Source organism: Nicotiana tabacum, chromosome 14 (genome assembly GCF_000715075.1).
Source record: "Nicotiana tabacum cultivar K326 chromosome 14, ASM71507v2, whole genome shotgun sequence".
In the NCBI taxonomy this organism is placed as follows: domain Eukaryota; kingdom Viridiplantae; phylum Streptophyta; class Magnoliopsida; order Solanales; family Solanaceae; genus Nicotiana; species Nicotiana tabacum.
Window position 1 is genome coordinate 65,810,398 of NC_134093.1, and position 72,089 is coordinate 65,882,486.

General features: G+C 38.4%; 1 protein-coding gene, 3 long non-coding RNA genes and 1 pseudogene across 5 annotated transcripts; 3 read left to right on the forward strand and 2 right to left on the reverse strand.

Annotated features, from left to right (window-relative positions):
- Positions 1–10,761: 10,761 nt before the first annotated feature.
- On the forward strand, positions 10,762–12,433 carry LOC107822609 (uncharacterized). Its single transcript, XR_001656438.2, has 2 exons — positions 10,762–11,114; positions 12,100–12,433. It is a non-coding gene; the product is annotated as an uncharacterized LOC107822609 (long non-coding RNA).
- Positions 12,434–15,592: 3,159 nt separating this feature from the next.
- LOC107822608 (uncharacterized) lies at positions 15,593–19,607 on the forward strand. Its single transcript, XR_001656437.2, has 2 exons — positions 15,593–16,099; positions 19,355–19,607. It is a non-coding gene; the product is annotated as an uncharacterized LOC107822608 (long non-coding RNA).
- A 9,167-nt stretch (positions 19,608–28,774) lies between these two features.
- LOC142169143 (uncharacterized) lies at positions 28,775–30,627 on the reverse strand. Its single transcript, XR_012698883.1, has 2 exons — positions 29,576–30,627; positions 28,775–29,271 (listed from the first exon to the last, which is right to left on the reverse strand). It is a non-coding gene; the product is annotated as an uncharacterized LOC142169143 (long non-coding RNA).
- Positions 30,628–34,424: 3,797 nt separating this feature from the next.
- Positions 34,425–36,002, forward strand: LOC107822607 (peroxidase 40-like; annotated as a pseudogene).
- Positions 36,003–36,918: 916 nt separating this feature from the next.
- Positions 36,919–53,950, reverse strand: LOC107794627 (flowering time control protein FCA). 2 transcript variants are annotated; one of them, XM_075229643.1, is made up of 18 exons: positions 53,407–53,950; positions 51,871–51,941; positions 51,214–51,292; positions 47,490–47,572; positions 47,363–47,414; positions 47,158–47,219; positions 43,541–43,607; positions 42,421–42,500; positions 42,268–42,332; positions 42,070–42,132; positions 41,822–41,984; positions 40,541–40,624; positions 39,889–40,446; positions 39,390–39,584; positions 39,106–39,309; positions 38,995–39,030; positions 37,702–37,747; positions 36,919–37,358 (listed from the first exon to the last, which is right to left on the reverse strand). In XM_075229643.1, the coding sequence occupies exons 1-18, from the start codon at positions 53,774–53,776 to the stop codon at positions 37,351–37,353; spliced, it is 2,286 nt and encodes a 761-aa protein (XP_075085744.1). In that variant the 5' UTR covers positions 53,777–53,950; the 3' UTR covers positions 36,919–37,350. The 2 variants fall into 2 exon arrangements, with proteins under 2 accessions (XP_075085744.1, XP_075085743.1); XM_075229642.1 differs by having other exon boundaries at positions 47,158–47,225.
- Positions 53,951–72,089: the final 18,139 nt, after the last annotated feature.

The following is a 72,089-nucleotide window of genomic DNA, read 5'->3' on the forward strand; positions in this document are numbered from 1 at the left end:
GGGTTTTTAAGTGTGTACACTTACCCTTTCACGTTGGGCCCTCTCGACCCCGTTGTCGTTGACTTCTGCCGCTAGTATCAAATAAACCTAGGACAAATCCACCCTTCCTTTTGGCGAATCATTATTCTGCTCCGATTTTTCGTGAGCAAAGTCGAGGGGATGCCTTTTACACTCGACCACCTCATCAGGTTATACAGCCCCCGCCTCTATCGAGGTGGGTTAATAAAACTTCAACATCGAGCTACCAAAGTACTGTTCTCGATCATATACGAGGATCAGGACCGAGGTTGGATGAGCCGGTTTGTTCGAGTAAAGACTTCCAATCTTATCCCGGCAGAGAAGATGCCATTTCCCGAGAAATGGAATATGAAGCGTAAGTATAATTCTACTGTTAGCTCCTATTGTTTTGATCCTTTGTTTCTTTCTCACCGATATCCTTTTCCATGATGTAGCAGTTGCTTGGATGCCGGGTGCAATTCCTAACCTTAAGAGCTGGGTACGGGACCTGACCTCGACCTCTACATATGTCGAGCACTCGTGGCGCGATTTATCAAAGGGTCGATTGGAGGCCAAAACACATAGTAAGCTTCTTTCCCATGTCTTTATTGACTTTGTAAAGCGTTTCTTACTTATTTTCTTTTTGTACAGGCCTTGGTAAAGATGTTGTTATGAGGCCCTTATCTTGTGAGGAGGAGACTTCGATCCCGGCACCAAAATCGGCGAAGGACAAAAAGAGAAAAAAGATCTCAACCTCCAAGAATCCGGAACCTAAGAAGAAGAAGGCTCGTAATCTGAGGAAGAATATCATACTCCTGACCGAAGACTCTGTTCGGCGTCTTAGGGATGAAGATGAAGAAGAGGAAGAAGATGACTCCGGGCTGGTAGCCCGAGTAAAAATGAGCACCGAGGCCCCAAAGGCTACTGAATCGGTGAAGGCTACAGAGATTCCATCTCGTGATGAGGGATTCTCGGGAAGAGAATTGGTCGAAGTCCTCGAGTTGTCGAGGATCGAGGCTACCCCCCACCATAATGATCCAATAGTGGGTACGGCTGAAGGGGCTAACCTCGAGGCCCCGAGATGGAGAGAATGTCCCAAGTGATTCACTTGGGCAATAGAAATTGGAGACTCCCCGCTGCTCCCCTCATTTTCCGAGGAGATGATTCGAGAGGCTCGGGCCTTGAAGACCCTTTCCATCGAAGGAGGCCACGGAAGGGAGGATCCCTTCCATGATTATTTTACTGGGGTCAAAGATGCTACCAGCCTGAGCGACTTGGAGGTCCCAAGGAAGGACTCGGGTGAGGCATCGAGCCTTTTCAACGAAGTGCAGCAAGCTCTGAATTGATTAAGCCTTAACTCCACTTGTTGGTATTACCCTTATGTTTGTTTTTCTTTTCTAACTTCTTTTCTTGTTTCTGTGTAGGTCTGAGCGCTTCATCAAGAAGCATTTTCTCGGTCTCGAGCTGAGCTGAGTTGGTACGAGGCCGACCTCCGAAGGCTCACGGAGGAGAGAAATGCCCTTAGACTTCTCTGTGGGCGAAGAGAAGAGGAGACCAAGGACCTCCGAGCCGAGTTAGCCAAGGCTTACCAAGATCAGACCGACCTGACCGAGCAGGTAATGACAATCCTAAAAACTCATGGGCTCGATTCGGGAACGGTGGCTAATATTTCGATCTCACAGCTGCAGCAGAAGATCAAGATGATCGGTCAACTCCGTGAGAAGGTCAACATGATAAAGGCGGAGACCTTGGGGTGGAAAAAAGGTATGGACCGCTTCGCTACAGAAAAAGAGACTGCCTTATCCCAATTGTCATCGGCTGAAAGTCTGCTTCGAGGCATAAAAGAGAAGAGCTCGGCTCAAGAAAAAAAATAGCGGAGCTCGAAGCTCGGTTGGCTTCCAAACTTGAAAAGGCCAAATCTGAAGCTGAAAAGGTTAAAGCCGAGGAAGATGCGATCGTGACCGTCTACCGAGCCGATGCTGAAGCTGCTCAAGTACAAACGAGAGAAGCAGCTGAGATCGATCAAACTCGAGCATATTGGATTACGGAACTCGCCAAATGCCAATCTCGAAGGAAAACCCTTGAGGAGATCTATGCTCGAGGTTTCGATCTTACCGAAGAGATAATAAAGGCTAAAGAGCTTGAAGCCGAGGTTGGAGCCCTGGCTTCCAATGATGATGATGATGTCGACGAGAGCAAGAGTGGGTCTGAGAGCGGGGAGGAGCTCGATGGAGAAAAAACTGCCCCCGGAGAAAATCAGGAACCTTAGGGTTTTTAATTTTTGATCTTTTTGTGTAGGGTCCTGATCGGACCTTGTAAATATTCTTATATATATAAAGATCTTTTCCTTTTCAGACTTGTCTTTGTTTCATTTTCTACCTTGTGAAACTTTTGTTCATAAGTTCGAGGCTTTAGGCAATTTAATCGATGTCGGACCTATAGTCTTTATAACCGAGTGAGCATTTTCCTGAACTTGCATTGAGAGTAGCCCTTGGGCTTAATAGTCGAGTGAGCGTTTGCTCGAACTCGAAGTAATGTAGCCCTTAGGCTTTATGATCGAGTGAGTGTTTGCTCGAACTCGAATTAAGAATAGTCCTTAGGCTTAATAGTTGAGCGTTTGTTCGAACTCAAAGTAATGTATGCCTTAGGCTTAATAGTCGAGTGAGTGTTTGCTAGAACTCGAAGTAATGTAGCCCTTAGGCTTTATGGTCGAGTGAATGTCTGCTCGAACTCGAAGTAATGTATCTCGTAGGGTTAATAGTCGAGTGGGTGTTTGCTCGAACTCGAATTAAGAGTAGCCCTTAGGCTTAATAGTCGAGTGTTTGCTCGAACTCGAAGTAATGTAGCCCGTAGGCTTTATGGTCGAGTGAGGATTTGCTCGAAACTCAAAATGAAAACAGCCCTTAGGCTTTATGGTCGAGTGAGTGTTTGCTCGAACTCGAAGTAATCTAGTCCTTAGGCTTTATGGTCGAGTGTGTTTGCTCGAACTCGAATTAAGAGTAGCCCTTAGGCTTTATGGTCGAGTGAGTGTTTGCTCGAACTCGAATTAAGGTAGCCCTTAGGCTTTTCAGTCGAGTGAGAATGATTTCTCGAACTCAAATTAATGGCAGCCCTTGGGCTCGATATATAGTCCCCTAGTAAGAATGGTTGCTCGAACTCGAGTTAGAATAGCCCTTTAGGCTTTATGGTCGAGTTAGTGTTTGCCGAACTCGAACTAATGTAGCCCTTAGGCTTATGTGGGGCTTGATCTCGTTGATTTTTTGGTTAGCAGTCGTCGATTTGTGGGGTAATGGTCGGCCCTTAAGCTTGTTTGCATAATAGATCACGAAATAGAGGAATTTTTCTGAGATATGAGATATCGGTAAAGAAGAAATTTCTCTTTATAAGTCATTATACATGTGTTCATGTTTTGTGCCAGGGCTCGAGCAAACTACACGAGCATGGTTCGTTTTGACCATTTGGCCCTTATAATTTTTCCTATCGAAACCCTGTTGTCATGAAGTAACTTTCTTGTATCGAACTTGATAATCGAATTTGATATATTCGAGGGTAATGCCCCCCAGTATTCGAGGTTGATTGTAAAGAGGCCTCGGATACTGTTGAATTGTTCTAAGTTAGCACAATCAATGGTTGCCTCATTAAAAACCTTGCCGAAAAACCCATTTGAGATAAAATCGGTCTAAGGGAAAAAGAGTGCAATGCGTGGTTTCAAGCCTAAAGACTTCGAGTTGAATAATCCATCCATGTTTCTGGTCGAACACCTGCAAGGGTTAATTTCGAAATATAAATGATCATAGGAGGGTCGTACCTTAACAGTAGTATCATTTTAGGTGCGACACGTTCCAATTGCTTGGTAGTTATTTGCCATTTACCACACCGAGCTTGTATGATCCTTTTCCGATAATATTGAGAATCCGATACGGTCCTTCCTAATTCGGACCCAGTTTCCCTTCATTAGGATTTCGGGTGTTGAGGGTGATTTTTCTTATAACTAAGTCCCCGATTTTAAAATGTCAAAGGTTGGTTCTTCGATTATAGTACCTTTCGATCCGCTGTTTTTGGGTGGCCAGTCGGACGAGAGCGGCTTCTCATTTTTCGTCCAATAATTCTATGCTTGTATTCATGGTTTCGTTATTCGACTCATCTGTTGCATATCGAAACCTAACGCTAGGTTCTCCGACCTCAACCGGGATAAGAGCTTCGGCGCCATAAACCAACGAGAATGGTGTTTCCCCGTTACTGGATTTTGATGTTGTGCGGTATGCCCATAGGACTTCGGGTCATATTTTTATCCATTTTCCTTTAGCGTCGGTTAATCTTTTCTTAAGATTTTGGATGATGGTTTTGTTAGTCGATTTGGCCTGTCCGTTCCCGCTGGGATGATAAGGTGTTGATAGGATCCTTTTGATTTTGTGATCCTCGAGAAATTTAGTTACTTTGCTGCCGATTAATTGCTTTCCATTATTACATACAATCTCGGATGGCATCCCCAAACGACATATGATGTGGTCCCAAATGAAGTTTATCACTTCTTTTTCTCTGACTTTCTTGAAAGCTTGTGCTTTAATCCATTTAGAGAAATAATCAGTCATAAACAAAATAAACTGAGCCTTACCTGGGGCCAAAGGGAGGGGGCCAACGATGTCCATCCCCCATTTCATGAAAAGCCATAGAGATAGGACCGAGTGGAGGAGCTCCCCGGGTTGATGAATCATGGGCGCATGTCACATTTTCAAACGAACTCCCTTGCATCCTTATTCATATCGGTCCAATAATATCCTGCTCTGATTATTTTGTGGACCAACGAATCGGCACCGGAATGATTTCCACAAGTGCCTTCGTGAATTTCACGTAAGATGTAATCGGTGTCTCCTGGTCCCAAACATATTGCCAGTGGACCATCGAACGTCCTCCTAAATAGCATTCCGTCTTCGGACAAGGTGAACTGTGCTGCCTTTGTGCGCAGAGCCCTCGAATCTTTTGGATCTGACGGAAGCTTCCCGTTCTTGAAGTACTCTATGTATTTGTTTCTCTAATCCCAGGTTAAACTCGTGGAGTTTATCTCGGCGTGGCCTTCTTCGATTACTGATCTCATGAGTTGTACGACAGTCCCCGAGTTGAGTTCGTCGTCTTTGACCGATGAACCTAAGTTTGCAAGAGAGTCGGCCTCGCTGTTCTGTTCTCGAGGTACATGTTGCAAAGTCCACTCCTTAAACTGATATAGAGTCACTTGTAATTTATCCAAGTACCTATGCATTCGATCTTCTCGGACTTCAAAAGTCCCGATGGCTTGATTTACCACGAGGAGGGAATCACATTTAGCCTCTATGACCTCGGCTCCCAAGCTTCTAGCTAGTTCGAGACCTGTGGGTGATTTTAGTACGATGCCCAGTCCAGACCCTTTTACGTTCGAGGCACCGTCCGTGAAGAGGGTCCAGACTCCCGAAGATGTACCCGATTTTATCAATAATTCCTTTTCAATCTCGGGTACGAAGGCCGGCGTAAAGTCAGCCATGAAGTCTGCTAAGATTTGGGATTTGATAGCGGTTCAAGGTCGATACTCGATGTAGTACCCACCGATCTCCATGGCCCATTTGGCCAATCGACCTGAAAGCTCAGGTTTGTGCAACATATTTCGAAGAGGATAAGTTGTTACAACATGTATCGGATGGCACTGGAAATATGGTTTTAGTTTCCTAGAGGCACTTATCAAAGAAAGCGCTAATTTTTCTAAGGGGGGATATCTAGTTTCGGTCTCGCCTAAAGTTCAACTAACATAATAAATAGGGAATTGCATACCTCGTTCTTCTCGAATCAGGACTCCACTTACCGCTATCTCCGAGACAGCTAAATACAGATAAAGTTGTTCGTCTGCCTTTGGGGTATGAAGCAACGGCGGGCTCGATAAATACCGTTTTAGTTCTTCCAAAGCCTGCTGACATTCCGGAGTCCATGCAAAATTGTTTTTCTTCTTAAGCTGAGAGAAAAATCGGTGGCTCCTATCTGAGAATCTCGAAATGAATTGTCCCAGGGCGGCTATCCATCCCGTTAGCCTCAGTACGGCCTTCACATTATCTACCATTGTGATGTCCTCGATAGCTTTGATTTTATCGGGGTTAATCTCGATTCCTCGATTGGACACTATGAAACCGAGAAACTTGCCTGAGCCAACCCCGAATGCACATTTTTCGGGGTTGAGCTTCATATTGTACTCCCTCAGTATGTCGAAAGTTTCCTGCAAGTGCTTTAAATGGTCCTCTGCTCGCAGGGATTTAACTAACATGTCATCAATATAACCTTCCATTGATTTTCCTATTTGCTTTTCAAACATTCGGTTTACTAGGCGTTGATAAGTTGCACCAGCATTTTTTAGACTGAATGGCATTATATTATAATAGTAGGTACCGTACTTAGTGATAAACGGGGTCTTTTCTTGATCCTTCGGGTTCATCTATATTTGGTTGTACCTAGAATAGGCATCGAGAAAACTTAGAATCTCATGGTCAGTCGTGGCATCGATCATACGATCGATATTAGGCAAAGGAAAAGAATCCTTAGGGCATGCTTTATTTAGGTCTTTATAATCTATGCACATTCTAAGTTTGTTCCCCTTTTTAGGGACTACCATCACATTTGCTAGCCATTCGGGGTCTTTTACTTTCCGAATAGATCCTATTTTAAGAAGTTTGGTTACCTCGTCTTTGATGAAAGCATGTTTGACCTCGGATTGGGGCCTTCTTTTTTGTTTTACCGGGTGGAATTTTGGGTCCAAGCTTAGCCTATGAGTGGTGATTCCCGGTGGGATCCCTGTCATGTCAAGATGGGACCAAGCGAAACAGTTCATGTTAGCTATAAGAAATTGAATAAGCTTTTTTCTGAGCTCGGGATCTAACCTCGTGCCCAAGTATACCTTTTGTTCGGGCAGATGTTCGATTAGTGTGATTTGCTCCAGTTCTTTGACCGTTGATTGGGTATCATCGGAATCATCGGGGACCACGAAGGATCGAGGGACCCCATATTCATCATCTTCGTCAGTCTTCTAATTTTCTAGTTGGGTCGAAGCTGATGTTTGTGATTGCTATTTGGTATTCTGTTTCCCCTTCAAATCCGATCCTTTTGTCGATGATAGTGAAGATATCGAAATTACTTAATCAATGGCAAACATCTCTTTCGCGGCCGGTTGCTCTCCATAGACCGTTTTGACTCCCTCTGATGTTGGGAATTTCAGAACCTGGTGGAGGTTCGAGGGTATGGCTCTCATATTGTGGATCCACGGTCTTCCAAAAATGGCGTTATACCTCATGTTGCCTTCGATTATGTGAAACTTCATTTCTTGGATGGTTCCGGCCATATTTATTGGCAGAATTATCTCGCCCTTAGTAGTTTCACATGCCATATTAAATCCATTTAGAACCAGGGTTGCGGGCACGACCTGGTCCTATAGACCGAGCTGCTCTACGACCTTCGATCTAATAATATTGGACGAACTACCTGGATCAATTAACACACGCTTAACTTGAGTTTTATTCATAAGTACAGATATTACCAGTGCATCGTTGTGGGGTTGCATAGCTCCTTCTGCATCTTCATCATTAAAGGACAAGGTTCCTATGGGTGCCTAATCCTGAGTCCGGGATCGATTCTCTCTTACGATCGACATCTTAGTGCGTTTAAGCACCGACCCCTGGGGATATTGATCCCACCAATGATCATGTGGATGATATGTTGTGGCTCTTCTTGTTCGTTTCGTCTACTGAAATCCCTGTTTTTGAAATGGCTTTTGGCCCGGTCACTTAAAAATTCTCGAAGGTACACTTTATTGAATAACCGGGCTACCTCCTCTCTCAGCTGCCTGCAATCTTCCGTTCTGTGGCCATGAGTGCCATGATATTCACACATTTGATTGGGATTCCTCTGGGCAGGATCAGTCTGCAGAGGTCGAGGCCATTTAGTATCTTTGATGCGTCCGATAGCCGACATGATGGCGGATGCATCGATGTTGAAGTTATATTCCGATAACTGTGGTGCTTCCTTAGGTCCGATATGCCTGTCGTTCCTGTTCATCAGCCCCCGAGACCCTTGGCCTTGATCACTTCTTTTATCTCCTTGTACGAGGTTACGTCTTGGTCCGTTACCCCTATGGTCACCACTATACGGTCGGTATTGATCCCTAAACGGCCTTGGTTCTCGGTTGATGTCCCTTTTAATAACGGACCTAGAACCTAACCGGTCGTCTTCAACTCTAATTTTTGATTCATATCGATTGTGCACATCGGGCCATATATAAGTTGGGTACTTGATCAGGTTGTGTTTTAATCGTCGTGAAGCCATCGAGCTTCGTTCGTTTAGACCTTGAGTGAAAGCTTGAACAGCCCAATCATCTATGACTGGTGGTAGATCCATCCGTTCCATTTGGAAACGAGATACAAATTCTCTTAGCATCTCGTTATCTTTTTGTCTTACCTTGAAAAGGTCTGACTTCCTGGTTTCGACCTTCATGGCTCCAGTATGTGCTTTTACGAAATAATCTGCAAGCATAGCAAAAGAATCGATAGAGTTAGGCGGTAAATTATGATACCATATCATTGCTCCCTTTGAAAGGGTTTCACCGAATTTTTTCAATAATACAGATTCGATCTCGTCGTCTTCTAGATCGTTCCCTTTAATGGCACATGTGTAAGAGGTGACGTATTCGTTGGGGTCGATCGTTCCATTATATTTGGAAATTTCAGGCATGAGAAACTTCTTGGGGATCGGTTTTGGAGCTGCGCTCGGGGGAAAAGGCTTTTGTGCAAATTTTTTGGAATCCAAGCCTTTCAATACTGGAGGTGCCCCCGGGATCTGATCAACCCTGGAGTTATACGTTTCCACTTTTTTATCGTTTGCTTCGATCCTCCTTTCTCCTGACTCTATTCGTTTTGTCAGTTCTTCGAACATCTTAACAATTTCGGGATTAGTCCCCGATTCTTGCTCATTTGACCTTACTATAGTTGGCCCCATTTTGTGGGTGACTTCTTAGGGTGGACTGGGCTCGAGTCTGGACGGTGCGTGGGTTTGGCTCTACAACTGGGCTATTGCTACTTGTTGAGCTTGCAACATTTCAAAAATCATACGCAAGCTGATTCCGTTTTCCTCAGCATTTTGGGTATTTCGAGCTGCAGATCGAGTTCCACCATGAATGCTATTTTCAGGGTCGGAATATTGGTTCGCCTTGATGGCCACATGTGAATTAACGTCTATTGGCTCTTCGACCCGAGCTCCAACGGGATCGACGTGTGGCCTTCCACCCCCGGGGGTTAAGTTGTTGTTCTCATCTTGAAAGCCAGCTTCATGGTCGATAGGTAGGGCCATTAATTGAGAATTCGTCATTTTCAACCTAAAATCAAAGATACTTCCAAGAGCAAGTGTAAAATAGTGTGTTTTGCAGAGATTCGTACCAAATAACCACTATTATCCTTAGCCTCATAGTGGGCGCCAAACTATTTACCAGAAAAATGGATAGAGTTGAATTTATACGTAGTTCTAAGGATACGTGGTATAACTTGGTACAAATCGAAAAAGTATGTAGAAAAATATCGACTGTAAAAAAGGAATGAAATACAAACCAAACTGAGTAGAAAACGATTTATGAACAAGCAAGATGAATCAATGTACAAGACTCACAAAAGGATAATCTCTCATGTATCTATATGTGAATATCAATAATCTTTTCAATAAGGGAGTGTGTAGATGCCTTAATGTTGAATTGCCCCATTACTGAAATGATAGCCACTCTTTTATAGTGGAGGAATCCTACTTTGGATATAATAAAAAATACATAGTGGGGATCCTATGATAGATTAGTTAATTTAGCTTTTCCTTAATTCCCGCCGAGATTCTCTCCTCAAGTGCGGCTACAGCGGCTCTTGTCTCTTAGCTCAATCTTGGTCAGACTTGCTATTGGTCGATCTCCAGATTTCGAGCTCGATACTGACTCGAGCTCGATATTGACTCGGGCTCGGTATTGAGTTCGATAATGCCACTTCACATCATAGTTCGATTTGGACTCGAGTTCGATAATGACTTCGAGTTCGGTATTGATCGGTCCCTGAATCTTGAGTTTGGTAACCTGGCTTCAGATCTCATCTCGGTATTATGAAAAGGACCCTCGATCCATCATGTTCCAATCTTGACTAATTACATGAAGGGCAAAACCGGTTTTGACCGTATACAATAAGCAAGGTAAGAACCCCCAAAATCAACAATGCCACATTTGTATATCAGATTTTCCCTCTTTTCTTCTTGGATGAAATTCGTCTCTATATCTACAATTTCCTCTTTCCCAACTTTTACCTCTCTATGGGAAAAAATAAGAGACTTTCAAACCAGGAAAAATTTCTCCATTTCTTGTATATCACGCCAATCAAATTTTACGACGTTGATTATATATATATATATATATATATATATATATATATATATATATATATATATATATATATATATATATATATATAGTTAGAAATTATTCAAACTTGTCCTATAGGGTCCTGCCCAGTGTGTGTGTGTGTGTGTGTGTGTGTGTGTGTGTGTGTATATATATATATATATATATATATATATATATATATATATATATATATATATATATATATATATATATATATGGGATTAATTAATGTTCCTACGTATAATCTTAATTAGCTAGGTTGCAACTAATAACATTTGAGCTAGCTAGCTAGTACTCCAAATGACAGTATATTGACATCATGCTTCATCACTTGTTTAGCATTCTATAGAGAGGTGACGGTGGCAGCTTGATGGCTCATATATATATATAGGAGCATGGCGTCAGATTTTGTTGAAGATCTTATTAAAGCATATAGTTGTATAGAGTAAATAGGGTTATGTACTTACTACTGGAGTTGGACAGCCATGTCCATATGACAGTCTTTTTGCTTGAAATGTCCACTTCAATTCAATACTATATGCTACTTCAGGCCAGGCATCATTTCTTCCCTACACTATTGAGATACCAACTTTGATACTCACTCAATCTCCTCCACCTTCTACCTTCCTCTTCCCCATCCTTCCTTATCATCCAATCCCTTTCTCTTCATTATTATATATATACAGAGGTATGTAATTTCAAAATTAAATTCATTTCTATCATTTAAAGTTGCATGTTTCTTTTTGATTAATCAAACCTTTTTGTCTGAATCCAAATGAAAAGCAAAAGCACGCCAATCTTATTCCTCTATTTTTGGTTTTAGATATAAACATTCCAATTAACCAAAAGTTTGAAATAGCTTAACTGTTGTTATAATTGTGCTGGATTAGTCTTGTTGAGGCAATTTCTCAAGTAATTCCACCGTTTCAATTTGTATGAACCTATTTTCTTTTTAGTAAGTTTCAAAAAAATAAACTTTTTTCTAATAAAGAAACTCTTTATTTTAAATTTTCAATATTAAAGCTTTTACCGTCACACAAATCGTATGCTACGTTTTACACCACAAGTTTCAAAAGATTTTATAGTCACACAAATATTATGGGGTATTTACAACCATAAATTTTAAAAATCTTTTTTTTTCTTAAACTTTGTATCCACTCAAATATATATGTTCATATAATTTAAAATGGAGGAAGTTGCAATTAGCTAAAAAGAAGCCATCTATATATTGTCTCGCTTCTGTACGTTTAAAGTTATTTTACCTTTTTTCCCCTCATTTTATCTCATGTATTCCAAGCCTCTCTCTTGAATTCTAAGATACTAAAGCATGTGCTTATCACTCGATGTACTCTCAAGTCTCACCCTTATGTTTACCTTAAACTTTTCAAAGTACTCAAGGATATAAATCTAAAATATGTTGTACGCTTGGTAAATTATTTGTGAGAACATTTTCAGTGTTGATCAGGTATAAGGTAGGTAACTAATATAATAGTAGAATTTGGGTGAGTGAGTATGGAAGAGGTCTTTCGGTGATAATTTGAATGTTAAGTTTGACAAAATGTTAACATATGTTTGGTTTAAACAAGTGGAATGAATTAAGATATGTAGGGACTAATGTGTTTGATTTAACTACATAAACTTTTATTTCTAATTTAATCTTAGCTTTTTTAAAGGCTTTTACAGGAAAATTTCTTAATGAACAACATTCTATGTGATGGATGCTAAAAACACCCGATTTGTATTTAAGAAGAAACACATTTTGAGAGAGTTGCTTCAGTCAAAGTGAACCAGTGTTCTTGCAGCCAAACAAAAGACACTGCGATGGAAGAAGTTAAAGCTGAAGAATTCTACATAAGGAATCAGAATTCAACAAAAATAATTGGGTTTTACTGTAAAGGGACATGAATTTTCAAATATTCTCTGCCAGACGCTACATTGAAATATTCATCGTAGCTGGATATTAATGTATTTTTGGTCATTTTTTATTCTTATATCACGTTAGTGGCATTTTCCTGTATTCTATATCTCATTATTTAGCCAGTAATTTTCCTGCTTGGTGATAAGAATGCGTGGAAAAAAAGGGTCACAAATGAAAGTGTACTGAAGCTTCATATATATCCACATAAAAAAAAAATTACAACAAATTAGTCAAAAGTAGATCCCTTTAAATTGACTTACGGGAAAGAAGATCCCAAAGTGATGATGTCATGAATTATTTTACAACTAAAAGAAATACTACTATTACGTATTCATGGTGAATACAACTACAACTTGTCCTGATTAAGAAATTATTTTAACATACAACTCTGCGACATCCGTGTAAGTTTACATCACTTGAATAAGTGATTATACAAAATTAACAAAATGACTTATTAAACTTTTTAAGCATAACCTATGAATTACTTTTGGAGGTTCAGACATCAGATTAGGGGTGTTCGTCGGTCGATACGGTATGGTATTTAGTCATTTCGGTTCGGTATTCGATTTCCTAAACTGCTATACCAATATCATACCTAATTACATTCGGTATGGTTTGGCTTTTCTCCTTTCGATTTCGGTTTCGTTTTATTCGGTTCGATAATTTCGGTTTATTCGGCTTGAATATTAACTAGCTAGTGCATAGAGCCATGCATAGACTGTAATATTCTTCATTAAAGTACTCAATGAAAATATTCTAAGCTCACCTGATTGTTGACAAAATCTATGTCCAAAATCATCAAGTATCAACTAAGAGAAAAAGGGTACATAAAGGAATACATTTGATCATTGGAAATATCATGTTACTTGCTTAGAGTTAATTGTTGAAATTAGAGAATACAACAAGGATTAAGCCAATATATGCAACAATACAAGTGTAATGGAGTAATTAGAAACACCCTAAAACCGTTGAAACATTACGTTAAATTGTTTGACAACCTAGAGAGTAAGAATTAGAATCTGCATCTTACCTTGTTTCTCCATTTTCCTAAAGAAGTACATGGGCTTTACTGCCAACCTCAATATTAATGCCAAAGAAATGTATTGTGTAACTTAGTATGTTAATCAATAATATCTGTAATATGTAATTTAGTATATATTTCGGTACGGTATCGGTATTTCGATATTATTCTTTTAAATACCAAATATCATACCTAATACCAAATTATTTTAAAAACTTAAACCAAATATCATACCAAATACCAAAATACCGAATACCATATACTAAAATTTTCAATTTCGGTACTGTAATTCGGCCCAAGTTGAGATAACCTATGAAGTTAGTTTTCATAAATGTTGTAATCTAGTAAAAAATATATGTTTTGGACTATAAAATCCCAAATACCTTCTTACAGCCCAACAATGTTAGTTTGGCTAAACTCATGTTATAGCTCAGCTCAATGACCTAATTGGGCTTTAGTAGACGAATAGTGGGCTAATCTACTGCTTTAGGCTAAGTGTAATAACCCATTGGGCTTTTGTTGTCCAAAGTAAGTAGAAATGGCACTACGTAGCCACTTTTAGGACCGTTGTTTAAGTCTTAGCTAGCACTTGCAAATTATTTAATATTTAGCCACAGCTTTAAAAGCAGGCAAATATTGTTTCTTTTTTTCTTCGCTTCCTCAAACTTTAGGACAATGAAATCCTTTTTTTTTTCAATTCACAATTTTAGGTGTCCTTAAATTCAGTTTTTCTCGTTCAAACTTCAACATTGCATCCTTAGTTCAGTTTTTTAATTCTAACTTCAGGATCTCAACTTTAGTATCCTACAATTCAATTTATTTAGTTGAAACTTCAAGGATAATGTGTTTTAGAGTTCAATTGATTCAGTTCAAACTTCAAGACAATGTGTCCTAAAGTTCAATTATTATGGTTCCAACTTCAGGCTATTTGAGAAGAAGAAAGATAAGGAGAATTAGAAAGAAGCATGGATCGTAGTGACCAATTTGATGTAGTTTTTCTATAATTTGGTGACTAAAATGATGCATATGTTCATGAAATTATGTCCTTAAGTTTAAACTAACAACAATAACAGACCCAGTGTAATCCCACAAGTGGGGTCTAGGGGGGTAGTATGTACTCAGACCTTATCCTTACCTTTAACAAGGTAGAAAGGTTATTTTTGAAAGACCCTCGACTCAGAAAGATAAAAAGAAGGAGCAATAACAAGCCAAACACTCAGAAAATCAAAGTGAACATACAAGACTAACGTTAAGTACTGCAATAAGAAAATTGAAGCGAAAGAGACGACAAGTAATAACATAAATCTAAGAGTAAGAAATTACAAGACTAATACTAGGTAATGCACTACACTACTGGCATGAGCAAGAATAACGTTCGAATACCTAACCTCGTACCTTAATCTTTAACTTCTACACCTCCTATCCAAGGTCATGTCCATGGTGAGCTGGAGCCTCACCATGTCTCGCCTAATCACATCTCCCCAATACTTCTTCGGCCTACCTCTACCTCTCCTAAGGCCCTCTAAGCCTAATCTCTCTCATCTCCTCACTGGAGCATATGTGCCTCTCCTCTTCACATGCTCGAACCATCTAAGTCTCGCTTTTCGCATCTTGTCCTCCACAAGGGCCACGCCCGCCTTGTTCCGAATAGCTTCATTCCCAATTCTATCTAATCTGGTATGCTCGCACATCCATCTCAATATCCTTATTTTTGTCACTTTCATCTTCTCGACATGAGAGTTCTTGACTGGTCAACACTCAGTCCCATATAATATAGTTGGTCTGACACTGCTCATAGAGCTTACCTTTAAGTTTTGGTAGCACATTCTTATCATATAAAACATCGGAAGTGAGCCTCCATTTCATTCACCCTGCCCCAATATGATGTGTGACATCCTTGTCTCTTCGCATTCTCTTGAATAACTGACCCAAAGTACTTGAAACTTTCTCTCTTAGGGATGACTTGTGAATCAAGTCCCACATCTTCATCCACCTCATGAGTCATACCACTGAACTTGCACTCTAAGTATTTTATCTTGGTCCCACTCAACTTAAAATCTTTAGACTCTAGGGTCTGCCTCCAAACATCTAACCTCGCGTTAACATCGCATCACGTCTCGTCGATCAGTACAATGTCCTTAAGTTTAAACTATATAGTTCAAACTTCAATTTGTACTCCCGTAAGAATAAGGTGACTAAGCTTATACTATTTGAGAGCCATGCTCGATTGCGATACTAAAATCCTCATTGATGTGGATATTAAGAAAACGAAAATAGGCAAGTGTGCCGAAGATGCGAGAAGGAGAAGAAGAGTGGAGAATGCCATTTCTAAGTGATAGCTATATTCTTAAATAGTTTGCAAACTCTTATTGAAACTTAAAAAGCAGCCCAAAAATTTGTCTACTGGTGTACTTGGCCCCCAAAGTAATGTATTAGGGTTTAGCCCAAAGTTTGAACAATGAGAAATATAACCTTCGCGGCGACTAGCTAACTTTTTTCTCCTTCTCTTCCATAGCCGCCGCCGAGGTCAGTGTTTCAAGTTGGAGTGGGCTTATTTTGTGAAATCGAATGGTTTGTGCAAATAAAGAATTGTCTAAGGTAATGTGATTCTGCATTATCGTAGGCAGGACGAGGCTTATTCGGGATGTCTTATGGACTTCCAATGCTTGCGTATCTCATTCCTCTCATCAGCATCCTCAAGTTTTCAAGATCTTTTCTGCACTCCCAAATCTTGGTTGGTATACTATTTTTTCAATTCTCTATCAAATTTAACAGAAAATGTGAAAGTTTTGGCTTTTTGAGTTTAATTTGAATCTTGTTATCGTTGTTTAGCAATTTTTATTCACCCAATTTGTTTTTTGTGCTTGCAGAAGCTTAAAGTGTCTGCCTTCAATTACACACTAAATTTTGTTGCAATCTTTTGGTGTTTTATGTTCCGTCTTGTTTAATATTTTTAAGAAAAAAGACTAAAACCATTGATTTATGTACAAAATGAAGTGTATGCTTGCTAGCCTACAAAGCTATAGAACACTGGATGTTTTATGATTGAATATCACTTAAAGAGTGAAAGCTTCTACGGCGTGACCTTTTTGCCAATTTTTCGGATAATTTGAGGAGTGGAGATAACTAGCTTTTAGATAAACTATTCATGTTTTTCAATTCACAAAGAATTATATAAGTTTCCATAGCTTGAGGAGGATCCAACAAGCATAGGGAATATCATGAATCTTTTTGTAAAATAAGGGGTAAATCACAATTTAATGTAGAATAAGAGGTGAATCACACAATTCAATGTAGAATATTAGACTATCTACACAAAGGTAGAGCCTAGCGGTCACTGAAGTGAGTAAAAACCTTGAAGAATAGAGTTCAAATCCAAGCAGAGACAAACAATGCGAAGGTGATTTCTTCTAACTAGGAAATAATAGCTCGGGGTTTTCGTTGCTTGTGAATCTGTGAATTTTCTAATATGTTATGTATAATATATGACCCGAATAACTGGAAGATTTCAACTAAGAAGTTCCAATCTCAGAGAGAAATACCTTGATAATGCATATACATAGACATTCCTCAAAATTGTTTTTTGATAAAAATAAATTTTTAAAAAAAACTAATAAGTAACTTGAAGGTTTGGCCCTTGAAGTGTTTTAGACCCATACTATGTTGGTTAACAAACTGTATTAATGTGATATTAAAACTTCTCCATTCTTTCTCTTCTTTCAGCCTCATTTTGGATCTATCCTTAAAACTTTTTGAAGGCTATAGTGTTGGAATTGAACTTGCTCCCTTGTGACAACCCGATAGGTCATTTTGAGTACTAGCCCTTATTTTCGTATTCCGAGACCTCTATTAGCTTTATTAGATATTTCTTGATTTACGTGTGTGGTCTGTATCGCTTTTAGAAACGCTTTTATGTGAAATTTTGAAGAAAATAAAAAATTTGACTAAAAATAAGGCTAGAGTTGACCACGGTCAATATTTTAGGTAAAAGACCCAGAATCAGTATTTTAACGATTCTGGTAGATCCATATTATGATTTTGGACTTAAGCATATGCCCGAAATTTAATTCGGAGGTCCCTAAGTTGATTTGACTTGTTTTGCCGAGAGTTGGCAATTTGAATGTGTAGAAATTCTTTAGGTTTGACCGTAGGTTAAATTAACTGTTATCGGGTTTGGATTTTGGTTTTAGAACTTGAAATAGGTCCGTTTTGCTATGTGAAACTTGTCTGCAAAATTCGGTGTAATTCAGAGTTGGTTTGATAGGATTCGTACGCTTGGTTGTGATTCTAAAGGTTTTTGAGTTTTGTTTTGAATTTCTTGTGTTTTGATGTCCGATTCGTGGTTCTAAATGTTATTTTATTGTTTTGATCGTGCAATCCAGTTTATATGATGTTATTACACTTGTGTGCATAATTGGTTTAGAGCCCGAGGGGCTCGGGTGAGTTTCGAAGGTGCTACGGATGAGTTTGGTTAGTTGAAGATTGCTGGTGTGCTTTAGTTCTGGTGTTGGGCTGCAGGTCTCGCATTTGCGATGATCTATTCGCAAATGCGAACTTTGCTCTTGCGAAGTTGAGCTCGCAATTGCGTTGGGGGGAAAAGGCATGGTAGTCTTCGCATTTGCAAAGAAATTAAATGTTCGCAATTGCGGACATCCCAGACTTCATTTTTGCGATGGCTTGGTCGCATTTGCGACTGAGCACTTGGCTTAGGCAGGTTCGCAAATGCGAACCTTTGATCAGATTCGCGGTTGGATGAGACATTGCAAATGCGATGATTTTGTCGCAATTTCCTCTTATATAGACTGGGGACACAGTTTACATTTGCGACCTGAGTTTCGCAATTGCGACATCTGCAGCTGGATAAAAGAGGGGAAAAATTAGGACTTAGCTCATTTTACACCATTTCTCAACCCTAAACAATTTAGAGGTAATTTTTCAAGAATTGCTTCTTCCCAAAATCATTGGTAAGTAACTCAAACCTACTTTCTTTCAATTCCCCATTACTTTTCATGTGTTTTTAATATCAAATTTAGGATTTTATGGTAGAAATTAGGGATTTTGATAGAATTTAAGAATTTTATAAAATTGAGATTTAGACCTCAAATTGAGGTCGAATTTCGAAACAAATTACATAACCGGACTCAAGGGTGAATGGGTAATCGTATTTTGGTCTGAATCTCGAATTTTGACCAAGCGGGTCCGGGGTTGATTTTTGTTGACTTCTTAAAATTCATCAAAAATTGAACATTTTTCCTTCGTGAGTAGTTTCTAAAGCTTATTTTGAATTGTTTGATAGATAATTGATTATCTCATTAATTGTACGCTTTCGTAATCATCGTTTATGTTAAAGTTGTTGGGATATTGAAGGTTGAGTTTGTTTATCATAACACTATGATTGAAGTGAAATTTACTTCCCACCTTGTATTGATACCTTGGTATATTATTGTTGCTTGGTGAGGAAGAAGGGTGTTGCATATGCTATCATTTATTTGAGAGATTGTGAGGATTAAAGCACGAAAGTTGATGCCGTGCACTTGATTTCTTATTATCATTTATCTTACCATGTGAGGAAGAGAGTAAAAGTACGAAGGGTGATGTCATGCCATTTCATTTATCATATCATTATTATATGGTGAGGCTGAGAGTAAAAGTATGAAAGGGTGATGCCGTACTAATGTTGATTCCATTGCTTTATTTGATTTTCGGATTTTGTGATTTATCGGTTGCATTGTCATTTATCTTGGAAGAAGTTTACTTGGTGACTTTGTACTTGCCATTCTTATCGTACTTTCTTTTTCTACATGTTCCCTCCCTGTTATTATGTTAAATGCCTATTTGTTATTTTTCTTTCTTCATGTATATATCTGCTTAGGATCTTAGTAGGTGTCTTGTCATAGCCTCGTCACTACCTCATCGGGGTTAGGCTCGACACTTACTGAGTACATTGGGTCGGTTGTACTTATGCTACACTTTTGCACTTATTGTACAGATACTGGTGTTGGTCCTAGCGGTGTCTAATGATACTTCTGTTCAGATCATTTCTATAGTGGATACTTGAGGTAGAGCTATTGGCGTTCGCAGTCCCTGAAGTCCCCTTCTATTCATGTCTTTACCGTTTATGTCTTTTCAAACAATTATATTTTGTTCAAACCATACTTGTAGTATTCTAGTTGCTCATATACTAATGACTCTAGATTTTTGGGATTAGACTAGAACGTGGTATATTATGGGTTTATTTTATATATTACAGCTTTATTAGTCGTTAATAATTGTTATCACTCTGTTTTAACTTATTAAAAAGGTTAATTGTTTACCTAATATTGGTTTGCGTAGCAAGTAGAAGTTAGGCGCCATCACGGCCCCGAGATTGGGAATTTGGGTCGTGATAAGTTGGTATCAGAGCACTAGGTTGCTTAGGTCTCACGAGTTATGAGCAAGTTTAGTAGAGTCTGGAGGATCGGTACATAGACGTCTATACTTATCTTCTAGAGGCTATAGGGATTTAGTAAAATTTCACTTCTTTCTTTCTCTATCGTGCGATTTTATTCTATCACTGAAGTTTGAATAATTCCATTCTTGTTCTCTCGTAGATGGTGAGGACAAGCACAGCATCCACGGCGCGTCAGGAGCCGAAGCCCTAGGTTGCTGCAACTACCAGAGGTAGAAGCCAGGGCCGAGGTCGAGCCAGAGACAGAGGCAGAGGTAGAGCTCAGCCTAGAGCACATGCAGCAGCACCTATTACGGAGCCTCAGATCGAACAAAAGGAGGAGGTTCCTATTCAGACCATGCCAGTTGGACCAGCTCAGGTCTCGGAGCGGTTTATTGCTATCCTGGTACTTCGGGGTGCTCTAGTCCGTTTGGTGGGCCTTATGGAGAGCGTGGCCCAGACCAGTGCATTTTCCGTGGCACCAGCCGTCTCTGAAGTTGGGGGAGGAGCCCATACTCCCGCTACCCACACACCAGAGCAGATGGCTCACGGATATCAGACTCCGGCAGTTTCGCTAGTTGGAGTGGCTTAGACTAATGTTGCTACATAGACCGGGGGGAGGACCGCGGTATCTTCTAAGGGGTTGATAAGATTGGACAAGTTCACAAAGTTATTTCCTATTCCCTTTGGTGGCACACCTTCTGAGGACCCACAGGATTTTATTGACCATTGCCACGAGATATTGTGCAACATGGGTATAGTGGAGTCCAATGGAGTTGACTTCGCGGTATTTCAGATGCATGGCTCCGTTAAGAGGTGGTGGCAGGACTATGATCGAACCAGACCAGCAGGATCGCCTCCACTCACTTGGGATCAGTTCTCACAGCTATTCTTGGAGAAGTTCACTCCTTTTTACTCTGAGAGAGGAGTACCGTAGGCAGTTTGAGCGCTTTCAGAAGGGTAGCATGACTGTTACCTAGTTATCTTGCTTTTTACTGAGAGGGAGAGAGTGAGGATATTCATTGATGGTCTTACGATTGGTATCACACTATAAATAGCCAAGGAGACTAGGGATGATATTTCTTTCTAGCGGGTAGTAGAGATTGCTAGACAGATCGAGATGATTCGTGGTTAGGGTAGGGAGGCGGTATCTGAGAAGAGGCCTCATTATTTTGGTAGTTTCAGTGGTGCCTCATCGGAGGCAGGGGTTAATTTGGTAGATGCCATCTTCCCAGGCTGATTCAGTCAGCTCTTCAGGCATCCCACGGTGCTTTGGGTAGTTGTGGTTCTTATGGGTATCATCCTGAGCAGCTAGCCTACAGCAGACCTTCAGCTCCGGTCAGTGCATCTCCGATTCAGAGTTATCAAGGTGGTTATTCAGGTCGACAAGGTCAGTTTCTGGGTCAGCAGTCATAGCAGATGAGGACTTTTTATACTTGTGGTGATCCGAGGCACGTCATGAGGTTTTTCCCTAGGTCACAGGGCAGCATGCCATAGTAGAGTTCTCGTGTCATGGTTCCGGCACCGGTTGCCCCATCACCCGCTCAGCCAGCTAGAGGCGGAGGTCAGGCAGCCCAAGGTGGTGGTCAGGCCATTAGAGGTGGAGGTTAGCCAGGGAGAGGCCGTTCAATTTGCCATAGAGATGCATCAGTTTTATTTAATCCGGGATCCGCCTATTCATATGTGTCATCCTATTTTGCTTCATATCTTGTCATGCCTCGTGATTCTTTGAGTGCTCTTGTTTATGTGTCTACACCTGTGGGAGATTTTATTATGGTAGATCGTGTTTATCGCTCGTGTGTGGTTTCTATCGGGAGATATGAGACTAGGGTAGACCTTCTACTTCTTGATATGTTAGATTTTGACGTGATCTTGGGCATGGATTGGTTGTCACCTTATCATGCTATTATACAGTGTCAGCCACGCCACCTTAGGTTAGGGCATGATAGCCTCAATTGGAGTGGAAAAGGATTCCTAGTCATTCCACTAGCAGGGTCATTTCTTATGTGAAGGCTCGACGTACGGTTGAGAAGGGGTGTCTGGCATATTTAGCATATATCTGTAATCCTAGTGCGGAGGTTCCTTTCATGAATTCAGTACCAGTTGTGCGCAAGTTCCCAAAGGTGTTTCCTACAGATTTGTCGGGGATGCCACCCGAAAGAGATATTGATTTTTGCATTGATTTGGTTCCGGGCACTCAGCTCATTTCTACCGCACCATACCTTATGGCCCCGGTTGAGTTGAAGGAATCAAAGGAGTAGTTGCAAGATTTGCTTGATAAGGGATTCATTAGATCGAGTGTCTCGCCTAGGGGTGCACCGGTATTATTTGTGAAGAAGAAGGATAGAACGATGAGGATGTGTATAGATTATCAGCAGTTGAACAAGGTCACTATCAAGAACAAGTATTTATTGCCGAGGATTGATAACTTATTTGATCAGCCTCAGGGTGCCAAGGTGTTTTTGAAGATTGACTTGAGATCTAGCTACCATCAGTCGAAGATTAGGGCATCGAATGTCCCTAAGACAACTTTTCAGACTCGCTATGGTCACTATGAGTTCTTAGTGATATTATTTGGCTTGACCAATGCTCTAGCAGCCTTTATGGATTTGATGAACCGGGTGTTCAAGCCCTATCTGGATTCTTTTGTGATCGTCTTCATTGATGATATTTTGGTCCACTCTCACAGTCGAGAGGAGCATGAGAACATCTTTAGATCGTACTACAGACTCTGAGGGATCGTCAGCTATATGCCAAGTTTTCAAAGTGTGAGTTCTGGTTGGACTCGGTTGCCTTTTTGGGCCATGTTGTATCTTCCGTGGGTAGTAAAGTGGATCCTAAGAAGATTGAGCCAGTTTAGAACTGGCCTAGACCTAGTTCAGCCACAGAGATTTGGAGCTTCTTGGGTTTGGCGGGTTATTATCACTGGTTCGTGGAGGGGTTTTCATCTATCTTAGCCCCATTGACAAAGTTGACCCAAAAGGGTGATCTTTTCAGATGGTCCGATAAGTGTGAGTTGAGTTTTCAGAAGCTCAAGATTGCACTAACTACAGCTCCAGTGTTGGTGTTATCTACAGGTTCGGCATCTTATACCGTGAATTGTAATGCGTCACGTATTCGGGTTGGCGCGGTATTGATGCGGGATGGTAGAGTGATTGCCTACGCATCTCGATAGTTGAAGGTTCGAGATGTAACTTATATGGTGGGAGAGAAGGTTCTTCTCCGAGTGTCACCTATAAAGGGCGTGATGTGGTTTGGAAAGAAGGGAAAGTGGAGCCCGAGGTTTATTGGGCCATTTGAGATCTTAGAGAGAGTTGGGGAGGTTGCTTACAGGTTTACATTGCCTCCTAGCCTAGCAGGAGTACATCTGGTATTTCATGTTTCCATGCTTCAGAAGTATCATGAGGACAGCTCGCATGTTCTAGACTTTAGCACGGTTCAGCTTGATAAGAATTTAGCCTATGAGGAGGAGCCGGTGGCTATTCTAGCCCGACAGGTTCGAAAGTTGAGATCTAAGAGTTTAACTTCTGTGAAAGTGCAATGGAGAGGTCAATCGATCGAGGCAGCTACGTGGGAATCCGATTCAGATATGTGGAGTAGATACTCCCACCTTTTCACCAGTCCAGGCACTTTTCTATGTCTGTTTGAGGATGACCGTTTCTTTTAGAGGTAGAGAATGTGATGATCCAATTGGTTGTTTTGATTAATACCCCTTATTTCCATGTTCCGAGACCTTCATTAGCTTTATTTGATATTTCTTGGTTTGCGTGCATGGTCCATGTCACTTTTCGAAAAGTTTTTATGTGAAATTTTGAAGAAAATGAAAATTTTGACTAAAAATGAGGCTAGAGTTGATCACGGTCAATATTTTGGGTAAACGACCCCGGATCGGTATTTTGACGATTCCGGTAGGTTCGTATTATGATTTTGGACTTAGGAGTATCTCCATAATTTAATTCAGAGGTCCCTAAGTTGATTTGACTTGTTTTGCAGCAAGTTGGCAATTTGAATGTTTAGAAATTCTTTAGGTTTGACCGTAGGTTGACTTTTATGGTTATCATGTTCGGATTTAGATTTTGGGATTTTAAATAGGTCCATTTTGCTATTTGAAACTTGTCTGCAAAATTCGGTATCATTCGAAGTTGGTTTGATAGGATTCAGACGCTTAGTTGTGATTCTAGAGGTTCTTGAGTTTTCTTTTGAATTTCATGCGTTTTGACGTCTGATTCATGGTTCTATATATTATTTTTGTATTTTGATCGCGCTAGTGAGTTTTTATGATGTTATTACATTTGTGTGCATGTTTGGTTTGGAGTCTGAGGGGCTCAGGTGAGTTTCGGAGGTTATGAGTTTGGTTAGTTGAAGACTGCTGGTATGCTTCAGTTCTGGTGCTGGGCTACCGGTGTCGCATTTGTGATGACTTGTTCGCAAATGCAAACTCTGCTTTTGCAAAGTTGAGCTCGAAATTGCGATGGGGGACTAAGTAGGGTAGTCTTCGCATTTGCGAAGAAATGTTCGTAATTGCGGACATCCCAGACTTCGCTTTTGCGATGGCTTGATCGCATTTGCAATTGAGCACTGGGCTTAGGCAGGTACGCAAATGCGAACCTTTGATCGCATTTGCGGTTGGATGGGACATTGCAAATGCGATGATTTTGTCGCAATTGCGACTTATGCATGCTGGGGGCACAGTTCGCATTAGCGACCTGTGTTTGCAATTGCGAACAAGAGTTTGCAATTGCGACATCCGCAGCTGGGTAAAAGAGGAAAAAATCGGAACTTAGCTCATTTTACACCATTTCTCAACCCTAAACACTCTAGAGACGATTTTTTAAGAATTTCTTCTTCCCAAAATTATTGGTAAGTAAATCTAATCTACTTTCTTTCAATTCTCCATTACTTTTTATGTGTTTTTAACATTAAATCTAGAATTTTCATGATAGAAATTAGGGATTTGGGTAGAATTTGAGAATTTTGTAAAATTGAGATTTAGACCTCAAATTGAGGTCGGATTTCAAAATAAATAACATAACCGGGCTCGGGGGTGAATGGGTAATCGACTTTTGGTCCGAATCTTGGATTTTGACCAAGCGGGTCCAGGATTGACTTTTGTTGATTTTTTCAAATTCATCAAAGATTGAACTTTTTTCCTTCGTGAGTAGTTTTTAAAGTTTATTTTGAATTATTTGATCGATAATTGGTTAGATTTGGTTGGTTTATAGGCTTGTTCAAAAGGCAAGGTCGTGATTGGTTGATTGACTTGGTTGTGGAGTGAGGTAAGTGTCGTGGTTAACTTTGACTTGATTTATGTGTGGGGACGGTGTATATGTAAGGTAACGAGTATATATGCATTATCATTGGGTTAAAGCATGCGGGTAGAAATTATTTTATTGAACTATGTTGTTTCATTGTCTATGCTTTCCATGCTTTACTTTGAATATTATCTCATTAATTGTACGCTTTTGTAATCATCGTTTATCTTAAAGTATTTGGGATATTGAAGGTTGAGTTTGTTTATCATAGCATTATGATTGAAGTAAAATTTACTTCCCATCTTGCATTGATACCTTGGTATATTATTGTTTCTTGGTGAGGAAGAATGAAAAGCACGAATGGTGTTGCCGTGCCTTATTTGCATATGCTATCATTTATTTGAGAGATTGTGAGGATTAAAGAACGAAGGGTGATGCCGTGCACTTGATTTCTTATTATCATTTAGGCCAAATACCTGTGCGGCCCCTTAAACTTGGCTCCAGTTTCCATTTTGACACTTCAACTAAGGCCAGTACCTATTGAACACTCCAACTTATTTGAAAGTGTATCTATTAAACACCTCACTTACTGCCAGTCAAAAAACTAAAGTGCGTGTTAGTCACACACGGATGAGGTGGCAAAGTGACGAATGAGATAAAGACACGTCGCATATGGGTCCAAATAATCTTAAGAAAAAAAGAAATTTTATTTCCACATAAAATTCCCCCCCCCCCCCCACCTAAGTAGTTCCATCGTCTCTCTGCCCTCCTCTTCCCAGTTCCTCCTCCTTCTTCGCCATTCATTGTCAGGCAATCCTCACCTATGTACAGATAAAAACTACTCAATCACTTTCGACTGTAGCTACCATCGACACTGTCTTCACTAAAAATGATGCTGATTTGATACTTGGACGAGGCAGAAAGATAAGAGGACTCACTCAAATATACTGATTTTTCCCCAAATCTATGGTTCTCTTTCCCTTTGAAAATGTAAATGGATATCCCAAGCTTTTCTCAAATTTCTTGGGGTTTCCTCTCTTTTTTTCTTTTTCTTTTCTTTTATGGGTTTTAATTATTTTACGATTTAATTTTGTTTTTTGTTAACAAAAATTTAAAATCTTATTTTTTGATTGAAATTTAAGAAAAATTCAAGTTCCAATGACTTTTATTGAGGGGAAGAATGTGCACTATTTAAAATCATTGTGTGTACCTTTGATTCCTCTATTTATGTTTGACAAAATTGAAGAATCTGAAAGGGAGGTTTTTGTTCTGTGTTAATGGTGATTTTCTCTGTGTATGAGATTTTTTGGTGAAGGTGAGGTGAGACGATTTTCGAGTTTTGGTGAAGCTGGTGGTGCAGCTGTATGTGTTTTGTGTTATTGAAGATAGTTGTGATTTTTTAAAAAAAAAAGACAGAGACATTGAAGCTTGTGGTTATGACGTTTTGGGTTCACGCTATTATGTCCTGGTTTTGGTATAAAGAAAAAAATATGGTTTTGGTATGAGTTCACTCGCTTTGAAAAAGTGAGAAACACTTGTTTTTGCCATATCATACTTTGTGTTTAATAGGTACACTTTCAAATAAGTTGGAGTGTTCAAAGGTAGTGGCCTTAGTTGAAGTGTCAAAGTGGAAACTGGAACCAACTTAAGGGGCCACACAGGTATTTGGCCTATCATTTATCATACCATGTGAGGAAGAGAGTAAAAGCACGAAGGGTGATGCAATGCCATTTCATTTATCATATCATTATTATATGGTGAGGTTGAGAGTAAAAGCACGAAGGGTGATGCCGTGCCATTGTTGGTTCCATTGCTTTATTTGATTTTCGAATTTTGTGATTTATTGGTTGCATTGTCGTTTATCTCGGAAGAAGTATACTTGGTGACTTTGTACTTGCCATTCTTATAGTACTTTCTTTTTCTACATTGTTGGAATTTGGTAAGTTTTTGTTTTGATGATTAACAAACATGGCAGATATATTGGGTTGGTCGGAGGACCCGGTGAAGGACCTAGTCCTGCTGGGTTGGTCTTGCAGAGTGCTGACACTTAATCCTAGCTGGAGTAGGATTCACTTTTGAGAGAGATATTATCTTATTTCGTGTTTTATAACCTACTAACCATCTAGATAATAGAGAATCTTGGTAAATCTTTATTGTTAACTTGAAGACCAAGTTTGTAAGGAAGTAGAGTTAAAAGTGGATTTATTTTAGGAAAAGAATCATATTCTTCCTATACTTCCTTTATTCTCTAGGGTTAGGAGGGAGATCTTTAAGGGATATATTTTGCACGAAATTGGTGAAAATTAAACAGGTTTCTTGTTGGAAAAGAGTTAGAATTGGAGTAGAAAACAAATAAGGAAAACCATGTCGTCATATATGGTATGTTCTTTATGAAGTAGGTCTTTTATTATTTATTTTCTTTTATGATTTGGACTCTTTATGCTACTAACGTGTTACCTATATATAGTCCAAGTTTAATTCATTGCAGGCACGCACTTCCGTTATTTCTTCAGAGTGAGTTGAGAGAAAAGTAAGAAAAAACGAATTCAAAATTTTGAAGTGGATATTGGAGGCTAGAACGTGCAGAAGAACCAGACTAGAGAATATGTTCCTTGATACAGTGTCAAATCCATTATGTCTAGTTTAGTTCATTGTATTAGGCATATTGAGTTGTAATCTTATTTGTTTATACAAGAAGCATTTCGAGAGGGTTTTCTCAGTGAGAGGATTCAAGTCTTAGGCTAGAGTTAGCTTGAGCATTTTGCTACAATCAGAGTGGTTGTAGACAGTCAAGTGGCTAGGATTTAGTCTCTTAGATTATAAAAATTTTGTAACCTGAAATTGCTCGTTGTTTTAGTGAAGTTTTTGTGAGAAATCCTAAAGTTGGGTCGTATTTTTTTACTCCCTTGAGCATGGAGGTTTTTCACGTAAAACTCTCCTATGTATTTAATTCCGCACTTTACTATTTCAGTTGTTTAACGAATGAGCAGATATAAGAACCAAGTTCTTATACATGTGTCTAAGTGGTGCACCAACCTAACATACATGTTCCCTCCATGTTATTATGTTAAATGCCCTATTTATTATTTCTGTTGCTTCATGTATATATCTGCTCAGGATCTTAGTAGGTGTCTTGTCATAGTCTCGTCATTACTTCGTCGGCGTTAGGCTCGACACTTACGGAGTACATTAGGTCGATTGTACTCATGCTACACTTCTGCACTTCTTGTGCAGATACTAGTATTGTTCCCAGCGGTGTCTAGTGGTAGTTCTACTCGGATCATTTCTACATCGAAGACTTGAGGTAGAGTTGTTAGCGTTCGCAGTCCCTAAAGTCTCCTTCTATTCCTGTTTTTACTGTTTATTTCATTTCAAACAGTTGTATTTCGTTCAAACTATATTTATAGTATTCTAATTGCTCATGTACTGGTGACTCCAAATTTTTGGGATTAGATCAGAACGTGCTATATTATGGGTTTATTTTATGTATTACAACTTTATTAGTCGTTAATAATTATTATCACTCTGTTTTAAATTGTTAAAAAGGTTAATTGATTATCTAATATTGGCTTGCATAGCAAGAAGATGTTAGACGTCAACACGGTCCCAAGATTGAGAATCCGGATCGTGACATCCCTATTGTACAACCATTATATCATGCCCACATTGCTTTTGGCGTAAAAAGGATACACTGAGAGTGAGAATCACTTTGAGACTCTAGAAGAGCGGATGTTTAAGGGCGAGATCTATAAAGTGCTTTACTGAATACAAATTTTACTATTTCTCAACATAAGAAAAGTGTTGAGGTCAAGTGCTAATGCTATGATTAAAAGTGGAAGATCTTCCCTTGTTGGTAAGGAAACCCCTGTGGTTGAGTCTGAATGTGAAATTGTTGGGCAGACAATTTTTGCTGTTGTTGTTCATATGATATCAACTCCTCCGGCTTTTCCCACTAATTTTCGAAAGCAACGCATTATTAGGTGGCCAAGAAAACTAGAACTTCAACCAGAAGGCAGAATAGCAAATGTTTACCCTGCTTTCTCCCGTAATACTGTCATAATAGTACTTGAATCCATCAAACGATGTGTGCTCTGTCCAATTATATTTCACCGGACCTGTAATCTGGTTCATTCCAGATGCAGTAGATGAAACAGGAAGTGCATCTGTTTTTGGTTGGACAGCTGTGGAACTAGGTGCCGCTTGTTGAACAAGTCCAGGCTATGGAGACTGAAGATAATATACATTGTGAGCGACTGACCTCAATTAGCACAGTAACATTTACACCCAATACCCGTATATTCTTGAAATAGTTATAAATGTGGTAATGGGAAAACAAAAGTGAGCCCCAACCAGAATTGGATGAAACAGAGCACACATTGGGCGTTAGAACATACAAGTTTAAAGAGAACAATGGTCAGTAAAACCATGTATCATTCAAGTATCACAGAAATTATTTTCAACAAGAAAAACCCGAGAATTGCAAGATCTTGAGTTTCAAGAAATTCTATTACGAAAATTTTCTCAAGTGTACCTGTTGTTTAACATCTTGTGTGCCCTGCTGGACTGCTGAGTTTTGGTTAGACGGTTGCATGAGCTACAATTGTCGTTGAAGTTGAGTAAAGGTTTGTTGTGATAATTGAAAGCTCGCCTGCAGATTTTGCTTCTGTTGAGACAACATTTGTGCTAGTTGGGAAGGTGGCTGATAAAGATGTTGGACCAAATGATGCGACACAGGCTGCTGGTTTGCGATTGCATATGCAACATTTGTTGGGTTTTTAAGCTTAAATACAGCTTAAAAGAGGGTGAATGGGAAATGGAGGGAAATTGAAAATATTTGATTTTTTCTCTTTGACAAAGGGATAAGATGTTGGACCAAATGATGCGACACAGGCTGCTGGTTTGCGATTGGAGATGCAACATGTGTTCGGTTTTTAAGCTTATTGAAAATATTTGAGTTTTTCTCCTTGACAAAGGGACATTGTCCCATATTGGAAGAAGAAAAGGTTTTGATGGGTATATATACAATTGCACTTCTTCTATCTCTTAAAAAGTTAAGAAGAAGGCAAGTCTCGCGTCGTCGTCGTCGCTCGGCTCGGCTTCGCCTTCGGTCAAATGATTGATTGATTAATTTTTTGGACTAAATTTATTTGCTAATAGTAAATATTAACATAAATATTATTAAATATCCATTTTTTTTAAAAAAAAATGTGAAATTAATATTAAATCCAACGGAATAGTATATGCCCTTTGTTTTTTTGTAAAAGTCATTTAATTTATGGTCGTTTTACACAAACAGCCCTTCTGAAGAGTTGCACCTCTTCAGTTTGAGCTCAACATTGGCTATAAATACCAGTCTATTCTCTCAGATTTTTCATACGAATTTCTGACTTCTCCTCCTTTTTTCTGCATTGTTTTAACTACAAAGAAAGCAACAGTAAGTGTGATTTGCTACCGATTTTGTGTTCGCTGAAACACTGAGGTTTGAAGTCTCACTATACCAGTGTGTAATTTATTCTATCCTGGGAGGAAATAATCCACAACTTTGGGTACTAGGAGGGGATTCAATTTCTTAAGGAAACACTGTGAATTCAGTGGGTTCGGATTAAATTCTATTTCTTTTACATTTCTGTATATATGTTATTTTATCTTCTCCAGAATTATTTTACAAATACAGACTAATAACAAGCTTAAGGAATTTAATATTTTCTGTATTTGTATTATACTCACTGTTTTTGGAGACTAAAACCTGTGTGGTTTTCTACTCTAGTGGAGATTAAAATCTACGTGATTTTAACGTTTGTTTGTGTCATTCTTTTACATAAATGACGAATCACAACGGGAACCAGACTATTCCTATGGTGACTGCCAATGCATCGACAAGCCGAAAAACACCGGCATTGGCACCGGCAGAAAAATCCGAAAAATGTTCCAGGATTGATTTCAAGCGGTGGCAGCAGAAGATGTTCTTCTACTTGACGACTTTAAGTCTGCAGAAGTTCATTAAGGAAGATGTTCCTGTTATGCCCGACGAAACTTCAGAAAATGAACGCTTTCTCGTGACTGAGGCGTGGAAGCATTCTGATTTTCTATGCAAGAATTACATTCTTAGCGGACTGGAGGACGATCTGTATAACGTTTATAGTAATATGGAAACGTCAAAACAACTGTGGATGGCGCTTGAAAGGAAATACAAAACGAAAGATGCCGAGTTAAAGAAATCCGTTGCCGCTAAATTTTTGGATTACAAAATGATAGATAGCAAGTCTGTTATTACCCAAGTCCAGGAATTGCTAGTGATTATTCACGATCTCCTTGCTGAAGGTATAAGTCAAATTAATACTAATGTTGAAAGTATTAATTATATTGGTTTTACTAACAGAATTTTCATTGAAGGTCTTGTCATCAGTGAAGCATTCCAAGTTGCAGCGATGATTGAGGCCTCCTTTGTGGAAGGACTTCAAAAACTACTTGAAACACAAACGCAAGGAGATATCCCTTGAAAATCTCATTGTTCGGTTGAGAATTGAAGAGGACAACAAAGCTGCTGAAAAGAAAGGCCGTGGAAACTCAACAATAATGGGAGCAAACATTATTGAGGATAGAAAGAGAAAGAAGGCTTATGGACCGAAAAGCAACACAAGCAAGAAGCGGTTCAACGGAAGTTGCTACAATTGTGGAAAAGCTGGACACAGATCTGCAGATTATCGTGCTCCAAAGAAAGACAATAAGAAGGGTCAAGCAAACATGGTTGAAAAGCACGAAAATATTGATGAATTGTGTGATATGCTTTCTGAATGCAACCTGGTGGAAAATCCTAAGGAGTGGTGGATTGATTCTGGAGCCACTCGCCATATTTGTGCTGTTAGAGAAGTGTTTGCTACATATGCTCTTGTTGGACCCGAAGAGATGCTTTCTATGAAAAAATTTTCAACGGCCAAAATTGAAGGATGTGGGAAGATATTTACGAAAATGACTTCTGGTAAGGTGGTGACTTTGAACAACTTCCTTCGTGTTCCCGAGATTAGAAAGAACTTAGTCTCTACTGGACTTCTTGTTAAGAACGGGTTTAAGTATATTTTTATATCCGATAAGGTTGTAATAAGTAAGAATGAGATGTTTGTAGAAAAAGGTTACCTCACTGAGGGCCTTTTCAAGCTGAATGTAATGGTTGTTGAGAATAATAATAAAATTTCAGCTTCTTCTTTCTTACTTGAGTCAAATGAATTATGGCATATACGTTTGGGTCATGTCAATTATAAAACCTTGTGGAAAATGATTAATTTGGAAGTATTGTCTATGTTTAAATGCGACAAATCAAAATGTCAAATATGTGTGGAATCTAAGTATGTTAAATATCCTTATAAGTCAATTGAAAGGAATTCAAATCCTTTAGACTTGATTCACACAGATATTTGCGACATGAAGTCAATACCATATCGCGGTGAAAAGAAGTATTTCATAATTTTTATTGACGACAGTACTCGATATTGCTATATTTACTTACTTAATAGTAAAGATGAAGCAATAAACGCATTCAGGCAATATAAAAATGAAGTTGAAACGCAACTTAACAAGAAAATCAAAATAATAAGAAGTGATAGGAGTGGTGAATATGAATCTCTTTTTGAACAAATATGTTTAGACTATTGAATTATTCATCAAACAACGGCGTTGTAGGATACATACCACTACCAGTTGCGATGTAGGATCAGAAGAAGCCACAAGTCCTGTAAGAAACCCATTTCCACTGCCACTAACACTCCCGAAGGAACCACCCTAAAAGTTTGTGCAGGCAGCATTATGACGTTTTAATGAAGCAGCAAAGTGATACAACACATGTTTCTATACATATAAATAAATACTACAACAACAACAACTCAGTAAAATCCCACTAATGGGGTCTGGGGAGGGTAGTGTGTACGCAGGCCTTACCTCACTCATATACATATAAATAAATAAAAGTGTATAATGTATATACAGAGAATAAGCCCACAGGATACAACATCGTATTGACATTCAATTAATTATTCCTAAGCAAAAATTAGTTGGGTTCAATATCTTCTAAAAATTACATCTAGAAAAAATTGCAGTCACTCATATAGTAGTCCAATTAAGATTGTGATACGGCCAGAGGTCACAATCATATAGAAGCTCTTCTACTCGAATTATGCCTAGAATAAAGTATCATACCGATGCCACTTTAACTCCCATATTTCTATCAGAAGATCTGAAAAATCATTCAGATTAAATCATAAAATATGAACTATAAAGAGCGACTTTGTGAATTGGGTTCTAAAAGTAAAAGAACTTTGATGAATCAAGCAACGCCAAAAATTTAATAGTGAAGTCTAATAACTAATAAGAGAGACAAGGAAATAATCAGAGTCATCCAAATGTCTCACAGAGCCATGATTACCATATGCCGATGTTCTATTAATCGGCTTCTACAAAAGACAAAGCATAATATAAAGAAGCAATTAATGTTTTAATTCTATGAGTAATTTTTGTTTTATAACAAGTATCTGAGTAGTTTGTGTTTGAATATTACAAGGACATGTAATGAAATTCACTCATAAAAGAAACCAGAAATCCCCAAATAAATTTGACCCAGAATTGATGATATTAAATGCAATGAAGGATGAAATAAGAAAACATGTATCAGCGAGTGAATCCATGCACTAACAGCAACATTCAAGCATATATTACAGATCTATGAATTGGTTCTAGTAATATGACTATAGCACGAAATGTTAATGACATTAAATTCAGTTTCCCAGGAAAGGGAAGGAAACAGATGGTGTAAGCCATTTATAGTATTCCACAACATTTTATTATACCTCATGTGTTTCTCCTAATTCCAATCTAACAAGACATATTTTTGCAGGCACAAATATAAGTCAAATAATTGGCTTGCTTGCTTCTGCAACAATTGACCAACATACACAGAGGATGCACATTTACCAAATCATACCCGAGTCTATTATACAGCTTAAGATTTGATTCCATAGGAATGCTAGAGCACAGAAAAAGACAAGCAAATAATTAAATCAGCATTGCTTCCCTCTGCAACAATTAACCAACATACACAGAGGATGCACATTTACCAAATGTTCAGTATCCTTCGATGCAAGTAATCTAGTACTTAATCAGAATTCATTAAAAGAACAAACCAGGAAAATGGGAAAGCTAAGATTATATTTTCCTTGCGTAAATAAGTTGGTATTAGGTGGGTTGTTATACACCATGGGACCTCTCATGTAATGTTCATTTTCCAATTTGACTCATTAGACTTAAGACTATGTATTCTTCTCAACTGCTCTCTCTTTTTCTGTTTGTGTCTCTTACTAGCAGTGAGCAATTTCTCTATTTAAGGCCTCAACTTTCAGTATCACCTTATTAACTTAACAACCATAACTTGCCATAAAAATTTTAATCATCAAGTCACCCGTAAAAGGAATAAAATGGCTTCCTTCTACTTAGCTTATTTCTGCATAATGGTACTGAGTTTTTCAGTAACATTTGCAAGTGGAAATAGTGTTCCCAAGAAATCTAAGGAAATATGCATTGATGATACAACCATCGTGTTAAGTTTTGGTTTGTATCAAAACAACTGCCCAGAAGCTGAAGCTATCATATATTCATGGGTGGAAAGAGCAGTGTCTCTAGACCCCAGAATGACTGCTTTTTTGCTTCGTCTTCATTTCCACGACTGCTTTATTAGTGCAAGTCCACTTTTTCTTTTTTCTTTTTATTTGAATAGTATATTTTATGTTAAATAATACTCCCTCCGTTTCAATTCATGTGAACCCATTTGACGGGACACGGAGTTTAAGAAAAGAGAGAAGACTTTTGAACTTGTGGTGTAAAATGAGGCACATATATTTTGTGTGACTATAAATCATTGCATAAAGGTAAATTGTTTCCAAATAAGGAAAGAGATCATTCTTTTTGGCACAGACTAAAAAGGAAATAGGTTCACATAAATTGAAACGGATGGAGTACTCCATATGTAAAAGCATTTCAGGGATGTGATGCTTCAGTATTGCTGGACGATACCCCTAATTTTACAGGAGAGAAAACAGCTGCTCCAAACTTGAACTCATTGAGGGGTTTTGAAGTGTGATTCCATCAAAGCTGATTTAGAATTGGCTGTCCCCAAACTATATCTTGTGCTAATATTCTTGCTATTGCTGCTAGAGATTCTGTTTTTATGGTATTATATTATTCCTTATAATACTAACAAATAAGTAATTCAGAACTTTTTCAATAATGCATGCAACTCCAATATAATTATTGCAGTCAGGAGGTTGGGGGTGGGAAGTGCAAATGGGGAGAAAGGATGAAAAGCAGCAAATAACAACATTCCTGGACCAAACTCTAATGCTGCCACCCTTGTTTCCAACTTTCAAAACCTTGGTCTTTCTCTTCAAGATATGGTCACTCTCTCTGGTAAAATTAATTTGAAGGGCTAGATGATATTATATTGATTTAACTTATCGCGGTCTAAAAAAAATGTAAGACTAATTAATATTATATTGAAGGTGCACATACAATTGGTAGGGCTAGATGCTCAACATTTAGTTCCAGGCTAGATGGGGGGAGCAATTCAGACATGAACTTGGATTTCTTGTAGTCACTGCAGCAACTGTACTCAGTTTCTGATACTAACACAACACTAGCAAATCTTGATGACACGACACCATCAACATTCAACAATCAGTACTACATTAACTTTCTCTCGGGAAAAGGGTTGCTTGTTTCAGACCAGGTCTTAGCAACTGGGGATGACAATACTAGAGAAATAGTGCAAACTTATGTGGATGATCCATCTTTTTTTTTTTTTTTTTTTTGAGTATTTTAAAAACTCCATGCGCAAAATGGGAAGCTTGGCACCACCAACTGAAATAACTGGTGAAATCCGTGTTAACTGTAGGGTTGTTAATCAATTTAATTCTTAAGACTCCTTAAAAACCATTATTATTTGATTGTATATGAACTAAAAGTAAGTTGGTTGGCCCTAGCTACAATGGCCAAATAGTTCAAATATTGATAAGATCCATATAATCTACTTAAAAAATAAATATTTAATAAATAATTAATGGGTTTAACTATTAAAGACTCGAAGAAACTAAAAATTCTCCCAAAAATAATCACATTTAAGAAGCCATAAATAATATGGATATTCATATTATCCACCAAATAACTCATTTTCTATTCATATTGACGGGCTGAATATTTTATTCATTTGTGCATTACCCATTTTCAATCCACTCATATCCAACCTGACCCGCCCACTTGTCACCCCCTATGTGCGAGTATTCTGCATCATGGTAGTTGAGCTGCTCCAATTGGTTTGCATTAAAATTTTCTCGTCAATCTCAAATCTAGAGTAGAGAACGATCTCTAACAAACAGCATTTAGAATTTTTGGCTGATCTTAGATCTGGCTAGAGAACGATAAAACCTCTAGCAATAAACACATCGAGCCTTGCTATGAAATGGCCGCAACAAAGCGACATATTGCTATTTTAGGATATAGTTGATTGTTTTGATTAATAAATATCACTACTTCTGGCACATACGATCTACCTAGTAAGACGTAGCGCTGCTCTCTTAAAAAGATATCTAACGCCTTAATATTTGCGACCGGGGGTAGTAAAAAACACAAGTATAGAGTCGAGCTACCAAAGCAAAAAGACATAGGAGGAAAACTAAATTCAGAGAAATTAAGATGTCAAGTAGAACGGAAAGACGTCACCTGAAAAAAGTATATACCTCATTATACATGTCAACCCACCAAAGCCAGGTTTAGGACATAAAGCATGTAATGGAGTTTGAGCAAAGGCAAGATCACTGCATAGCTACCTCAAGCAACTTAATTGTAACCCCCAGCAGATAATAATGCAATGCAACCATCTCATACACAACAAACTATTTGCTTAAATGATTTATTCTCTTTGGTCAAGGCTACTGGAGACGGGGGTTATTTCTAGACTACAAACATCTTTGAACCCTGACTGTGGGCTCTGACATAATACGATGCAGTGGGGGCTAGTATCAAGAAAATTCTGGAAGCCTGAAGCACAAAATAATATTTCTAAGAAATCTAGAACGCTTTTGTAGCATTTTGAAGCTACAGATGGATTGGCATGGGAGCATCAGACTCCTTGGGAAGTGTACTCAATACTGTAAGTTCCTCTACCAAAAGATATTCACAAAGTAATGCTACATCTCACTTGAAATCAGACTGCACAATACAACATTGTGGCATTTGCTTCCAGCTAAGTGCATCATTCAGACGCAAAATTCAAGCTCCTGAGAACAGATATTCATAAAAAAGGCGTTAGTAAAGCAGGAATAAGATTCTCAACTATAAAATAAACAGAGGCATTTGCTTCCGCCAATGGAGCAAAACACGCATGCCACTAAGCAAAAGATGCAAAGGCCTGGCCATTGCATATCCACATCCATTGTAAAAAAACCTCTCAAGTAAACAAAACTTCTATCTCCAGCTCACAGCTGATGAATAAGCCCAACTTCTAGAATGTTATTTGCTCAAACACCAACCACAGCAAAACAGAAGGGTTGCAAGATGGTATCATTGGACTTTATTTTTGACCAACTCAATAAAATCTGTAATCGAAAGAAAGGAAGAGACCTGCGGGCTTGTTTTTCCACATCCACTCCTGAGCAGCCTGAATCCCCTGCGAAGAGGTAAGAAGATGAGAGGATATGGCAATCAAATGCTCTACGAACATGTTCGTCACCCGTTACACTAACTGAATAGTCCTCAATTCTATTCATTAGAGAACTACACACTGTAATCAGCACATTACGAAATAGTTGAGAACCCTTTAATCAAGTAACTCGTTCCTTACTGCAGATATGCGTTGCTCGCGCCAAATAAATTTTTATATATTTGTCGACGATAACAAACACCAGATACATGCTACATCATTGAAGATCTTTTGGCGAATATAAAAGCACACAAGTTTAACATATAGCAGAAAGTTGGATTATAGAGAACGTAAAGCAGGATACTGAAACAGCCCTTCTGGCTCAATTGGAGCTTACAGGTTTCTGTGACCACAGTAGAACATTGGTTGCACCCAACAACTGTCTTTATGAAAAAGCCGATTAGGGATTTATGAGAAAACACACATCAGTGATTGCATTTTTTACCCAAAAAGCAGTGCATCTATGGGAAGATGAAAAGGGAATTCTATAGCTATAGCCAGCCACTATTTTGCTAATTCAACTGAAAATTGTGTCCATACTGTTAGTTGAATGTTAACTGAAGCATGGCACCAGACAAAAGAAAACATAGCCAAATTCAGAATGGAGTACTTAGAGTCGGGAAAAACACATTCAAACAGGAAAAACTTTTCATCTTCTCCCTTCTCTGCAATTAGCTGTGGTGAGGGGAGAAATATGGTCACAGGTTTTGCCAAGTACTGTGGTTAGGGACTGTAGAAGCCATACCAGGGAGAAACCTCTCAGCTTCAGCACAAAAAATAATGCAGAAAGCAGGTATTAGCAGAACAACACAAGCACATAGATGATTTCATTAGCACAGGCTACGTTCAAGATATTTCTACTTTTTCTAAACCTTCATTACGAGTCAAATTGAATAGCCTAGATGGTAAGATATGGCTTAGAAGTTGATACTGCACATCAACAATAGACCCGGTGTAGTCCCACAAAGTGGGGTCTAGGGAGGGTAGTGCATACGCAGACCTTACCTCTACCTTGTGAAGGTAGAGAGGCTTTTTCCGATTGACCCTCAGCTCTGAAGTTGATATTGTACATCACAAGATACAAATTCTACTTCACCAGCCAGGCAAATATTTTACTGGAAATATAAAGGGCAATATTTCTACAGTTTAGTGAATGATTTACAAAGAATTTAAAAAGATATGATCAGAGCAACAACGAAAGAGCATAATGGTACCTGAATCGGTTGTTGACCTGTCATTCCAACTGCGTACTGGAAAATCAAAACCAAATAATAAAAATCCACTGAAATTCAAGTCCTATGAATTAGTATGGGTTAAATGCTAACCAGAGATCCTTGAGAAGCTTGTTGCATTTGTTGAGGAGGGCGGACCTGTGTTTGGACATATGGTGGGAGCTGACATTGAAGTTGTGCTTGCATTTGAGCTTGTTGGTAAGGCAACCCATGTGGTTGAGCCTGAATGCGAGGCTGTTGGGCAGACAATTTTTGCTGTTGCTGTTCATATGATATCAGCTCCTCTGGCTTTTCCCACTAAATTTCGAAAACAACGCATTATTAGGTGGCCTAAGAAATTAGAACTTCAACCAGAAGGCAGAATAGCAGATGTGTACCCTGCTTTCTCCCGTAATACTGTCATAATAGTAATTGAATCCATCAGGCGATGTGTGCTCTGTCCAATTACATTTCACCGGACCTGTAATCTGGTTCATTCCAGATGCAGTAGATGAAGCAGGAAGTGCATCTGCTTTTGGTTGGGCAGCTGTGGAACTAGGTACCGCTTGTTGAACAAGTCCAGGCCATGGAGACTGCATGATAATATACATTGTGAGCAACTGACCTCAATTTGCACAGTAACATTTACACCCAATACTCGTATATTCTTGAAATAGTTATAGTATGGTGAGGGAAAAACAAAAGTGAGCCCCAACCAGAATTGGATGAAACAGAGCACATATTGGGCCTTAGAACATACAAGTTTAAAGAGAGCAATGGTCAGTAAAGACCATGTATCATTCAAGTATCACAGAAATTATTTTCAACAAGAAAAACCTGAGAATTGCAAGATCTTGAGTTTCAAGAAATTCTATTATGAAAATTTTTTAAGTGTACCTGTTGTTTAACATCTTGTGTGCCCTGCAGGACTGCTGAGCTTCCATTAGATGGTTGCATGAGCTGCAATTGTTGCTGTAGCTGAGTAAAGGTTTGCTGTGATGATTGAAAGCTCGCCTGCAGATTTTGCGTCTGTTGAGACAACATTTGTGCTAGTTGGGAAGGTGGCTGATGAAGATGTTGGACCAAATGCTGTGGCACAGACTGCTGGTTTGCGATTGCAGATGCAACATGTAGTTGCATGTTATTACTTAAAGGTGTATGTCCCATTGCAGATGACATATTGCGCTGCATCTGAGGCTGAGAAACAGTTGATTGCCAAGTCAAACCAAGCGACTGCTGCGAGGGCATTCCCTGACTGAAAGGACTTTGACTGGCAGACTGGGACATTTGTACTTGATTCATCTGCCCGAATAAAGCATGAGACGTTGGTCCCTGTGAAGAAGGTGTTGAGGCTGGAGGCTGAAGTTGCCCAGCAGATGGTAAATGCTGGGGTGACTGAAGTGGCTTCTGTAGTTGAGAAATTTGTGGGCCACCAGTGGGGAGTAGTTTAGCAGACTTGCCAACAAAAGAAACAACTTAGCACAAAATAACAGACAGAAATCATTCCTAAGATTGAAATAACATTAAGCAAGTTTCTATGAATACATACCAGTTGCGATGTAGGAGCAGAAGAAGCCGCAAGTCCTGTAAGAAACCCATTTCCAGTGCCACTAACACTCCCGAAGGAACCACCCTAAAAGTTTGTGCAGGCAGCATTATAATGTTTTAATGAAGCAGCAAAGTGATACAACACATGTTTCTATACATATAAACAAATAAAAGTGTATAATGTATATACAGATTGAGAGAATAAGCCCACAGGCTACAGCATCTTATTGACATTCAATCTACTACTCCTAAACAAAATTTAGTTGGGGTCAATATCTTCTGGAAATTGCATCTAGAAAAAGTTGTAGTCACTCATACAGTGGTCCAATTAAGAATTTGTGATACCGCCAAAGGTCACAACCATATAGAAGCTCGTCTACTCGAATTATGCCTAGAATAAAGTATCATACTGATGCCGCTTTAGCTCCGTGTCTATTAGAAGATCAGAAAAATCATTCAGATTAAATCACAAAACCTGAATTATAAAGAGCGACTCTATAAATTTGATGAATCAAGCAACGCCAAAAATTTGACAGTGAAGTCTAAGAACTGATAAGAGAGACAAGGAATTAATCACAGAGTCATCCAAATGACTCACAGAGCCATGATTACTACATGCCGCTGTTCTATTAATCGGCTTCTACAGAAGAAAAGGAGTGATGTAAAGAAGCAATTAATGTTACAAGGAGAGGTAATGAAATTCCCTCATAAAAGAAACCAGAAATCACCCAAAGAAATTTGACCCAGAATAGATGCTATTAAAGGCAATGAATGATGAAATAAGAAAACATGTATCAGCAGATGAATCCATGCACTAACAACATTCAGGCATATATTACAGGTCTAAGAATCGGTTCTAGTAATATGACCATAGCACGAAATGGTAATGACATTAAATTCAGTTTCCCAGGAATCGGAAGGAAACAGATGGTGTAAGCCAATTATAGTATTCCACAACATTTCATTATACCTCATGTGTTTCTCCTAATTCCAACCTAACAAGACATATTTTTGCAGGCACAAATATAAGTCAAAGAACTGGCTTGCTTCTCTCTGGCAACAATTGACCAACATACACAGAGGATGCACATTTACTAAATCATACCCGAATCTATTATACAGCTTAAGACTTGATTTCATATGAATGCTAGAGCACAGAAAAAGACAAGCAAATAATTAAATCAACATATTGCAACACTGCAAACTTTTAATAAAGATTGCAGTTTCCCCTCATAAACAGTTTATCTGACGGCAACAGAGGATTCACCGCTGTTTTTCTTACCAATGAAGACGGCGCTGTGGTATCAGTGGTTCTAGGAGGAAACTGATTTCCAAAACCATGCATCCCTTGGTTGGAAATTGGCCTGAGACTTTCTGGACTCATGGGATGCCAGGCATTAGGGCCTGTTTGGTCTTGCAAAGGCTCTCCAATATTAGGTGGCGGTCTACATATCAGAGAAAACGAAGAGAGGGTCTCTGAGTTCTATTTCGGGAAAACCTCAGTTGCAAATGCAAAAACTTAACTAATACCTAATTCCAGGGGTTGGGAAGCGAGGTCCAAAACCAGGTCCACCAAAAGCTGGTCCACCACCTCTGAAAGGAGTGAAACAGAGTGATAAAGCAAACTATAACCAATTAGAAGAAAACAACAACTGCACTGGTTCAAGCAAGCCTGCTCCGGAACATTTTTTTTCGTAAGATAAAGCACATTGGTATTTCATGGAATACCTAGGTTCTCCAGGTTTAGGTCTCTTAGGGTCAGCAAACCGAACAGTTAAAGGTTGATCACACCCCTGCAGTTATAAAGGCGATTAAAAATTGATAAAAGGGTTTAATAATGGTGTCAAATCACAAAGACATACATTAACATCACAAGCTTACCCTCATTGTATATTTTCCACTCAAAGAGTTTATAGCTGCCATTGCCATATGTTTATGAGAATATTTGACAAATCCACAACCTTCACAGTGGTTAAAAGTTAAATTAGCGAGGGTGCATACAAACTACCAACAAAAAACCCCAAAACTTCATGCTTGAATTACTGTTGACAATGTTCAGTATCCTTCGATGCAAGTAATCCAGCACTTAACCAGAATTCATTAAAAGAACAAACCAGGAAGATGGGAAAGCTAAGATTATATTTTCCCCTCAGCAAGGTCATATCTAATTTTGCTTACACTATTACTCCCTTTGTTTCAATTTGTTTGAACCTTTTCCAAGTACGAGGGTCAAATGACTAATTTTCGGTGTAAATTTGGACATAGATTCTTTAAGTTTTTTGAAATAAAATTTACATATTTAGAAACTACATAAAACATACTATAAGTCACAATAGTTAACAATTCAAAGTATTTAAAAACCATTTGCAAAAAATATGGTCAAGGAAAACCTTGTTTGACTCCCCCAAATAGTAATAGGTTCATTCTTTTTGAGACGGAGGGATTATATTAGAGAAAAACAAAGGACCATGTCTTTTGAGGCACGCATACACAAAGGAAATTCCTTTCTTGTTCAATACAAAATTTAAGATAAGAAAATACTTTCTAGAAAAAGAAAAAAAAAACTTATTTTTCTGGCTACAGATTTATGGAGCCTCAACTTGCAAGTTTGAAGTTGAAAAATAGATTTCATGAAAATTGCAAACTAAGCTTTGGTATAAGTGTCCCGGGGCTAATAATCTATGAAGAAAGGAGGGGGTAGTGCTATCTAACAGAATATTGAAAAATGAAGTGTCAAGACAGGTTAACATGACAAACCATTTAATCTATTGTTCAAGATAAATAAAATACTAGACATCTGAAAAAGGATGAGCTTATAGGCAAATCCTCATAGCTCCAAAGCAACCAAACGAGTAGATCAACAATAGCATAAAGCCATAAGTGTGGAGTTCAAAACCTTTACGCACTATCATGGAAAAGAAACTTGGTCTAATCATGCATAGCAAGCACAGGACAAGGTGAGCATTTCATACAGATACAAAAAGGACTCGATAACACAAACCACGACTCTGCTTCATATCATCACGCATGAGATAGACGTCTTCAACACGACCATATGGCGAAAATATCTGAAAAGAATCCAAAACAACTATTTAATTATAGCTGCTTTTCAATAGATAATAAATACAATACACAACAGATGAAAAGCACACAATAAAAGCAAATCATTCAGAAAATCCTCAGCATTTCACTATTCCAAGCCAAATAGGTTAACAAGAACAAGCTGTGTATCTTGTGTCATGACATGATGCAGTTACATGTGCATCACCCAGATGAAAAGTTCTCCAGTACTTCACTGGTGGGAAATCACAACTATAATCAAGCAACAAAGACATTTACGTCTACTAGTTTTAGAGTACATGTGTTGCACGTATATGTCGCGTCAATAACTAAAGAGTTGTATATAAGAAGAATGATTTACGTACAATAATTGGCCTTTGAAATAGATGCAACATTATTTATTTAAATAACAGATATGAGTATTAGTGCATTAATGCATAGTTGAATTCAAAATAATTCAATATCTTTTGAACCTGCAAAGATGAATAATTTAGTTTTGTTAGTTACATATAGTATTTTTATAGCCTGTTTGGCCAAGCTGCAAAAATCAGCTCATTTTGAGAAGTGTTTTTTCTCAAAAGTGCTTTTTTCAAAAGTACTTTTGGTGAGAAACAGTTTGTGTTTGGCTAATTAATTTGAAAAGCACTTCTGAGCAGCAATTAGTGTTTGGCCAAGCTTTTAAAAACTGCTTCTAAGTGTATTTTTCTCAAAAGTGCTTTTCAAAAAAGTGTTGTCGGAGAGAAACTACTTTTTTCTGCTTCTCTGCTTCTGCTTCTCAAAAACACTTTTTTTTTCTTCCAAAAGCTTGGCCAAACACTTCAACTTTGAAAAAAAAGCGCGTGCTTCTAGGATTGGAGAAGCTTGGCCAACCAGGCTATTAGTTATAGATATTTAGCAAAGAAAATTGTAATTTGTTCTCTACCTTTTTGGGAGCTGTTGTTTTTTTAAACTAATCCTTATATTTTTCTTCACTTCTTGATAAGTTTTAACTTTATAAGAAATCATCTTTTTCATTATTTTTAATTCTAAGTTATGATTAAAGTCTTAAAAAGGGAATGGTGAAAAGGCATTCGTTGCAATATGATATAAAAATTATGTTAGTTGTTTTTTTTTTCATGCCTAAAGGTTAGAAATAATTTCTCAAATCAGAAGTCTCTCTTAGAGTTTTTTCCTGTCACAATATTATAAAGAATTTGAAATAGTAATTTGAGCTTCTACAAAATGTCCAGCTCCTCCTAATTGGTTTTAATTTTAAAATTCTAACTTGAATATGAAGTCTACCAACAAACAAATTAAGTAGATTAAACGCATTAATCAACCAAAAAAACTAAAAGAAAGTGTCCATGAATTAATGTCTTTATTTACACTTGATGTTTGTTAAAGTGTGTGACCATCTCATCTAAAAGTTTAAGCTGTTAGAAAGAATACACTTTTATTTACTTAATTATGTCTTTAGCACGCCTCCTCGCGTGCGGGCTTGATTCTTTTTTATGAACCAAGCACGTGGAAATTCTTTTTGATATTAGGTAACGGTGAGACTCAAACCGGGGGCCTCTGCCTGCTCTAGTACCATGTTGAAGTGCGTGACCATCTCATATAGAAGTTTAAGTTGTTAGAGAGAACACACTTTTATTTACTTAATTATGTCTTCAACAATGTAAAAGTGAATTTCCTATTTAATGTCTTTTTCTTTTTCTTATTACCCTAGGACACTTCTTGTTGTTCAAAAAAAATACTATTTCTAAACATACTTTATGTATGTGCACCTCATCTCACAATTACTACATATGTCAATTGTATAAGAAACCTAAGCATTAAGCTCTACAATAATAGTTCAGAATTTCCTACTTATTGTCTTCTTCTTTTTCTTTATTATCCAACTGCACTTTTATAAAAAATCACTTATAACTGATTGAATAAATACTTATAATTAGATATAAACAGAAATATGTTCAAAGTTATAGACTCATAACTACCTTAAATTTCTTATAAAAAGATATGAACGATTAGTTACTATTAATTTGATACATAAATTTCAGTATCTTGTCTATGTTACACTTAAGAGCTTGTTGACTCCAATTTATACACTCCTCAACTTTATCTCGGTAAAATCCTTTCTCTAATAAAACTTTTCAGTCTAATGCATTATGTCCTCTATGTTTTCAACATTAAATGTGATATAATTATAATCAATTACATTAGTGTTGAGTATGTAAATTTTATCCCCATACATTAAAATATTGATATCTACATTACTAAAATAGCTTTATTCAGTTGATTTTAAAGTCCTATATATTCGTACTTCCTATATAGTTCAAATAAGAAAAGATTTAATCACTAAAATTTTAGTTGACTTCAGATTCCTAAAAAATGAAAGTAGCAGAAATGAGAATGTTGAGGTGGATGTGCAGGCACACTCGGATAAGATTAGGAATGAAGATATTCGGGAGAAGGTGGGCGTGGCTCCCATTGATGACAAGATGCGGGAAGCGAGGCTCAGATGGTTCGGGCACGTACAGAGGAGAAGCTTGGATGCCCCGATAAGGAGGTGCGAGCGGTTGGCGTTGGTGGGTACGAGGAGAGGTAGAGGGCGGCCTAAGAAGTATTGGGGAGCGGTGATCAGGCGGGATATGGCGAGGCTCCAGATCTCCGAGGACATGGCACTCGATAGGAAGCGGTGGAGGTCAAGCATTAAGGTTGTAGGTTAGGAGGTAGTTGAGCATATTTAGTCTACCAGTGTGAGGCTAGGCTGATAGGATTTAGTCTTAGACTGCTAGTGGTCAATGTTGTGTTTACACTACTCTTCCGTTTTCATAGTGTCGGGCCTTATTTACTAGTTATTATTTCTGCTTTCCATCTATTTACTGGTTCTTGTGATGTTATTATTTCTATGATTTTTTGTTGATGGTACTGATATATTATCTCTTTTCGTTCTCTTGAGCCGAGGGTCTATCGGAAACAGCCTCTCTACCCCTCGGGGTAGAGCCAAGGTCTGCGTGCACACTACCCTCCCCAAACCCCACTTGTGAAATTTTACTGGGTCGTTGTTGTTGTTGTATCAGATTCCTAAATATTAGAAAAATTATTAAATGTCTATTTCTAAATATTAGAAAAATAATTAAATATTGAGCTGAGGGTCTTCCAGAAACAGACTCTCTGCCTTATTAAAGATAAGGGTAAGGTCTACGTACATACTACCCTCCCCAGACCCCACTTATGGGATTACAGTGGGTCTGTTGTTGTTGTTGTTGTTGTTAGGAAAATAATTAATTATCTATTCCTACATATTAGAAATTAACTAAATGACTATTTTAACTAGTGTGAAATCAAATTTTAAAGAATATAAAAGGCGAACGATATTTCCCTAAGGGGCTTCGAGCTTTTAATATAATATCGATGCATGTAATGAAAATTATTTAGGGATTTGAAGATACAAGACACGAGTTTCGACTTGTTGAGTCCTTATGAGCATTAATAGATAGTTATGCAAGAGTTGAATTATCAATCATAAAAAGAAACATGGAAAAGAAAGAATATCTAGGTAATGCATGGCCATACTTCTTCAACTTCCTTCTCTGTAGCTTGTTTGTTCAGTGACCCAACAAATAACTTGTACTCAACTGCACCTACCAACAGATAAGAATCAAAATGAGTAACAAACTAACAAGCACAGATAAAGTCCCTTTTCAACCAACTCAAACAAAATACTATATGAAATAAAAAGCTGAGGTAACTCAATAAAAAGAAAGAGAAAAAAGTTTACCAAGGCGTTCACGTTCACCATCCGCATATCTGACTTGAATAGGACCAATTCCCTGGTAAATACACAGATGAATTAAGAACTGAAAACCGAGTCAAGAATCTTAAAGTAACTCAGTAGAAGAATTTACCCCAGGCAAAGTATATTGATTGTGTAATGCTCTTATAGCTCTATCAGCTTCAGCTGATGTAGCATACTTAATAAAACAACATCCTGCAGAAGTCAAAAATTTACATCCTGATTTTATCAAATTCCACAACCTTCACCAGCAAGTACACACCAGCAAAGAAGAGTACATCATTCAGCAGCATGATACACTAGAAGTACACCTAATGGGAGCTTAAGGGATAGGAAAGGGGTAATAAGGACTAATATAATCATGGGGAGAAAGTTCACCACATCAAGTCATCTTTTCTTGGTGATAAGCAAAAGTAATAGGCCAGTTATAAGCCCAGAAGGTGCCGGGCTTGAACACGCATATATGAGATTCATTCATCCCATCAACAGTGAGGCATACATGCTGCTCTGGTAAGTCAGCAAAACACACCACCCAAATGAGTAGGAATCTCTTTCCGTAGATATGAGATCCAATCAAAGTCATTCACTTCCTAAACCCCCATATAAGACCATTTGAAGCCCTATGGCTTTACAATATTTGACTATTCCGAAGACAATCATTATAGTACCTCTTCCTCTCAACCTCTTGGTCACTGAACTGAGTTACTGAACTCAACCTTCCCAGAATCCCATTTCGGAAAATCAGGTCGAAGGCAAATGGAATCCTCGCTTGGCAATAAAAAAGTCAACAATTGTCACCTCAAAAAAAAAGTTTAAAGCTATGGCACCTCCTGTATGGCCAGTCTAAGAGGAGCATCCAGACATTGGATGCTAGGTGGAGGTAATCCCTTGATTTTATTTAAACCAAAGACTTGAGGGAATAATATATCCTGCCATCGTAACATTGTTCGGGCATTCTTTTCTTTCAGTTCATCACACAAAGACTAAATTGTAGAAGAGGAGAAGTGAAAACGCGTTATTCTCCCAAAACATTTGAGAAGTTAAAATAACCAAATACACTCTGTAGATCGATAGAGCTATTGATTAACCATGGCACTGAAACTTGTAATTTTCTTTATATCTCTGAACATCACTTCATAAAAACATTAAGATCGAAATAAAATAAGGGTGCTTAAGGTTGCAACAAAAGAACAAGTGACATCTCAGAACTACAAAATTAATAACTAAGATGGAGAAACAGAATAACTCTTGTAACTGAGGACATCATTTGATAATCAAAAAATTACATAGCACAAAATTAGTATAAATCAAAATGCTCCAAGCGGGCGTTCTTCCACTTAATCGGACAACATGAATGAAGCTAACCATACAACACCAGTAAAATATGTAGTACAATCAAAGAATGCATATATCAGGACAAAGTATGCAATATATCGCCAAAACCATTCAATCAAATAACATTCATAGCCTGATGAAGAACAAACATCTATAAAGAAGTGAATAATAGCCAGAAATTTGGAACCGCATCAAAGCCCAAGAGGCAGACAATGAAAGTAACTTAAAGATGCAAAACATGAAGAGAAACCAAGGCGAGAACCCCATCACTGAAAATCAGTTCCCTAACTCAGATGTGAAGCAACTTGGCAACATATTCAAAAGGGAAACCACATTAACTCTTAGGCACCACTTTAACTGTAAGATACCTTAAATTAAAAACTAGTACTTCCCTGATTTTATTCAGATTGACAGGCATCAAACACCTTCCATATCACTATTACTCTTTTCCTAATACAGTTTCTAAACAGTCCCTGGAGTCTTTAGTGGTGAAACTGTTCTCATGCAATGCAGATTTGACCAACCACGTCATTGATGCAACTGCTCTGTCAAATTAACTCTAGCCACCTTTTGAGGCAGGCATAGTGATGATATATTGGCAGAATTGACATCTAACAACTCTCAGGGTCCAAATCATACACCTACTACCGATGTTTATACAACAGGATATGGCTGTCCCATGCAGCCAGAATAATCTGTTGTTTTGATAGAACTCAATGAAGCCATACTCTATGCAACCCCATGGGTTTTGGTAATGGAAAAGAATAATAGAGGCCTTTTCCCTTGGAGATCGCAATTAATATACATCCAACCACACTTGAGAACGAAGCAGACCACGGATAAACTAGTGCATCACATAGGAAATTGCTAAAGCAAGTTGTATTGATGATGAACTTCATCAAGAAAATTACGCATCCATATCCATAAAAAGGTACTTAAATCATATATCAACCATGCCACCACACTGCAAAAGCAGTTTGTACAACCCTATTGTTCTATAAGGGTGTACAATCCTGTAATGGAAGAAAATCTAGAATTTACACGTGGCATACGACGCTCGCATGCATTTTATCATTGAACAACCACCATCACTTCTGACAACTATTGTTGACCGTGAGGCCAAATCTCAAAACCAACCACACCAAAAGGATTCTATTAAATAATAATCACTTCCAAAAAAATTAAAATGCCATCTAGTGAACCATTATCACAAGAACCTCATTCACGCGAGAACATCATCAAACAAACACTAAGAAGCATTCACTGAAGAGTTCACTCACAACGGGGTAAAAATTGCATATAACTCACAATTCTCCAATAAGCACACATAATGAACTGAAGATAGAATATTAATACGCTAGACATCACATCCATCCTGGTAAATATTTGAAAAAAACTGGGGATAAATTCAAATATACAACATTGCACCAGAAAATAAAAAATGGCAATGCTACGGCAGCCACGCATCTACCACCAGGCATACATATCCAATATCAGTAGTCATTAACCACGTACCGCACATTGCAAATGTTAAGCGCACACACATGTCGAGGAGTTGTTAACTAAAGCAAGGGTATGGATTTATAATCAACCATACCCTTTCTTGACCAGGATATGAATGAAGAAGAAAGAACACAAACGTCTAAATACACATTGCATATAGGACGATTTCACTATTATCTCAAATCAGCATCTAGCAGCCTGTCAGACAAAGCACTCTAATGAAAGAGCCAATTTATTTACTCTGTAGTTCGCTGTCATACATCAACCATGGTGAAAAGATAAGCTTCAGATGAGATCGGAAAAGCTCCAATAAGTCAGTCACTTGCCGAAAGTGAAAAATAGATGATATTGCACTGCTAATTAGTAGGACAATTTACCAACAAATAGTTGGCAATCTTGTCACATCACTTCTAAAGGAGATTTGGTAAACATCCAGTTGGACTCGTCAACTACCATCTCTATTTCATGATCCAACTTCACATCCACAAAACATTCCAAATTAAATTACTGTAGAGACAAGCAAGCACCACCATGACCAATTTCCACATCAACTACTGAAGAAATCATATTACTACTCCAATGCAATAGAAGTTGGTCACATCACTTGGAAATAATCCAAATGTCAGTCATTTCAAGTGCTGTACATCCAGAGATTCCACAAAGCTAAACACAGCAGACAGTTACACTCACATAACCTAATACAATAATCAAACTCTCTAATTTGTCCAACTGACACCTGTTGTACAAAATAAGAACCTCTCTTCACTATTGTCTACTGCCACAGAAAGGTTGATTCACAAGTTTTATTCTTGTCTTCTGCTTGGTTGACAGGATGAACGCAAAAGACAGTTGCAATCAATACCAGGCATCCAGACAATTGTGGAAAACTAACTGACATCAAACATGAGCTTATACTGCTCCTTCGGCCCTCAAAGGTCCTGAAAAGAGACATGTGTAGATCCAAAAGCAAATTTGAAACAAATTCTAACAATACATACCTTGTTGTTGCCCCGTTCTCTTATCTCTGATGAAAGCAACCTCGAGTACTCGTCCTTGTTCCTCAAACAAAGGTCGAATCTGACATGAAACAAACATATAAACTAAATGGACTGAGAGTTGAGGAAGAATACCAAACACATGCTCAAATGATACAGGTTGAATAAAAAGAAAAGATGGGATCGGCAGCAATATTGGCAAATAATATGCATCAATGTCTAGAAGTCAAAAGGAAAAATATCAAGAGCACACAGGTCATGGAAAGCAAAGTTACAGTAAGTGCCTTGACACAGGCGGGACAATTGCTCAGAAAATGCTCTGTTTAACTACTTTCTGATAAGAGAAACCGACATCAACCGCAAGTATCCGTCGGTCTGAATACCAACTAATTGCGTACCCATCAAAACATTAGTCTATTCTTCCTTCTTTGACAGGATATCAAGGTCAATTATTTGCTGACACAAGAACTGAGTCCCTTTCCATTTTAGATATAAGAGGCAAACATAGAGAAAAATGGTAGAGAATGTGAGGTGCATGATCAGGAGAAGCAGATAGAGCAGGAACCAGAATCCTAAATGCTAGAGTCACTTACTATGATTACTAACAACTAAGAGGGAAAATAAAACAAATGCCAGATTTAAGCATTAACAAGGACTTACATCTTCTTCAGTTGCTGTTCTTGGGACAGATCCCACAAAAAGTTTGGCAAAACCACCTTCATCAACTCCGTCTAAAAATATGGATAACAATGAATACATTAAAAGAATATTTAATGGAAGTTGTGAAATACTCAAAAGAAAGTTGAAGTCAGCAAGCACAAAGTATAAACCAACACAACAAAGAGAGGGATAAAGGACAATGAGAAGGAACAGTTAAAGAACCTATCAGGTGTTAGTTATATATACTACTAAAAAAACAGCAAGCGTCAAAGAACTCCCCTAATGGAACACAGAATCTACATTACATTGACCAAGCAATACGCCTTTGCTCTTTAGTCAACAAATTTCATTAATAAACACCAACTAATGTCAAAAATATACATATCAGATGCGTAAATGGCTCTAGTTGAGACGCTGAGTCACCCACTGTTGACCAACAATATGCCTACATGCAACCTTGATAAAGTATGCCTACACGTAACTACCACAGTATACACAAAGGATTTCCTATTAAAAATATCAAGAGGCCTGAAATTTAGAACGTATAGAAGAGACATTTGAATAATATAACGGTTTGAGAGCTATTTCTAAGAAACATAGAATACCCTTCAGGCTCGAGGTGTTAGGGCACACTAAATAATGTTGGCTCACCATGCAAGGCACATTCTTGGCTTAGATGACCATTCTAAAGCCCACTTACACAAGCCACATCTACTCTTATAACCGAGAAATCCTCCAAAGCCAATTGGCCCGCTCCTCTACCCTTCTCCACTTAAGTACCACGCTTTAATCTGGATCCGAACGTGTCATGTGTGCCTAACCTGCACATCACGCACTGCACTCTTATCACTAGACCAAGGCCCTAGGGGCTCTAACTTGGCTTTAACTTAGAGAAACAAGACATTTTCTGCGTTTAAGGAGTCGTAAGACGCCATAATGACAAACTGGTAGAGTACCAGTAAGAAGGTTAGAGAATTAGTTAAATTAGTTAAACTTGGCTATTCATTCATCATGAACAATGCTCCTTCTATAGTTCCTAGAAACTGGAGGCTACACCATAGGAATTTAACCGTAATCCAATAAAGTACAAGATAAAAGGTACACACTCTAACCTCAGCCATAATGCCCTAAAATACCAATATCATTTTTTTAAGGTTTTTGTAAGCCTTAAGGCCCTTAACTACCAATATCATGAAGAACATATCAGTAATTTTCCCCTTCGAGCATGCGCAATGAAGTTCAATAAAATCGGACTTAACTTATCTTCTTTTAGCACAACAGAAAAAAATGAAAGTGCACCCATAGTAGCAAGATAATTGTTCTTGAAACCCCAAAAAGTTAAAACTAATACTCCTAATAATTAATTGGAATTTCAGATGTACCCGTCCATCAATCAATCAACTAAGCCTAAATCAGTTTGCCTCCACCACACAAAATCCTCTATATTCCATTCTGCTCTACTCATGTCTTTCGTTCCAATACAAAATAATTCACGTTCAAATTACACTGGGGAATAAGGAAAACAAAAAAAATTACCTGGAGACCCACTTGTATCGGAAGAAAACGGGTAAGCCCGCTTATGGCCCGAAAGTGGAGGAGGCGGTGGCGGCATCTGGTAATTCGAATGGAACCTTCCAGAATCAACCCCACCACCACCAGTACCAACAGCAACCGCAACCGCATCAGTAGGAGGGTAGCGAGGAGGGCTATCGAAGGCGGGCCGGTGGGGCCCACGATATACATTAGGGCTTCGACGATGATGTTGAGGGTGAGGGTTCATGGAACCATCAGAGAAATTAGTTCTAGAAGATGGGGGACCCCCTCTTGAGTGCTGCTGCTTATAATGAAATGGGTCTGAATTGTTGTTGCTATTCACATACCTCTCTCCTCCTCTGTGCCTATCCATCAGATTATTGACTTCGAGAATTCAATAAACTTATTGAGAATTGGAGATAAAGGGGTTCGAGTATCGGGGTCCCTTAAACCCTAGAGGAGTTCCTTGTGCTGAACTTACAGAACTAGTGCTCTAGCCCTATAGGAAATGGAGAACTCTATTCTAGTCTAGCTATTATATAATTATAATAATAGTGGCCTCTTTACTTGAATGACGTTGCACGTTTTACATTGCGTATCTTATTTTTCATTATTAGTAAAGCAAGAATCTACTAATCTCTCAATTTACCTCAAGTTATTTCCTTTTTATTTCGTATTAAAAAGAATAATATTTTTTTATATTTAAAAATAATTTATAATCACATAAAATATATGTATCTCATTTTACACCATAAATTTTTTTAAAAATTAGTTTTTCTTAAATTCCAAGCCCAATCAAATAGGTTTAAATAAATTAAAACTGAGAAAATATTGATTAACTTTTTGAATAGTACAAGAATATAAAAAAAATTACTTTTTCTTGTCGGTACTATATAAAACCACTCGTATACTCAATCTTTTTATTTAAAACGAGCAACTCTCTTTTCTTTTTTTCTTTAGATATTCGATATTTATTGTTATTGGTCCGATTAACCTAAATATAAACTTGAGTAGATTCTGATCAAGGTAAGATTACATGTATTCGATATTTACATTAAATTAACTTATCATAGTTAAGCAATATAAGAGTGAAAATATATATTAATGATTTAATAGATACTATTTCCCTCCAGCTTATATGCAAATTCCTTTGGCACGCCTTTGTTTAACAGTCAATCTTTCACTTACCAAATGTTTATCTAGGTGTGTCTAAGTCACGTCACTCTTCTAACATGCACGTATTTAACCATAAAAAAAAAGAGCATGAGGAGGGTAGTGATTTTGTCCAAAATCTTATTTAAGTGCCATATGTCAAAGAATAAACCCAAAAAAATAAAATTAAAAATATTGATCAACCTTTCAACCTCGGAGAAGTTTGACCTTACTTATGATTCCATTTTAGTTTAGCAAAAAACTTGCACCCCTTTGCTCCCTAACTCTATAGGGATGGAGGAAGGGTAAAATCGAAAATTTCACATGGTACTTTTATGAATTTGAGTTATTTCATACCTTTGGTTCAATGAGAAATCAGTCAAATTCTACAGGATCAAACCTAGGTCGCAGCCCTATCCATTTAGTCATTCGAGAGTCTCTACACCTATCTTTTTTTCTTGAACCAATAAATTGATGAAACAATAATCGGAGGGTAGCGAGGAAGGCTATCGAAGGTAGCCCCGTGGTCGCTGCGGGGCCCACGATATGCATTAGGGCTTCGACGATGATGTTGAGGGTGAGGGTTCATGGAACCATCAGAGAAATTAGTTCTAGAAGATGGGGGACCCCCTCTTGAGTGATGCTGCTTATAATGAAATAGGTCTGAATTGTTGTTGCTATTCACATACCTCTCTCCTCCTCTGTGCCTATCCATCAGATTATTGACTTCAAAAACTTTTTGAGGATTGGAGATAAAGGGGTTCGAGTATCGGGGTCCCTTAAACCCTAGAGGAATTCCTTGTGCTGAACTTACAGAACTAGCTATGCTCTAGCCTCTAGGAAATGGAGATAGCTATTATAGTGTCTCTATAGTCAATTACTGATACCAACTATGATTCGATAATCGCCAAGCAAAAGTGACGTCGTTCCGTTTGGAGACGAGCATATTACTTGTTTACTTGACTGACGTATCATGTTTTACATTGCCTATCTTATTTTTCACGATTAGTACAGCAAGTATCTAGTACTCTCTCTCTCTCTTTCAATTTATGTTATGTGAACATTTTTTTTTTTAGTTCGTACCAAAAAGAATGATCCCTTTTCATATTCGAAGATAATTTATAGCCACACAAAATATATGTGCCTCATTTTATACCATAAATTTTAAAAGTTTCTATTTTTTCTTAAACTCCAAGACCAATCAAATAGGTTCACATAAATTAAAACAGAGAGAATATTGATTAACTTTTTGAATAGTATAATAGTATAAAAAAATTACTTTTTCATGTCAGTACTATATAAAACCACTCGTACACTCATTCCTTTTGTTTAAAACGAGAAACAGTTTTTTTTCTTTTTTTTTTCTTTAGATATTCGATATTTATTATTTATTGGTCCGATTAACCTAAATATAAACTTGAGTAGATTCTGATCAAGGTAAGACTACGTGCATTCGATATTTACATCAAATTATTGTTAACTTATTATAGTTAAGTGATATAAGAGTGAAAATATATATATTAATGGTTTAATAGATACTATTCCCCTCAGGTTATATGCAAATTCCTTTGGCGCACCTTTATTTAACAGTCAATCTTTTACTTACCAAATGTTTCTCTAGGTATGTCTAAGTCACGTCACTCTTCTAACATGCACGTATTTAACCCATAAAAAAAAGCATGAAGAGGGTAATGATATTGTCCAAAATCTTATTTAAGTGCCATATGACAAAGAATAAATCAATTAAAATTAAAAACATTAAAAAGATTGATCGACCTTTCAACCTTGAAGAAGCTTGACCTTACTTATGATTCCATTTTAATTTAGCAAAAAACTTGCACCCTAGAAGCTTGACCTTACTTATGATTTCATTTTAATTTAGCAAAAAACTTGCACCCTTTTGCTCCCTAAATCTATAGGGATGGAGGAAGAGTAAAATTGAAAATTTTACATGGTACTTTTATCAATTTGAGTTATTTCGTGCCTTTCGTTCATTGAGAAAATTAGTCAAATTCTACAAGATCAAAAATAGGTCGCAGCCCTATCCATTTAGTCATTTGAGAGTCTCTATACCTATCCTTTTTTCTTGAACTAATAAATTGATGAAACAATAGTTGGGCCTTCACTTTTCCTGACCAAGATCGCTCCCACATCTGTAGGGTTCATGATCGGCCTCTTTAACTGTGTATCATTCGGGACCACTATTCAAAATCTAAGTAAAACACTGGATTTTTTATCTCATGTCGGCTTTTCATGAAAAATACCTATTGAAAAAATGTTTAACTTATGATCATTAACTATGAGAATTGTATTTCTTTGTTCATAAGACTGCTCATCATGTAAATCTCCTAATATAGTTAAACACTTTCTTTTAGAAATCTTATTATGTTTTTTTTTTTTTTTTGTAATGCTAAGCTTCAGGTTGGTATGGTAAAGAATATATTTATATTGATTATTTCGCTTTCATCTTTTGAAGTTGTGACACCAAATTTTGCATTTGAAAATTAAAATAATCAAGACAACAAAATAACAACAAATAACAATATTTGTATTTTAATAATTTGTGTGAGTTACAATCTTTAGACTATTTTAAGACAAAAGAAGTAGTCCTTTAATTCTTCTCCTCACCATCGTCAACGCAGGGGCTTGAGTGTTTGTTCTTGCATTGATGGACTAAACTTGTTGGTTGAATTTGACCATAAATGTTGAGCCATACTTTGATTACAAACGTGAAGCTATGAAAGACTTGAGGCTCGCCACTGAAGAGGAAGACCTCTTGATTTATGGAAAACTTGTGGATTGCGACTAGAGATGAAAACTTCTTGATTTATGATTGCGCATCACCAACAGAGAAGAAGACTTCTTAGTTTATGGAGGACTTACGTATCACTAACAATGTTCTATAACAACCTAACCTTTCATTTCGTGATTTTGTGATCCAAATTGTATTAGGAGCATCTCTATAAGTTGACATTATTATTTTTGTGTAATGACACAATCGACCATTTTGAGTTTTAGGATCATATTTTCCTATTTGAGATTTTTTAGGTTCATTTAGTATTTTACAACTTGCGAGTATGAGTGGTTCAGGTCCCGAGAGGTTCGGGATTGATTCGGAACACTTAGTTCCTAATTAGAGGCTTGAAGTTAAGAGAGTTGACCAAAATTAATATTTTAGGTTAATGAGCTCGGATTGGTGATTTGAAGGTTTCGATAGGTTCATATGATGATTTGGGACTTGTACGTATATTTAACTTAGCACCAGAGGGGCTCGGGCATGATTCGAATGTATCTTGTGAACGTTGGAACTTGAAGAACTTAAGAAAGTTCATATTTTAATTTGGATCTTGAGTTTTATTTGTGATATTTTTATATGTGCTTGAGCCCTTGGACAATTCTTATAGGGTATACAGACTGGTTGGAATGATTGGACGGGGTCCTAGGGGATTTGGGTAAGTTTCGGGGTGTTCGGGGGTAGTTTTGGGATGGCAAAACCGCAAAAATTGCAGTCAGGTTTTGAAGTTGGGGTGGAAGCGAAGCGACCACCCTTGGTTGCAGAAGCTGAGAGGGATACCAAGGGGGAGGCGACGCGCTAACTGTGGTGTTAGTGCTTGGGCAGATTATAGAAAATTTTAGCTTTCTTATTTACAGCCCATCTCGGACCTAGACTTTATATTATCATTTTAAGAGCTACACAACACGTTTTTGGGAGATGTTTGTCACGACCCAAAATTTCACCAAAGTCGTGATGGAGCCTAGTAACGCTTGCTAGGAAAGCCAACAACCAATGTGCATAAATAAACTTAAATAACAATATTAAATAGTCTTAAATGCGGAATAATATAAATAACTGAAGTCAAATCACAGTACAACTAAAAACCATCCCAAAATCTGATGCCATCGAGTACATGAGCTCTATAGAATAAGTAAATATAAGGTCTGAGTCAGATACTATATTATCCAAAAGACTAAATAGTAATAACATGAAATAAGAAAAGGAACTTCAAGGCTTGCGAACGGAATAACAATGTTACCTCGAAATCTCTAAATAGTCTGGATCTGGCTCACTAGCAGCTACCACGATAAACAATATTTGGATCTGCACATGAAGTGCAGAGTGTAGTATGAGTACAATCGACCACATGTACTCAATAAGTAGCAAGTCTAACCACGGGCTGAAAGCGGTGACGAGCTCGGCAAGGTCCAATACTCATTTCCAACAACCAACAACATCAATACAATATAACCAACAACATCAATACAATATAATAATAACAAAAAAAGAGCAACTCAATAATATCAAGTTCAACTCGATCACATTAAGAGGAAAATAGGCATGCTTTCCAAATATATTAGTCAAGACATCAACTTTAAATGCATCAGATATCAAATAGCACGAGGAAAGTATAACTCTATGCCTACATGACAAATATTCATGCCAAAATCAACAACATCATAGTGTAATACTCAAGTAAACATAAGTCTTAGCACTTTTATAGTGCCTGGCACAAGTATTCCTCAATCATATTCTCAGCACACTCACGGTGCCTGGCTAACATGTCTTTGAATCATCATATACACTCACACGCAGCACTATACATGTGCTTGGCACATGCCCCTCACTAAGCATAAGCACATATCAAGTACATACACTCACAGAATTATACCTGACTCCGGGGGGGAGGGGGGGTGGATCCTAGCCCAAGCTCTGATCTAATCAAAAGTCAATGATCAATATCGCTCATTTTAAGAGCTACACAACACGTTTTTGGGAGATGTTTGTCACAACCCAAAATTTCACCAAAGTCGTGATAGCGCCTAGTACCATTTGCTAAAGACAACAACCAATGTGCATAAATAAACTTAAATAATAATATTAAATAATCTCAAATGCGGAATAATATTAATAGTTGAAGTCAAATCACGGTACAACTGAAAACCATCCCAAAATCTGATGTCATCGAGTACAAGAGCTCTATAGAATAAGTAAATATAAGGTCTGAGTCAGATACAATATTGTCCTAAAGACTACATAGTAATAACATGAAATAAGGAAAGGAACTTCAAGGCATGCGAACAGAACAACAGTGTTACCTCGAAATTTTCAAATAGTCTGGATCCGACTCTCTAGCAGCTAGCACGGTCAACAATATCTGGATCTATACATGAAGTGCAGAGTGTAGCATAAGTACAGTCGACCCCATGTACTCAATAAGTAGCAAGCCTAACCTCGGGCTGAAAGCAGTGACGAGCTCGGCAAGGTCCAATCCTTATTTCAAATAACCAACAACAACAATACAATATAATAATTACAAAGGAAGAGCAGCTCAATAATATCAAGTTCAACTCTATCACATTAAGCGGAAAATAAGCATGCTTTCCAAATATATCAATCAAGACATCAACTTTAAATGCATCAGATATCAAATATCATGAGAAAAATACAACTTAATGCGTACATGACAAATATTTACGCCAAAATCAACAACATCACAATGTAATCCTCAAGTAAATATAAGTCTCAGCATGTAAATAGTGTCTGGCACAATTACCCCTCAATCGTACTCTCAGCACGCTTACAGTGCCTGACTCAAAACCTCTGAATCATCATATACACTCACATTCAGCACTGTACAGATGCCTGGCACATGCCCCTCACTAAGCATATATCAAGTACATACACTTACAGGATTAAACCTGACTCCGGAGGGGCGCATCCTAGCCTAAGCTCTGATCTGATCAAAAGTCAATAATCAATATCGCTCATTTTAAGAGCTACACAACATGTTTTTGGGAGATGTTTGACACGACCCAAAATTTCACCAAAGTCGTGATGGCGCCTAGTACCGCTTGCTAGGCAATGTGCATAAATAAACTTAAATAACAATATTAAATAGTCTCAAATGCAGAATAATATAAATAACTCAAGTCAAATCACAGTACAATTGAAAACCATCCCAAAATCTGATGTCATCGAGTACATGAGCTCTATAGAATAAGTAAATATAAGGTCTGAGTCATATACAATATTGTCCGAAAGACTAAATAGTAATAACATGGAATAAGGAAAGGAGCTTCAAGGCCTACGAATAGAACAATAGTGTTACCTCGAAATTTCCAAATAGTCTTGATCCGACTCACTAGCAGCTACCACGATCAATAATATCTGGATCTGCACATGAGGTGCAAAGTGTAGTATGAGTACAACCGACCCTATATACTCAATAAGTAGCAAGCCTAACCTCGGGCTGAAAGCAGTGACGGGTTCGGCAAGGTTCAATACTCATTTCCAACAACCAACAACAACAATACAATATAATAATAACAAAGGAAGAGCAGCTCAATAATATCAAGTTGAACTCTATCACTTTAAGAGGAAACTAAGCATGCTTTCCAAATATATTAGTCAAGACATCAACTTTAAATGCATCAGATATCAAATAACACGAGGAAAATACAACTCTATGCCTACATGACAAATATTCATGCCAAAATCAACAACATCACAATGTAATCCTCAAGTAAACATAAGTCTCAGCACATACATAGTGTCTAACGCAATGACCCCTTAATCGTACTCTTAGCACGCTCACGGTGCCTGCCTCAAAACCTCTGAATCATCATATACACTCACACTCAACATTGTAGGGGTGCATGGCACATGCCCCTCACTAAGCACATATCAAGTACATACACTCACAAGATTATACCTGACTCCAGAGGGGCGGATCCTTGCCCAAGCTCTGATCTGATCAAAATTCAATAATCAATATCGCTTATTTTAAGAGCTACACATCACGTTTTTGGGAGATATTTGTCACGACCCAAAATTTCACCAAAGTCGTGATGGCGCCTAGTACTGCTTGCTAGGCAAGACAACAACCAATGTGCATAAATAAACTTAAATAACAATATTAAATAGTCTCAAATGTAGAATAATATAAATAATTGAAGTCAAATCACGGTACAACTGAAAACCATCCCAAAATCTGATGTTATCGAATACATGAGCTCTATAGAATAAGTAAATATAAGGTCTGAGTTAGATACAATATTGTCCGAAAGTCTAAATAGTAATAACATGAAATAAGGAAATGAACTTCAAGGCCTGTGAACAGAACAACAGTGTTACCTCGAAATTTCCAAATAGTCTGGATCCTGCTCACTAGCAGCTACCACGATCAACAATATCTGGATCTGCACATGAAGTGCAGAGTGTAGTATGTGTACAACCGACCAGATGTACTCAATAAGTAGCAAGCCTAACCTCGGGCTGAAAGTAGTGACGAGCTCGGCAAAGTCCAATACTCATTTCCAACAACCAATAACAATAATACAATATAATAATAACAAAGGAAGAGCAGCTCAATAATATCAGGTTCAACTCTATCACATTAAGAGGAAAATAAGCATGCTTTCCAAATATATCAGTCAAGACATTAACTTTAAATGCATCAGATATCAAATAGCACGAGAAAAATACAACTCAATGCCTACATGACAAATATTTACGCCAAAATCAACAGCATCACAATGTAATCCTCAAGTAAATATAAGTCTCAGCATGTAAATAGTGTCTGGCATAATTACCCCTCAATCGTACTCTCAGCACGCTTACAGTGCCTGGCTCAAAACCTCTGAATCATCATATACACTCACATTCAGCACTGTACAGATGCCTGGCACATGCCCCTCACTAAGCATATATCAAGTACATACACTTACAGGATTAAACCTGACTTCGGAGGGGCGCATCCTAGCACAAGCTCTGATCTGATCAAAAGTTAATGATCAACATCGCTCAACTCAATATGGTTCCTGATGCAGCTTCCCCTCATAATTAACATCATACTCAACAATCAATGCCACCCAGCCTAATATGGGGCCTGGACACAAACGTATCCTAAAAATCAATATCAAATTGGCTTAACGACTCAAGATTAGTCATTAATCTGATCAAGTCTCAATATGCTCATGTCTCATAGTACGATAATCAAGAATATCACATAGAAAATATCAACGTGCCATAACCTAGCTCAAACCCGTGTCACACAAATAAGGACACTAATAACATATAAAGAGTGTACAAAGACAGAGATATAATACGTGGATATGATATCATGATTGAAAATATGACTATAGTTAAGGAAAACAACTCAACATAGCAAAGATAGCTCTATCATGTCTCAAACAGATAAGCACAAAGCCTAGGCATGGTTTCTAGCATGAATAATAACTCACATAGTCATACATGTGGAGAAAACACAAAGAGGCATGATAGCAAAACAAGGCACATAATAGCTTAAATTCTATCCAGATCATGAATAACCATGGTGCACGCATATATGCTCGTCACCTCCCACGTGCGTCACACCCAACATATAACAAATATCATAGCCAACGGGGAAATTACCCTCAAGCCAAGCTTAGGCAAGATACTTACTTTAAAGGTGAAAACCAATACTCCAAAAATCCTTTGCCTCTTAAATCGGCCTATGAACGGGTCAAATTTAGCTAAAACAACTCAATAACGTCAAACAAACCCTTAGAAATCAATTCCAAATAATAAAGCTTTGATCTTTATTCAATTCTCAAAAAGTCAACATAAGTCAACCCGGACCTACATGGTCAAAACCCGAGTCACTGGGTAGATCCCTACTACCCATAGCCCTACGAATCCAAATGTGTGATTAGATTCCAAAACCGAGTCCAAATCAACTCCCAAATTCCCAATTTTCACTCTTTTAAGTTGTAGGAAAACCTCTCAAATTTTCCTCAAAGTTCCATATTTTATGTGTTAATAATCCATGTATATTCTTTAAACAATACCAAAAAATGAGTAGAAATCACTTACCCCAAAGTCTTGTATGAAAGTCTCCTTCAAAAATCATCCATCTCCAAGTCTAGGGATAAAAAATATGAGAGAATGGGCTAAAATCCCGAAATTGGAACTTAAATGAGTCTGCCCAGCATTACCCTTCACGAACGCGGCCCAAGCCTCAAGTCCGCGAAGCACAATCCTGCCACTGCCTCAAAAGACCCTACGCAAATGCAATAGAGACCACGCAAATGTTATGCACAAGCGCCCAAGCCTATGCGAACACAAAGGCTAACCTCCAGCCAACACCCAACATGCCATACCTCTATGCAAACTCGAGCCCATACCTGCGAACGCGAAGACCAACAGCTACAAACCATCACAAACGCAACCTTTTGTCCGCAAACATGAAGAACAAAAATAGCCCGCCTCCAATTAAGCCTTCGCGATCGCGAGACCTGCTCCGCGATCGCGAACCACACATGACACCAGCAGAAAATCTACAACATCACTCAAGCTCCGGGTGGTCCGAAACTCGCCGAGCCACCTGGGACCCTGTCCAATCACACCAACAAGTTCATAAACACTACCCAAACTTATATAAATCCTCCAAACACATACAATAACATCACATCTATGAATCGACGATCAAACCACAAATTGAACTTCTCTTAAGTTCATAAGCTTCTGAACTTCAAACCAAGCGTCTAATTCATGCCTAACCAATCCGGATTACATCCGAACTTTGAACACAAGTCCAAATGATATAACAAACCTATTCTAAGTCCCAGAATGACAATCTAAACCTGATATCATTAAAGTCAACTCCTGGTCAAACCTATGAACCTTCTATACCTTTAACTTTCCAACTTTTGACAATTAGAGCCAAAACACCCTAGTAACCTCCAAATCTAAATCCGAATGAATGCCTAAGTACAAAATCACCATACGAACCTATTGGAACTATCAAATCACCAATCCGAGATCTCTTACTTGAAAGTCAAATCTCGATCAACTTCTACAACTTAAGTTTCCAACAATGGAACTATGTGTTCCATTCACTCCAAAACCTTTCCGAAATCAAATCAACCATCCTCGCAATTCACAAAATAATACACAAACATATGGGAAGAATCAAATAGGGGAACGACGCTCAAATACACAAAATGACTAGTTGGGTCGTTACATTCTCCCCCTCTTAAACAAACGTTCATCCTCAAATGGGTTTAGAACTATACCTGCGATATCAATAAAATAAGGATATCTGTTCTACATGTCATGCTCGGTCTCTCAAGTCGCATCCTCGATCGATTAACCTCTCCACTGGACCTTCACTGATGTATATCTTTAGACCTCAGCTTCCGAACCTACCTATCCAAAATGGCCACCGACTCTTCTTCATAAGCCAGATTCTCATCCAACTATGCTGAACTAAAATCCAACACGTGTGACTGATCCTTATAATACTTCCGAAGTATGAAAACATGAAACACCGGGTGAACTCCCGACATGCTGGGTGGAAAAACAAGTCTGTAGGCCACCTCACTAACTCTCTCCAACACCTCGAATGGACCAATATACAGAGGGCTCAACTTGCCCTTCTTCCCAAACCTCATTACGCCCTTCATAAGCAAAACTCGAAGAAGAACTTTTTAACCCTCCATGAAAGCCACATCACGAACCTTCCTGCTAGCATAACTTTTCTGCTTGGACTGTTCTTCATGAAGCTGCTCCTGAATCAATTTCACCTTCTCCAGAGCATCACGAACCAAGTCTGTGCCCAATAACCTAGCTTCGTCGGGCTCAAACCAACCAACCAACCGAAGAATGATATCGCCTCCCATATAGTGCCTCATACGGAGCCATTTGAATGCGTGACTGATAGCTGTTATTTTATACAAACTCTACTAATGGAAGAAATCGATCCCACTGGCCTCCGAAAACTATGCCCTAGGCCCTCAACATATTCTCTAAAATTTGAATGGTCTGATCAGACTGCCCATCTGTTTGAGGGTGAAATGCAGTGCTCAACTCAACCTACATGTAAAACTCATGCTGAACCGTTTTGCGAAGTAAATTGAGTGCCGCGATTCGAGGTGATAAAAATAGGTACACTATGCAAGCGGACAATCTCTCTGATGTAGATCTTAGCCAACTACTACGAAGTGTAGGAAGTCATGACTGGGATGAAAATGCGCAGACTTGGTTTGTCTTTCCATAATGACCCAAACAATGACAAATCTCCTCAATGTCCGTGGAAATCTTATCAAAAAGTCCATGGTGATGCGCTCCCACTTTCACCTCGGTATCTCAAGCACCTGAAGCAAACCATCCGATCTCTGATGCTCAACTTGACCTGCTGGAAATTCAAACACCGTGCAACGTATCCAGCAATGTCCTTCTTCATCCTCCACCACCAATAATGTTGCTTTAAATCATGATACATCTTCGTAGCACCTGGATAAATAGAATACCACGAACTAGGAGCCTCCTGAAGAATCAACTCCTGCAAACATCCACATTAGGAACACAAATCCATCCCTAAAGCCGCAATACACCATCATCACCAATAGTCACCTCCTTAGCACCATCTCGTGACATCATTTCCTTAAGGACAAGCAAATGGGGATCACTGACGAGCCTTAATGCGCTCAAATAAGGACGACTGAGGTACAACACAAATAAGGACTCTGCTAGGCTCCGAAATATCCAATCTCATGAATCTGTTGTCCAAAGCCTAAACATCCATAGCCAAAGGCCTCTCTACAGTTGGGATAAATGCTAAACTCCCATACTCTCCACCTTTTTGCTCAAGGCGTCAGCCATCACATTAGCCTTTTCCTGATGATAAAGAATAGTGATATCATAGTCCTTCAATAATTCCAACCACCTCCGCTGCCTTAAGTTCAACTCCTTTTGCTTGAATAGATGCTGGAGACTCCGATGATCCTTATACACCTCACAAGACATTTCATATAAGTAATGCCTTCAAATCTTGAGCATGTGCACAAGAGCTGCTAACTACAAATCATGTATTTTATAGTTCTTCTTATATGGCTTTAACCGGCGCGATGCATAGGCAATTACCCTACCGTCCTGCATCAATACACACCCAAGTCCTATGCGCAAAGCATCATAATAGACAATATACATCCCCGATCCTGAGGGCAACACCAAAACTGGAGCTGTAGTCAAAGCAGTCTTGAGCTTTTGAAAGCTCTCCTCACATTCGTCCCACCATCTGAATGGAGCACCCTTCTAAGTCAACTTAGTCTTAGTCAAGGGAGCTGCTATAGAGAAAATCCCTCTACAAAGCGGCGATAGTAGCTAGCCAAACCTAGGAAACTCCGGATCTCTATAGCAATAGAAGGTCTGGGCCAACTCTGAACTGCCTCGATCTTCTTCGGATCCACTTTGATCCTTTCACTAGACACCACGTGGCCTAAGAATGCCACTAAGTCCAACCAAAACTAACACTTGGAGAATTTAGCATACAACTCCTTCTCCTTCAAAGTCTGAAGCACAATCCTCATATGCTGCTCGTGCTCCTCCCTACTACGGGAATACACCAATATATCATCAATGAACACAATGACAAAAGAATCCAAATAAGGTTGGAACACACTGTTCATCAAATGCATGAAGGCTGCTGGGGCATTAGTCAAACCAAAAGACATCACCAAAAACTCATAATACCCATAACGAGTCCCGGAAGCCGTCTTAGGATGTCCAAAGCTCTGATCTTCAACTAATGATGCCTCGATCTCAAGTCAATTTTTAAGAACACCCTGGCGCCCTAAATCTGATCAAATAAATCATCAATGCACGGTAGTAGATGCTTGTTCTTGATGGTAACCTTGTTCAAATGCCGGTAGTCAATACACATTCTCATAGACCCATCTTTTTTCTTAACAAACAACACTTGTGCACCCCAAGGTGACACACTAGGCTTGATGAACCTCTTATCTAGCAACTCATGTAATTGCTCCTTCAATTCCTTTAACTCAGCAGGAGCCATGCGATACAGTAGAATAAAAATAGGCTGAGTTCCTGGTGCCAAGTTAATGCCGAAATAAATATCCCTATCAGGTGGCATGCTCTGTAGGTCTGTAGGTAACATATCCAGATACTCTCTCACTACTGGAACTGACTCAATGGTAGGAGTATCAACACTAACATCTCTAACAAAAGCTAGATACGCCAAACATCCCTTCTCAACCATCCATTGACCCTTCAAAAATGAGATCACTCTGCTAGGAGTGCAACCAAGAGAATCCTTCCAACTCTAACCTCTGCAACCTCTGCATAGCCAACGTCACAGTCTTAGCGTGACAATCAAGAATAACATGTTACAGAGGTAGTTAATCCATACCCAAGATCACATCAAAATCTACCATATCTAATAATAGAAAGTCTGCCCTTGTCTCAAAACTACTTAGTGACCATACATGACTGATAAACTTGATCCACCATAATGGAATCCCTAACCTGTATAGATAAATGAACAGTGGTAGTAAGAGAATCACGTGGCATATCTAGAAAAGAAGCAAAGTATGATGATACATATGAATAAGTAGAGCCATGATCCAACAATACCGAAGTATTTCATGGCATACAAAAACAATACATGTAATAACAACATCAGAAGATATGGCCCCAGTCTTCCATGGGAATGCATAACATCTGGTCTAACCTCAATTGGCCTGAGCTCCCCCTCTAGAAAAACCACGTCTTGGATGACCTCTCTACCGAGTTGGCTGAGCGGGTGGTGTAGAAGCCGATACAGGAATCATAGTCTAACCTCCCTGTTGCCCTGAACCTCTGTGAAAACGGGGGAAATATTTCCTGACATGCCCCAATTCCCCACACTTGTAGTAACCTCTGGTCGAAAATGATTGCAGGGCTAGAGTCGGACTCCGTGAACTAGAATACCCACCAGATGGACTTGGTACTTATGAACCCTGAATAGATGGAGCGTTGAGAACTCTACGTTAGAAGTGCACTAAATGAAGACTGCATAGAAGCTCCATGACTAGGTAGTGATGAATGATAAACTGTCCTGCTAGAATTGCCTCTCCCAAATTGACCTCGGCCTCCAGATGAGGCACCACCGAAGCTACCTAAATGTCGGGGCCTCTTGTCCCTACCCTGCATCAGTTCTCTAGTCTCATTGCGGATGCGTTATCTACATAAACTAATGAAATAAAGCCTCAGTCTCTATCTCTCTAGCAATAGCAAGGCGAATACTGAGGTGAAGACCGTCAATGAATCTCCTCATTCTCTCCTCTTCGTAGGGAATCAAAATAGTAGCACGATGTGACAACTCTGTAAACCTGATCTCATAATCAGTGACTGACATCTTGAATTGCTGAAGATGCTTAAACTGCCTCCTCATCTCCTTTCTCATCGTGCAGGGCACAAATTTCTCAAGAAAAACCTTGGAGAACTAAGCCTAACTAAGAGGAGGGGATCCTGCTGGCCTGCCCAGCTTATATATCTGCCACCACATCTCGTCTGGATCCTACGTATAAAAAGATGGTGAAGTCAACTGCATTGAACTCAACTAGTCCCAAGTTGCACATAATCTCATGACAATGACCCAAGAACCCCTGGGCATCCTCTGAAGGTGTACTGCTGAAGTGAGGAGGATGCAGCTTCGTGGACTTATCTAGCTTCTTCAGCTTATCAGCTGACATCGCCAGCCTCTCCTCATGCTGCGTGACAACAATAGGCTGAACTCCCATATCTGGTAACACCCGGGGGTTTGAAGTCTGCGCTCCGCCCCCTGCCTAGGAAGTAGTTGGTACAGTAGGAAATGCCCCAGCCTTGGCCAAACTTTCGAGCAACCCCACCATATGGACCGAAGCGCCCTAAACAACTAGTGTAACAAGTAAACCCTGGGGAACCTGAACTGGTCCCTCCGGCCCCACATAGTCATGAACTTGCTCCTCAACAGAAGCTATTGGTAGCTCTAAAGTAGCTGCTCAGACAAGCCCCTAGCTACGACGTGTGCTCCACCCTCACCTCTGCCTCGGGCCCGACCTCTTAAGGCCTTGGCCTGGGGTACCAACACCTACTCAGATGAACCACATGAACGCGTCCTTACCATATGTGAGAGAATAGAAAAAAGCAAAGATTCAGACTTAGGGATAAACAAATTCGCACCACAGAGAATGAAAGAAAGAGAAGTTTTCCTATTGTCCTGTAGACTCTCGATGATAAATACAGACGTCTATGTACCGATCCACAAGAATCTACTAGACTTTCTCATGACTCATGAGACCTAATCAATCTAGTGTTCTGATACCAACTTGTCATGACCCAAAATCTCACCGGAGCTTTGATGGCACCTAGCACCGCTTGATAGGCAAGCCAACAGCCAATATGAATAAATAAACTTAAATACCAGTATTAACTAGTCTCAAAGAATAATATAAATAACTGAAGTCAAATCACTGTACAACTGAAAACTATCCCAAAATCTGGTGTCATCGAGTACATGATCTCTATAGAATAAGTAAATACAATGTTTGAGTCAGATACAATACTGTCCGAAAGAATAAAAATTAATAACATGAAATAAGTAAAGGTACTTAAGGCTTGCGAACGGAATGACAATGCTACCTTGAAATATCCAAATAGTCTAGATCCAGCTCACTAGCAGCTACCACGATCAACAATACCTGGAAGAAGTGAGGAGCTCGGCAAGGTCCAATACTCATTTCCAACAACCAACGACAACAATAACATCAAAATAATAACAAAGGAAGAGCACCTCAATAATATCAATTTCAACTCTATCACATTAAGAGAAAAATAAGCATGTTTTCTGAATATATCAATCAAGGAATCAACTTTAAAGGCATCAGATATCAAATAGCATGAGGAAAATACAACTCTATGCCTGCATGACAAGTATTCATGCCAAAATCAACAACACTCTGGCATAATTACCCTTCAATCGTACTCTCAGCACACTCACGATACCTGGCTCAAAGCTCCTGAATCATCACATACCCTCACACTCAGCATTGTACGAGTGCCTGACATATGCCCCTTACTAAGTATATATTAAGTGCCTGCACTCACAGGATTATACCTTACTTCGGAGGGACGGATCCTAGCCCAAGCACTGATCAGATCAAAAGTTAATGAGCAATATCAATTAGCCCAACATGGGGCCTGACGCAGCATCCCCTCACAATCAACATCACACTCAACAATCAATGCCACTCAGCCCAATATGGGGCCTGGACGCAAACGTCTCCTCACAATCAATATTAACACGACTCAATGGCCCAATACTAGTCATCAATCCGCTCAATTCTCAATATACTCACGCCTCACAGTACCATAATCAGAAATATCGCACAAAATATACCAACGTGCCACAACTCAGCTCAAGCCCGTGTCACACAAATAAGAACATTAACAACATGGGAGATAACATATACAAAATGCACATAGACAGAGATATAATACGCGGATATAACATCATGACTGAAAATATGACTACAATTAAGGCAAACAACTAAACATAGAAAAAATAGCTCTATCATATACCAACAGATAAGTACAAAGCCTAGTCATCATTTGTAGCATGAATAATAGCTCACATAGTCATATATGTGGAGAAAACATGGTATCAAAGAGGCATGATAGCAAAATAAGGCACATACATGTAGTGATACCAATGCAAGCATATACGCTCGTCAGTTCACACGTGCGTCACCCCAACATATAACACATATCTTAGCCAACAAGAAAATTATCCTCAAACCAAGCTTAGGCAAGATACTTACCTTAAAGTGCGAGAATCAATACTCCAAAAAAATCTCAAGTTTTGGATCGAACTAATCCATTGACACAAATAGTTCATGGGAGAAAATTAAGTTATTTGGGCCCTGGAGGACTGACAGGGCGCACTGCTAGTTTTCGGATACGAGATATCCATCCTAGTCACTATGGACGTATTTGCCCAATTGACACATCTGAAGGAATCAATGTTGGACTTATTGGATCCTTAGCAATTCATGCGAAGATTGGTCATTGGGGATCTCTAGAAAGCCCTTTTTATGAAATTTCTGAGAGGTCAACCGGGGTACGGATGCTTTATTTATCACCAGGTAGAGATGAATACTATATGGTAGCGGAAAAAGTCAACAAAAGTCAACCTATGCCTACATGGTCAAAACCTGAGTCAAGGGGTAGATCCCGACTACTCATAACCCCACGAATCCAAATATGTGATTAGATTTTAAAACTGAGTCTAAATCAACTCACAAATCCCCAATGTCCACTCTCTTAAGTTGTAGGAAAACCCCCCAAATATTTCTCAATATTATATATTTTATGTGCTAATAATCCACGTAGATTCTTGAAATAATACCAAAAATGAGTAAAAATTACTTACCCAAAGTCTCCTTTAAAAAAGTCAACCCATGCCTACATGGTCAAAACTTGAGTCAAGGGGTAGATCCCGACTACTCATAACCCCACAAATCCAAATATGTGACTAGATTTTAAGACTGAGTCCAAATCAACTCACAAATCCCCAATGTCCACTCTATTAAGTAGTAGGAAAACCCCCCAAATTTTTCTCAAAATTCTATATTTTATGTGCTAATAATCCATATAGATTCTTGAAATAATACAAAAAATGAGTAGAAATCACTTACCCAAAGTCTTGTATGAAAGTCTCCTTCAAAGATCGCCC

What these genes read in the sequence shown, in the direction of transcription:
- LOC107794627 (XM_075229642.1), bottom strand. Translation starts at nt 53,776, where the DNA reads ATGGATAGGCACAGAGGAGGAGAGAGGTATGTGAATAGCAACAACAAT. An exon ending in GAGAACGGGGCAACAACAAG is followed by an intron (nt 47,573 to 51,213) that starts GTATGTATTGTT and finishes TGACTTCTGCAG; the next exon opens with GATGTTGTTTTATTAAGTAT. An exon ending in GTGGAAAATATACAATGAGG is followed by an intron (nt 42,333 to 42,420) that starts GTAAGCTTGTGA and finishes TTATAACTGCAG; the next exon opens with GGGTGTGATCAACCTTTAAC.